Genomic DNA, 72,089 nt, shown 5'->3' with positions numbered 1-72,089 from the left:
AGATGGCAATCAAGGCCACAAAGAAAACATACTTTGCGACCAAGATTGCATCTGCAAATTCGCGCCCAGCTCAATTGTTTAGAATAATTCGGAACCTTACTTCACTGCCACAGGGCAACCCAAAAGCTAAGGAATTGGAGATAGGCTGCGAGGCTTTTGCGAAGTTTTTTGCAGATAAGGTCCAATCGCTCCGCCACGACTGCCCCGCCAATTTAGACGCAGTAAGTGAACTTGAGGCCCAATGCGTGTCTTCGGATGTAACCTTGGACTGCTTCGACCCGCTCAGCTTGGAGGAAGTTGACAGAATTCTTGGCACTGCACGATCCACAACTTGTGATCTGGACCCATGTCCCTCCTGGTTAATTAAGGCCTGCCAGGAGGAATTGAAATGTCCTATACGGGACATTATAAATCGATCTCTTTCGGAGGGTGTTTTCCCAACATCCCTGAAAGAGGCAGTGGTCCGCCCTCTCTTGAAAAAAGCTACATCAGACCCGGCCGTATTGGCACATTACCGGCCGGTCTCAAATTTGCCCTTTTTGGGCAAAATTATAGAGAGGGCTGTGGCGTTGCAGTTACAGGATTTTCTGGAAGACGCTTCCACCTTGGACCCATGCCAGTCCGGCTTTCGCCCGGGCCATGGGACGGAAACAGTCTTGGTCGCCCTCATGGATGACCTCCGGCGGCAACTGGATCGGGGCGGCTCGGCGGTATTGCTGCTGCTCGACCTGTCGGCGGCGTTCGACATGGTCGACCACCGGCTGCTGACCCGCCGCCTCGCCGACGCAGGAATTCGGGGGCTAGCCTTACAATGGCTCTCCTCCTTCCTTGAAAATCGGGGACAAAGGGTGGCAATTGGGGGGAAGCTGTCTCAGAGACACCCGCTTCATTGTGGGGTGCCTCAGGGGGCAGTTCTCTCCCCGACATTGTTTAACATCTTTATGCGCCCCCTTGCCCAGCTTGCCCGGAGGTATGGGCTTGGTTGTCATCAGTACGCTGATGATACCCAGCTCTATCTATTGATGGAAGGCCGGACTGGTGATGTCCCTACAAATTTGGACCGGGCGTTACAGGCCGTGGCTGACTGGCTCAGGCTGAGCGGGCTGAAGTTGAATCCAACGAAGACTGAGGTCCTTTGCGTGGGTCGGGACGGACCGGGGGGGGAGATTACTCTGCCAGCTTTTGACGGTGCGCCACTGACACCAGTGCGCAAGGTCAAGAGCCTGGGGGTGCTACTGGAATCCTCGCTATCGATGGAGGCCCAGATAGCTACCACCGCAAGATCCGCCTTCTTCTATCTTAAGAGGGCGAGGCAGTTGGCTCCCTTCCTGGAACGCGACGACCTAGCAACTGTGATCCACGCAACGGTCACCTCAAGACTAGACTACTGCAATGCCCTCTACATGGGGCTGCCCTTGTGCCGAACGCGAAGACTTCAGGTAGTGCAGAACGCAGCGGCCAGGCTGTTGATGGGACTACCTAGGTGGGAACATGTGCGGCCGGTGCTGCGGGATCTGCATTGGCTACCGGTCGTCTACCGCGTTCGGTATAAGGTGCTGGTTATTACCTTTAAAGCCCTATATGGCCGAGGACCTGCCTACCTCAGGGACCGCCTCTCCCCATATATCCCCAGGAGAGCGTTAAGATCTAGCTCCCAAAACCTCCTACAAATCCCTGGGCCAAGAGAGGCTAGAATGAAGATAACTCGGGAGCAAGCCTTCTCATTAGTGGCCCCGCGCTGGTGGAATCAACTCCCAGAGGGGGTGCGAGCCCTGCGGGACCTGAACCAGTTCCGCAGGGCTTGCAAAACCTCTCTTTTCCAACTCGCATTTGAATTAGGACCAGACTAACTTGATAAAATCATTCTAACTCTAGCCATCTTATGTTGTAACTGAAGCTGTTAATATGTAATTGTGACACCAGAAATTATAGCACCTATTTTTATGTATTTTAATCTATATATGTAATTGTATTGTACTTATAATGTTTATCTGCTTTTAATTGAATCATGACGTAGTCATGTCTGTGAGCCGCCCTGAGCCCGCCTTTTGGTGGGGGAGGGCGGGATATAAAAATAAAATTTATTATTATTATTATTATTATTATTGATTTCAGGTCACTGAGTTCTACACAACTTTTTCTAGAACTGTACACCTTCAACTACTAGACACTAAGAACAAATAACTTGTGAACATCCTTAGACATCTGTTTAGTGGCTGTGAGTAGGCAGAAAGCTGATCTTGGTGGACATCTTGTTTGACATATTATGGCCACTGTTATGTTCTTCCAAATGACTGCATGCCCATTGGAGGGGGAGTTCCATACCTGCTAAGACATGAAACTGACCACTAACAATTCCATTGACTCCAACATTTTTCCTCTCTAAACAAAAGCCAATGTCCCAATAGAGCAGAGGAGAACAAATAACTAAAAGGGGAGGGTGGAAGGTTAAGAAGACTTCACCAACATGCTCATAAACACATTAGCAAACGGACTTATAAAAAGCCACATTGGACATTGGGCAAGGCACCAATTCCTGTGCTTTTCTTGCAACTGTACTAATCTGTAAACGCAACAAACAATATCTGATAGATTCATGATTTAGAATAATTAAAAGATATTGCCTTTAATTGCAACTCTTATCCAGTGAACTTCCATATATGAGTAGCAAAATTTAAATTAAATACAATGTAGGAAAACCCTGCTGCTTTGATCAAAGGCATTGTCTAGGGAGACTTGTTTTAAATGGAGCTTTTCCACTGCCATGTCCTACCCTAGTTGTCTTTCTCTGTATTTCCAAAGGTCAACAAGTGTTTTGAACTTGGAAGGAAGAACAAGCTGGCTTGACAGTGGGGAGCTAAAAACTCACCACTTCCAACATTGCTTTCAGCAAAGAAGTGAGCCACAGAAGAGTGCGGTTTTATCAGATACACCATTGTACAATATGTAATTTGGCCTTGCCCAAGTTCAGTTATGCCTGATTTTTCACCCTCATTATCAAACCAGTTGACATGGGGGGTGGGGGGACAGACAGCAGCACAAACTCCTGAATGCTAAGTACCTAGGATCGCTAAATTGATGATGTGTCATATAAATCCTTGAGAAATTACGTGACATTACGTGACACTGATTAAAGCTGATTTTCCACTGAATTATTCTCTTCCCATCAATAGCAAAGTAATGAGTCATGCCCAATGTCAGTCTTTCACTCTTTGGCAGTTTAAGTACACATCCTTGGATGTGATCCAACTGTGCTAACATCTGAAATATAATGAACAATGCCACTCTAATTTGACAATGGAAGTAAAAGTAGGTTTAAAGAACCATATGGAACAAACTATTGTTCTGAATGCATTTTGGAACAGTATATTGTTAAGCACTGCTTTGCAGTACAAAATGACTACAGTAAAGGACCAGAGACACAATTAAGAACTTGAGGGCTTCAAAAGCAGAGAATGTAACATTTCAAAAACTTTTTAAATAACCCAATTATAGACATTCATCATAACATGTATTTTAACCTGGAGCCCTCAGCTTGCTAGAAGAAGGTGACAGTGCAATTAGTGTCATTTGCTGCACTAATAGAAAATAGGGGAATAAAACTGGCTGGAAAATATGAAACATACTTCACTGCCCACAGATGATGGTTCATAGCTCATTAATGTTCTGCCTCCTGAACCAGATTGCTCTGCAAATATTAAATACAGACCTCTGTGTGCATTTTATAACTAAGCTTAAGGAAAGGCAGAAACCTATATATGCATATACACACCAGCAATAACAAATGTGCAGGCACACACACTATGAATCTTTTCTGTGTATGTCTTTAGAGGCATAAAGAAGTTAAAGATCAACTGATACTGTATCACATGACTATGCTTGCCCACTGAAGTAGTTAAGGTTGCAGGTTTGGGGAAATTCCTAGAGATTTGGAGTGAATGGGGTATAATGCCATAGAGTCTATTCTTCAAAGCAACCATTTTCTTCAGGAGAACTAATCTCTGTAGTCTAGAGATAAATTGTAATTCCAGGGTATTTGCAGGCCGTATCTGGAAATTAGCAACCAAGTGAGCAACACAGATGAGATGAGAAGAAAAAGCCACCTGCTTCCGAGTACACACAGCCTCAAAACATGAAGTTGCAACGATTCTATGTATATTTAAGTTATCCACAAAGCCCAACAGTAATAATTCCAAAATGTCTATGTAAAATTCCAAATATCAATGGATATCCAAAGTTTATACCACAGGGAACAGGGATCCGCATATCCAACAGTAAGTCATTAAATGCCAGTCAATACAACTCAATAGTGGAATGTCCTCTGTTCTAAGTGCAGAATTGGTGATGATGATTCCAAAACCGTAGGCAATAATTCAATTGACTCCAGCAATACAACTAATGAGCAGAACTAGTATTCAGTGTCTTGTTTTGCTGACATTTTATCCAAGCTAAATACAAGTTGAAAACAAACAGAATTATAACCACTAAAAACTAACAGATATAAAGCTGCTCCTGTGGTGCAGTCTACATTGGCACTACCCAACGCAGTATCAACACCCGTCTCACCGAACACAAGAGACACTGTCGCTTGTTTCAGCCAGAAAAATCAGCTGTAGCTGAACATGCACTTCAAGAAGGAGACCACGTCATCCACTTTGAAAGAACTGAAGTCCTTTCTACGGTCTCACATTATCATACCCGCCTGAACAGAGAAGCTATTGAGATTTACAAACACCAGCACAATTTTAACAGAAAGGAAGAAGGCATTTTCATCCACCAGTCTTGGTACCCAGCTCTGCAAAACACCCTACAGACTATAAATTGCAGAAAGTCTCAGAACAACCAGCAAATTCCACAGAACAATCAGCACAGTCAACAACCATCTTCCTTATCTTCAAACCCCTTCCAACCTTCCCAGCAATTAACACAGAACAATGGTCACATTCAACAGCCAGTTTCCTTATCACTACCCTTCCAGGAAGCCCCACCAAACAATGGGCACATCCACAAACCAATTGCCCTTTCATCACACCCCCTCCAGCCTACAAATAGCAGCTCTCCAGCAGCCCTGGCCCCACTCAATGCACAGCAGCCAAGAAGATCTGAGCGCCTGCTCCGGCTGCAACGCCACTGAGGATGTTCTCCGCAGCTGAGAATGAAACGTCTGGAAGGAAAACTTTCTCCAGTAGAACACGGCACTTGATCCTGAAAGATTCTACAAACCCTAATGATGTTACCAGCCGTGAAAACCTGAAATCTTAGATATAAAACTACTTATATCCGAGGACCACTGACTTTTACATACCTTTACAGTGATCAGAAGAGAATCCTTAAAAGGGAACTCTCAATATACAAGTATTGCATGCTTTTTTATGGTAACACTTTGGGGTGTTTGGAATGAATTTGTAAACTTATGGCTGGATGAAGTATATTGAGTCTCATACGTGGAATGATAATAAATCATGGAGTAAAATTCTTAATATTACACTCCCATCAAAAAAAACAGATCACCTCATAGACCCTTGCAATGTCACAAAAGTCTGTGGAGCAATCTTCCATGTTGCAGTGGAAGGGGTGTCTGACAGCAGTGCCACAGCATGGCTCTCTTGTGCTCTGTTTCTTCTAGCACCCCCAGGTTTTTTCCACCATTAGGAGATAAACCAAATGTCGGCAGTAGGGCTTCTGCCAGGCTGTAGGCCTCCGCAGGCATCTGGCCCTGTCAATCCCTGATGCTAGCCTGAACTTTTTCTTTTTTTGTTTCAAACAATTTTATTAGTAACATATGGGGCGATGGTACGCATGCGCTGAGGAAGCCGGCTGTTTGCTCGTCCTCCCCTTTGGATTGGAATTTTAAATAGCTCAAAAGAATGTAAATAGCCTTTTGGCAAGACTAATTGAAGAAGGAGCTTACTTACGAAGGTCTGAAGAACGTAAACATTCCTTTCTGGGGTCCCAGAGGGTAAGATAACAACTCTTACTATCAAATTAAGGAGGCAACGCCCAGGCTAATTACTCAGCGGTTGCGTGTAGCTCCAGAAAAATAAGAAACATGGCTAAATCCATTAAGGAGTTATCAGAGCAGATGGCTGCTTTCCAGGCTTTAATAATGTCGTCCCAGGACCAGATAAGATCTGAAATTAAGTCAGTGAGAGAGGCAGTTTCAGAACTGGCAGCTGAACTCAAAGACACATGGAGCATTGCTGTTTCGGCTAACGAGCTTGCTTTATCTAACAAGCAGAAAATAGCCCAGCTGAATACGCAGCTTACAGAACTCTCTGACCGTAACAGAAGAGCGAATTTGATTCTGGGTGGAATTTCAGAGGAAATAAATAATAAACTGCTGGAAGGAACTCTTATAGACTGGATGGGTGAGCAAGGAGTTACTCTGCAATCTCAAGACATTGAGAGGGCTCATAGACTGCAAAGGAGACAAGATGGTGGTGCCCCAAGGGAAGTCATAATTAAATTTTCAAGGGAAAAGACTCAGCAGACAGTTACTAATTTCAATTTCTTACATCATTAATAATTACTTTTTTATCTATCCCATCTACCCAACCCTCCCCCCATTACTTGACCCCCGCTGGTGTTATATACTTAAAATCCTAATATTAAAGGTACGCTTAATTAATAAGAACCAAAATTAATATCCTCCTCCCTCTTATACTTAGTCATTATCAAAAATTGCCCAATGTCCTTTTATTTTCCACTCTTTTTCTACGTATCTTCTGAACTTTTTCCACTCCATCTTAAATACTTGTAAATCATAGTCTCTTAAGGTTCTTGTTAACTTGTCCATTTCACTCCATGTCATAACTTTTACAATCCAATCCCATTTCTCTGGTATTTTTTCTTGCTTCCACAACTGTGCATACAATGTCCTAGCAGCTGAGAGCAAGTACCAGATTAAAGTTCTATCTTCTTTTGGGAATTTTTCCATTTGTAATCCCAACAGAAAAGTCTCTGCAACTTTGTTAAATTCGTATCCCAAAATCTTAGAAATCTCTTGTTGAATCATCTGCCAGTACTTTTTTGCTCTTTTACAAATCCACCACATATGGTAGAAAGAACCTTCATGTTTTTTACATTTCCAACATCTATATGGCATCTTATTGTTCATCTTTGCCAACTTTTTAGGAGTCATATATCACCTGTACATCATCTTAAAACAACTTTCTTTAATACTCTGACATGTTGAGAGTTTCATAGAGTTCTTCCACAAATATTCCCATGTGTCCATCTGTATTTCTTTATTTACATTAATTGCCCACTTAATCATTTGAGATTTTACTACTTCATCTCCCGTAGACCATTTTAAAAGTAACTTATAGATTTTCGGAATTAATTTTTCATTATCTCCAAGCAGAACTTTTTCCATTTCTGCTTGTTCTTGTCTTATTCCTTCAGTTTTAACATCGCTTTCCACCGAACTTTTTATTTGTTGCATTTGAAACCAATCATATCTATTATTCAATTCTTCAGCAGTTTTCAATTCTATTTTACCGCTTTGTATTTTTAGTAATTGATTATATGACATCCCTTTATCCTCTCCTGTCTCAGCTGTTATTCTTATTACTTCTGCTGGCACGATCCATAGTGGTTTTCTCTCATCGCCATATTTCTTGTACTTCATTCAAATATTTAGTAAATTATTTCTTATATAATGGTGAGGAAAAAAACCATCCCACTTTTTCTTTCCATAGTACATATAAGCGTGCCAGCCGAATTTATTTCCATGACCTTCCAACATTAAAAGTTTTTTATTCAATAGCGTCACCCAAACTTTTATCCACACTAAACAAACTGCTTCATGATATAATCTTAAATCTGGTAGTTGAAATCCTCCTCTTTCTTTAGCATCTGTTAAAACTTTCATTTTAATCCTTGTTTTTTTCCGGGCCCGTACAAATTCTGAAATCTTTCTTTGACATTTATTAAATTGTTTACTGTCTTTCACAATCGGAATAGTTTGAAACAAATACATTATTATCGGCAAAATGTTCATCGTAATTGCAGCTATTTTACCAAGCAATGACAAATTAAGCTTGTTCCATTTTATCATATCTTCGTCCATTTTATCCCATAACTTTTCATAATAGTTTTTAAACAGATCAATATTCTTTATTGTTATTTCCACGCCCAAATATTTTACTTTAGGGGTAACTTCACATCCCGTTAATCTCTGCAATTCCTTTTGTTTACTTACTTGCATATTTTTACACAAAATTTTTGACTTTTCTTTATTAACATAAAGTCCCGCCAATTCTCCAAAATCTTGTATTTTGGCTAACAACAAAGGTGTTACTTGCATAGGATTTTCATTTATAAACATTATATCATCTGCAAATGCTCTATATTTATAGGAAAATCCTTTAATTCTCGTTCCTTCAATTTCTTCATCATCTTGTATTTGCAGAAATAAGATTTCAAGTCATTATAAACAACAATGGTGAAAGCGGACAACCTTGCCTTGTACCTTTGCTGATTGTCATTTCTTCTATAAGATCTGCATTTATACATAACCTTGCACGTTGTTCAGTATAAATTGCTTTTATCATTCTTATGAAGTTTTCCCCAAACTTTATTTTCTCCATTACAGCGAACAAAGTCCCAATTCAAATTATCAAAAGCTTTCTCTGCGTCCGCAAAGAATAATGCAACTTTCTTCTCTGGATGTCTTTCATAGTATTCTACAATATTTACAACAGTTCTAATATTGTCTCTTATTTGCCTTTTAGCAAGAAACCCCTCTTGGTCTTCCTTTATAAAGTTTATTAGATATTGTTTAAGCCGTGTTGCTAAGATTCTTGTGTATATCTTATAATCATTGTTTAATAATGAGATTGTTCTATAGTTCTTTACATTAGTGACATCTCTATCTTCCTTTGGAATCAACGAAATTACTTCTTCCTTCCATGTATTTGGTATTTTCCCATTTATTCTTATCACATTCATTAATTTTTGAAGTTTTGGTATTAATTCTTCTTTAAACGTTTTAAAAAATTTTGCCGTAAATCCATCTGGTCCAGGTGCCTTTCCAATTTTCATTGCATTAATCGCTACTTCAATTTCTATTTTTTCAATTGGATCATTCAAAACTTTTTCCATATAATCAGTTAAGGGTGCTATTTTAATCTTCTGCAAATAAGTTTCCATCTTTTCCTTCTTTACTTTAACACCTTTAAATAGTTTAGCATAATATTTAAAAATTCTCTTTATTCATTCTTGATCTACCATCTCTCTTCCATCAGCTACAATTTTATTAATAATTTTACTTTCTCTATTTTTCTTCAATTGCCAGGCCAAATATTTTCCAGGTTTATTCGCTCCCTCGAAAGATTTCTGTTTTAATTTCTTCAAATTCCATTCCAATTCTTTATTTAACAGATGTCTCATTTGTGCTTGCAATATTGTAATCTCCCTTATAATTTTCTTTTTCCCTGGCCTTTTTCTTAATTCACCTTCTTTTTTCTTAATTTCATTTTGAATATCCAACATCTGTTTATCTTCTGCTCTCTTGTCTTTATTATTCAATGTTATTAGTAATCCTTTCATTACTGCCTTGTAGGCATCCCATACCGTCTGAAATTCTATATCTTCTCTGTCATTTACTTGGAAGTACGCTTTGGTTTCATTTTCTAGAGATGTCACTATTTCTTTATTTTGTAGTAAATCTTCATTTAATCTCCATCTTCTTGACTTTTTTGACAGTTTTGTAATCCACATTATTGGGTTATGATCAGCTCCTATTTTAGGTAATATCTCTATTTTCTTTGTTATAAGTCCCAAATTTTTAGCACCCCAAAACATGTCAATTCTAGAGAAAGAGCTATGTCTAGCTGAAAAGAAGGTATAGTCCCATATTTCAGGATTAAACTTCCTCCATATATCTTCCAAACTCTCCTGTTTAACCAATTCAAAAAAAGACTTTGGCAATTTCCCTTCTTTATCATTTTTTTTCTTCCCAGATCTATCTACCATGTTCTGAATTGTTCCGTTAAAGTCCCCCATCAATAAAATTTGCTCATAGGTCACTTCATCAAGATGTTGTGTAATATTTTTAAAGAAAATGTCTTTAGCACCATTTGGAGCATAAAGTCCCAACAACAATGTTTTTTTGGCATTCAAAGTAATTTCTACCGCTATATACCTTCCATCTTTATCTTTAAATACCAATTTGGGGTCTAATTCTTGTTTAATATAAAAGACTATTCCTCTCTTCTTCTGTTCAGCCAATGTAAAAAATTCTAGTCCCAATTGTTTATTCCACAGAAATTTATAATCCTTTTGTCTAATATGCACTTCTTGTAAACATACTATATTACAATTTTGTTTTTTTATCCAATGAAAGGTTGCATTTTCTTTTTTGTGGTGAATTTAGTCCATTTACATTTCAAGATATCAATTTGTAATCCATTATGGTGCAAATTCTTTATTTTCTTCATAAAATCTACACAGTTCCTGTGTATTTGTGATTATAATCCTTTTCCCTTGAAGTTCAAAGCTCAAAACTTCAGGTATTATCCATCTGTACCTCATTCCATTGTCACGTAATTTTTCTGTCAATTTTTATATGCCTTTCTATCAGTTAGCACTTGACTTGGCAGTTCTTTCATAATTCTTACTTTATTGCCTCCCACTATCAATGACTTCTCAAAGTTTTTATTCATGATCTTTCCCACCATTTATTTTGTCATAAATCTTATGACCACATCTCTTGGCAGATTATTCTTTTTTGCATAGAGTGAATTTACTCTATACATATAGTCATACATATTTCTATTCCCTTCAGGATCTTCCTCCAAAAATACTGCAATTATTTTTATTATGTATTCTTTCAAGTCTGATTCTTCATCTTCATGTACACCTCTCAGATGGATATGAGTTTCCATTAGTTTACAGTCATTAATTGTCACTTTTTCTTGTAATTTTAGCAAGGTGGAGTCATGTGTTTTCACTCTCTCTTCCACTTCTTGTACTTTCTTTGTTATTACCACAGTGTCATTTCAGAGATTCTCTATTTATTTATTTATTTTCATTCTTTTTCTGAGTCCTCAGTATCCTTTCTTATTACTTTTTTAGAGGCAGTTATCATTTCTTTCACCCCCTTCATTATCCTAGCTTCCATTGCATCTAATTGGGCTTGCATTTTCTCTATTGAAGCAGGCCTAGCACAAGTTTGTTTTGGGTCTGACATGTAAAAAAAGATCAAAAATTTTGATCTCACCAAATTAAATTTGAACCATCAGGTTTGATAAAGTGAAGCTTGCCCTTTCCAATGCACCCAATTTCGCTGTCCTCTGAGCCTCCCAGGCTCAGATATTAATGTTTAAAGCTTTTATTTCTCCCAAAATGGCGGTCACAACTGTTGCTTCACTTTAACAGCAAACAGCAAGCCTTTATTGGCCAATAAAGGCTTGCTTCACTTAAAAAAAAAATTCTTTTTTCCCTTTTACCAGTTCAAGTCTTCTTATCTACTATCCAACAGTAGTAATTTTTTAATTGCCAAATCTGTTAACTCCACCAATTTTTAATGTCCCAGTTACTTTAAAAACAATGTTAAACCTTAGTCCTCCCATCAACAATGGCCACCAATGTTTCTCTCTGGTATTATAATCCTAGAGTAGGCTGTTTACTTCGTTAATTTCCTTCTTCTTCCTCCAATACTTCCTGCTTTTCTTGCCTTCAAATCTCGTTTCACTGGTAGAGAAATCTCACGATATCTGACGTATTTCCTGTGTTGACTGTGAACACTGCAGATCTGTAACGATGGGGCTGCCTCCTCAACCACAGATAGACTAAACAATAAATTCCTTTCTTCTTTTAACACTGTCTTTTAAGTTTACAAAGTTCAAATTTAGCCCCTTATCTTCTTCTCCTTTCATTATTTCCACCTTTTACTTTTGTTTTGTTTAACTTTAATTAGTCCCGGAATGAAGAGATAGCAATCAGTACCTTTTTTCCGTAGTTTATCCAAATCAACAGTCCTTTGTAGATTAGATGTTTAAAATTGTAAAAGAAGGTTTGGATCCTGTCGAGCTTATGCCAAATTGATGACTCTGGAAACTTCTGCAGACGATGAATATGCAATTTCTCTCTGGAGATCCCTCAAAGGAGACTCCTCCGGGACTCCCTTTCAGCCAAGGTAAGTCTCCTCAAAGTATCTGTGCATATCTTGGACAATTCTGTATTTGAGAAATGTAGGCAGAAGGCATTATTTTGCCTTTTACTACCCTGAACAGAAGTGCCAGCCTGCCCCCGTTAGGGAAAGCAACTCAGTTCACCATTTTCCAACTCCAGAAGTCTCCAATGCTAGCCTGAACTAATGCTTAGAGTCTGCAAGTAATTATAACCTTGACGGAAGTCAGGCACAAATATGTGTTATCAGCACAAACTTCTGCTTGTGTTACAACAGCTACAGCAGAATGCTATGTAAGGTAAGTGTTGCTCAGCACTCCAGCTCAGTACCCCTAGCTTCCAGAAATGATCTCTGATTTCCTTGATTTGTTCAGAGGCACGGCAGAGACTTTGCCTATTAGGAGAAAATCCTAGGAGACATTCTTAGTCCAGTCCCCACCAGCTACTTCACATGTATCTACAAACAGACCATTCTACAATGGTCTCGTGCTGCAAAATGGCTTGTCTCCAGTGCAGATTCTGCCATACCATTGATAAGGTTGCCAACCTTCAGGTACTCAGACAGCAAAATCTAAAGGACCACGGTGAAGCTGAAGAGTCAACAACAAAAACTCACCATGCAATGGTTCAATATAATTTCAAAGATATAGTTATCTCAATGCAATACAATACAAGTTGTCTCCACAAGGAAACCATATGGGAAGAACCATATGGTTCACAGTCACATATGGGAAGAAGTGACCTTGTACTGTCAGGCTGAATTGTTTAAGGCTTGGTTCTGTTGTTGATTTATGCAGTCCTGATGAGGACTGAGGAAACCCTTGCCACTGTTACCGCTTGAATTCTTGAATAATGACTACAAGGGACTCTGAATCTTTGCTATATCCATTAACGACTTCATCGCACCTTGTGGAAACAACTTATATTGTATCGCATTGAGATAATGCTATGTCTTTTTGCTACAGTGTGTTGTCCATATAGTAGTAGACCATACAGTATTGTGTTTTTTAATTCATATTGTATTTGAATGGAACTCATATTATATTTAACCATTGCACAGTATTTTTTCTTTTAACCTCCAGGTAGTGGTTGGAGATCTCCTGATATTACAACTGATCTTCAGGCAATAGAGATCAGTTTACCTGGAGAAAATGGCCACTTTGAAAGGTGGAATTTATGGCATTGAAGTCCCCCCCCCCGGTACCACCCTTCTCAGACTCCACTCCAAAAATCTCCAGGTATTCTAGGCTTGCCAATCTCCAGGTCCCCGTGGGGGTTCTCCCATTTTACCAGGCTCTTTCCTGCTCCCAGTCAGCTGGCTGGTGGGGGAAGCCCCACAGCCACCATGTGCCTTTCCACCTCTGGAGGCTTCAGATTCCACTTGGAAAGGCTTCCTCTTGGGATGGTGTGTCTGTGTCTTTAAGGCTGAAAGGGAGCAGGGGGGCAGGCAGAACAAGATGGCTGCTCCCAGTGGCTGTGAAAGCAGCCCAGACCCTCTGTTGGTTGCACAATCTTTTCAGAGGTTGTTTGCATAGGAAAGGTAAACTTGAACCTTTGGTTGCTCTGTGTTACTTTGAAGAAGTTGGAAGTTGCTCCTTTGGTTGCTCTGTGTTACTTCGAAGAAGTTGGAAGTTCAGCAACCCCCACTTCAGAATCGTCAGAAATGGGGGGGGGGGAGAAAATGTCTGCTGGCTACTTCATTATTCCCTATGGAGATCGATTCCCATAGAATATAATGGAGAATTGATTTGGGGGTATCTGGGGCTCTGGAGGGGCTGTTTTTTGAGGTAGAGGCACTAAATGTTCAGCATAGCATCTGATGACCCTTCTCAAAGCACCCTCCAAGTTTCAAAAAGATTGGACCAGGGGGTTCAATTCTATGAGCCCCCAAAAAGGTGCCCCTATCCTTCATGATTTCTAATGTAGGGAAGGCATTTAAAAGGTGCGCAATTCCTTTAAATATGATGGCCAGAACTCTCTTTGGAGTTCAATTGTGCTTGTCACAACTTTGCTTATGGCACCACCCCCAATGTCTCCTGGCTCCACCCCCAAAGTCCCCAGATATTTCTTGAATTGGACTTGGCAACCCTAGCCACTGACAACTCCACCAAGGTGCACGCACAGAAGAATATAAAGAATTTATTTATTCTGGAATAGTACTGTAACTACATCTCTTTATTGGGGTAAAATAATTTCTTCTATTCAAATGATTTCTCTTAATATCTTCCTTTTTTCATAGCACTCCATTTTCTAATTTTTATTTTTTGCTACAGAAATTACCCTTCTGGCTTTTTACACACACACAGATAGAGAGAGAGAGAGAGAGAGAGAGAGAGAGAGAGAGAGAGAGAGAGAGAACTTGGCTATCCACCATGGTTTTTCTGCTAGATTTGATTTGAAATATAAATGGATAACAGTCGCTAGAGGATTCATATGAATGCTATATTTGATACTATTTGCCCTTCGACCTGTTGGCTCCTTAGTCAATACATGCACCAGAAAGAGCACATATTGACTGTAGCTTTTAGTAGTAAGCTTTGTAGAGCAAGCAATAAATAGACAATGGCGTTTGCGCAGGAAGGGTTTGAGCCACAGAATCTCATTTTATAAGAGAAGGAAAACCAAAATAGTTGCCATATTTTGTGTGTGTGTGTGCACGCATATGTGCGTGCATGCACAGTAGCATAGACAAATAAGTCTTTTGACTAGTGTGTTGTGATGCAAGATGGGAATTGCTCTACAGGAGTCATTACTCCTATTTACTGAATAGCATGCTAGTTACAAAAGCAACAACAAAATCAATATAAATGGTCAGCAAACAAGTTCAGGATGACCCTGAGCAAATCTTATTAATGAAGCAGCATTTTTTCATTAAAAAAAATCCAGTGAGTTCTTCCTTTAGGAACTCTTTGATATGATGCTCTTTGTAGATAATTATGCTTTCTGAGTGTATTTACAAAAGAGCATTACAGATATATGAATATAATTATTATATCCATAGTAACATTAGGGTTTTTTCTGGGGTTGGGGTGTTGCAATTAATTGTCTTGTTTGGACCAATTCACAATTAATGAATTAATAGACGCGGGTCATGGAACCAACCTTTCCCAATAGCAGCTATGACTATCATGAAAATATTGCTGTAAGGTATGTAAGAAAGCAAGATTTTCATTCCTTTATATGAAAAAAGGAGAGAATAATTTTTAAAATGCACACAAGTCCACTGTGAGCAGAGCTGGTAGCCTCCAGGTGGGTCCTAGAGTTCACTTGGAATTATAACTGTTCTCCAAACTATAGAGAATAGTTTTCGCTGGAGGAAATGAAAGCTGTGTGGGTTGACTTCTCCATTGAGCTCCTTCCCTTCCCCAGACTGTATTCTCTCCAGGCACCACCTCTAAATCAACAGGATTTCCCCCAAGCTGAGCTTGGCAACCTAATTGTAATATATTGTGATCACAGTCTTGATTTATTCTAAAATAATGAAATTGGTTCATGTCAGCAATATCTTGTAACATTTGTCCAGTACCATGGGACCTCTGCCCCAAAACCGGTATAATCAAATTACAGCTGACCCTAGTGAAAATCAGAGCAATGTATTGTAGCTACAATTATCTGTTCTTCTAAAAGAAAGTGATTTATACTCTGTTTTCTTCACACATATTTAGCAATCACATAAGGTTTTTGCTTTATTAATTCTGTGCCAGCATAACAAGTTAATCAGAGCTCAGTCTTGACCTATGTGATCGTCCCATGTGAAGCAGCTTAAATTTCTCTGAATTGAGCCCCATCTTCTTAGAAAACTCCATGAGATCAGTGATCAAATTTCAAAGAGGTGAATCCAAGTATTGCAAAAGCTAATCTCTTAATAACAGGAGGGGAATATCAGCTAGCCCACCAGCGAGAAATCCAAAGAACATTCCATGTTATCAGTAGATTTTCTGTGAGCAGAATGGGGTTTTTAAAGCATTTGCATAAATTATACAAAACAGAGAAGCTTACAATGCCTCCCAGTGCTTCTGAACTGAAATAAAGGCACAAAAACACAGCCTGTCAGTTCAGTGTATTTGCATTTCAGATTAACAAGTTAGGTCTGCGCATTCCACTTTTACTGGTCAAGTACTGACAGTTTAGGATATCAATACATCATCAAGGGGTTTTTGTAGCTGTTATACCTGCACTGCATCACACACTGATTCCTGTCTATCATCAGGGTTTATAACTACAGGCACAGATCTGTGAACAATTGAGTTTCAAATTTACAACTGTGGGGAGTTTCTTTTTTAAATATCACAGTTACAGTCTTTGTTATAGTCAGCATCATAAAGGTTTTTGTAAGAATGTTGTTGATCAGACATTCTGATTCTTAAAGAAAGCAAAAGGAAAGATCAGTTGCATTTTAAATATAAGAAACCCACCAGGTATTGTGTTTAGGTTTTTTGAGGCAATTACTGTACTATTACAGCTATTGTTTTTTAACCACTGTCAAAAGCAGTACTGTACAAACAGGGCCACCATATTCATGTTCCCCAAGTCAAGGTAATCTAATTTGTTATGCTATTTGATTGTAAATTATTTTATCTACCAGTCATGTTGTTTCTTTTTCTCTTTGGGGAGCATTATAGGAGGGGAATATCTTGAATTCACTCTTTACTCATAGGATTGCCTACCTCTAGAATTAAAATCTGATCTCCAGACTACATTTATCAGTTCACCTAGAGAAAAGGGCAGGCTAGCCTTTATGCCATCACACTCCTGCTCGGCTTCCTCCCCTTCCCAAAATCTGCTTTCCCCAGGCACCATTCCAAAAAATCCAGGATGGAATTTCCCAACATGGAGTTAGCAACCAAGTTTGTTCAGGTTCTGTGAATCAGCTGCAAAGAGAGAGTAGCCCTGTGGTCTCTGGTTCTGCTGCTCTGATAGCGCTGCTGTTAAATTAGTACATAAGATGAAATTCCTGTGTAGGGAGTACTTGTTTGATTCCCCTCCCCACCGTCTCAAACCTTTTACATTTAGAAACACTAAACACACATTTGTGTGTAGTATTTGGCCTTAATCAATTGACCTGGGCATGGTGCAGTGGTAAGGCTACATTCTGGGAGGTCAGGGCTTTTTTTTTTTTAGAAAAAGCCCAACAGCAACTCATTTGCATATTAAGCTACACCCCTGATATCACCATTGTTTCATACAGGGCTTTTTTGTAGGAAAAAGTCCAGTAGGAACTCATTTGCATATTAGGCCACACCCCTGACAACAAGCCAGCAGGAACTGCATTCCTGTGCTTTCCTGCTCAAAAAAAAAAAGCCCTGTGGGAGGCCCTACTTCAAATATCCTCTCTGCTGTGTAGCTCACTGGGTGACTCATGCTTTCTTCACTTGACCTACTCACATGATTGTTGTGAGGATAAAATGGAGGAGGGGAGAATGATGTATGCTACCCTAAGCTCCTTGCAAGATTTGGACTGGTGTTCTGTCTACACCAACCTCTTATTGATTTCATTGGCACCCAAGAAATTTACTATCAGTGAAGTGTGAAGAAGACTGCAGCCTTAAAGATTAATCCTCATTTAGTCAAAGGTAAATCCTAGCCATTTAAATGGGATTAATTTCTCGAATATCTCACAACAACATGTTCCAATACTGTGTCTAAGCATTTTTCTGCATAAGCATTTAAGAAGACAACAAAATTTAAGAACTGAGTCCATAAACTCAGCAGGTGACTGAAGTGGTATCAGAGATTCCTTGACAACAGCAGACTATCCTGTTATGGCACTCTCACCTGAATTTGCAGAATCTGAATATGCTGTTGCGGGGAGGGAGTGTAAAGTGCCATCAGTCACAAACAACTTATGGAAAACCTCTAGGAAGAGTTGCCAGCCTCCAGGTGAGACCTGGAAATCTCCCATTTTTACAACTGATCTCCAGCTGGCAGAGACCAGCTTCCCTGGAGAAAATGGCTACTTTGAAGGGTGGACTCTAGGGCATTGTACCATGCTGAGGCCCCTTCTCAAAACCCACCCTCTTCCAGACCAATCCACAAAGTCTCCAGGTATTTTCCAACACAGATCTGGCAACCCTATGGTTTTCTTGGCAAGAGACTAACAGAGGTGCTTTGCCATTGACTGGCTCTGTGAAGTAGCCCTGATATTCCTTGGTGGTTTCCTATCCAAATATTAACCGGGATTGACCTTGTTTAGCTTCTGAGATCTGCCAAGATCAGGTTAGCCTGGGCCATTCAGGTCAGGGCACTTTTTATTGGTATACCTAAGCAAAACATATGCTGAAGATCAATATACAGAAAATTATCAGATAATAGGAATAATAGTATTCCTTTTAAGAGTATTAAATATACAACTCAAAGAGAAACTGGGCTTTGTGAAAAGAAAATAACTACAAGCCAATCTCTTTTATGTAGCTTTGAGTTCTACCAAATATTTCCCAAAGACTTGAAATTCAGGGCTAATTAAATACCTCCATCTACTAGGTAATGCCATCCAATTTGGCTCCCTTTGATTTGTTAATACACTACATGAAATTATTTTCCAGTTTTGAAAATATAAAGATCATTACATTTTTCCCCCTCCTGCTGTCAGCCTTACAAACTAAGCTGGGGAAAGGACTGATAAACATTGCATTTGGGGAAGGTGGGGAGAGAGAGAGACTCCATTTTTAGTGTATTACTGCTATGGAGTGGAAATAAAGCAGATTTTAGAAATTCACAAAAAGGCATAAGATGCTTTAACTTAAACCTACTTACCGTACCTTTAGAATCCAGTTAAAGCGTAAGAAGCAGAAAGCACAGGCTGGGCTGCAGGCCCTTAACACAGAAGCAGCAGCTCCAGGCAAGAGGAAAGCGAAGCATCCCCTGGGGCTTCCCATACCCATCAGTCACAGCTGTGACTTCCATTATTGGCTAGAGCAAAGGGAAGGCAGAACAGGCCTATTACACATGCATAAATTTGGTAGGAAACTCACACCTTACCTTCTCTCTTTGGATCTAAGAGACTTACACACTTTTTTTAAAAGAAGAAGATGATGACGAAGACGAAGTCTGAAAATCTGGACCAGCTAATGGGCCAAATGTGTGTCATGCCTATCCAGCCAAAATGGTACTACAAGTAGAGTTCATTTCAGGAATGTAGCCTCAAGGCCAGGGACAACAGATTATTATTTTAATAATGTTAACTTAAAAGGTTTGTTTTCTTATTGGTAAAGGTAGTGAAAAACACCAGTGGCTTTCATTATAATTTAAAGATGTAGTGCTGGATCTACAAGGCAGAGCAGGCTGAAAACTGTCAGTGATAAAACTGCCTGCCTTTCCTGATTCTCCAGGTGTGTTGATTGTCATCTCGGTGAAGTGCATTCAAGTCCACTCAGATCCGGGCTTGATCACAGTAAGACAGAAAGTTTTTTTGTTTTGGTTTTTTTTGGGGGGGAGAGATTGGTTAAAATTAGACACAGAGCTAAGAAAGTGTTTAAAAAAGTTTAAAATTTGCATACATACTGGGGGGGGGGAGAGAAATAAAGGACACAGCATCTCAAAATTGTTTCATAAGATAGCAGTGACAATATAATATTCAAACACTATAAAATGAGTTCCCACAGTACAGGGGGGGAGAGCAAATGAGAACACTTCCTCATCTCCTATTTTGGAATATAATATGATATATCTATTGTTTAACTGCATAGCTACCCTCTTCCCAGCTTCTCACTTTTCAATTATTGGTTATATTAAGAGGCATTTCCCAGTCCTTTGTCTCTTATCAGGATGCTTTGAAATCAGCATGACCTGAATACACCATTAAAATCTATCCAAAGATCTCCAAATAGTCAGAGGTTCAGATTCTCTAATTTAGCTATCTACAGTTAACAAGAAAGCACCAAGCCACAGTGCCACTAGAGTTATCAACTTCAAGGGGGGGTTATTCTCCTGGAATAACAACTGATCTCCAAACTACTTGTATCACTGCTGAACTCCCTACCTCAAACTCTGCCATCCACAAGCCCTCCCCCTCCAATCTCTGGGAATTCCCTAAACTGGAGTTGGCAACCCTAAGTAGCATGCACAGGTTTAAAAATGAATTTGTCTGGAAAGCCACTGGTAATGATAACTTTAAGAAAAACCATCCAGCAATACTTCCAACAAAGTAGGTGAAAACATCCAAGGAAATAATGTCAGTAGACAGCAAGAACTAATGAACTGCTGGGAGGTCAGGGATGAAATTCTAGCAGGATCTCCTTTAAACATTATGCCACACACCCCTGATGTAGCCAATCCTCCAAGATCTTACAGGGTTCTTAGTACAGGGCCTACTGTAAGCTCCAGAAGGATTGCCTACATCAGGGGTGTGTGGCCTAATATGCAAAAGAGTTCCTGCTACCCCCCCCCAAAAAAAGCCCTGTTGAAACTATATTCCCAGGTTGATAGTTGGTTCACATCCATTTTTTGTTTATTTTGGCCCAGACAGTGCTCTACACTTCAAACATTGAGGTGATATTAAGAATGGTATTTATGGCTCTTTTATAACTATAAGTTGCCCCTCAATGGGAGGAGAGGTCTATCTGCTAACAGTAGGGGTCCCCAGAACTCAAAGATAACCATTCAAATAATCCAATTGACTACTTGCTCCACTTCACCTAATAGGTCTGAATTTGCCCCATTAGTTTCACTGATGTCAACAAGTTCTACTAATCGAGACTCTGATTGAAGACCTTCTAAGAGAGCTCTTCAATTGTCGTCACCCTAGGAAAACAGACTATATTTCCTGGTGGAAATTAAGCCATCTGTTGGTCAATAAATCATCAGAATCACTAAAGATTGACGAGCAGACAACACACTATAATATCGCTTGTGGCTAAGTTCCTGGGCTGCTGAGTGATCTGCATTTGATGCATTACATTTCAGTTAACTTTTAGTGCTCTGATACATACATGCAAATATATAGTTTTTGTTATCTGGTGGAAATGTATAATCCCTATTCAGAGATAACTATTTGTTATTATGTTGGAATGTGTCTTTCATGGACTGTAATAGCTTTCATCCACTAGGGAGGCATTTGCTAGGTATAGCTGGGGGGGACCAGGGAATCTTGAGGTTAAGCTAGGAAAGAGCTGGAGAAGGTTGCTATTTATTTATTTATTTATTTATGCATTAGATTTGTGGATCACCCAATCCCTGCTGCTGCAGGGCTCTGGGCGATATACAGTATAATTAAAACAAACCAGTAAAATAAGAAACAATAGTTAAAATACGTGTTAAGAACAGATGGCGAATATTATTAAGAAACTACAACTATTGTTAAGAAGCTGCTAAACTAATTGTATCTACTCCATAGATAGTTCTACATTGTTGGTTAATGTTGCATCAATTTATTGCACATTTAAACTAAGATGAAATACACATCGGTCTATAGGACTCTTTGATAACTCATGGTGCCAGAAGAAAAATATCAGAAGTTAGTCAAGGATGTGGGAGTGCACAGTACACAGTTTTACACTGCTCATCTTTCTTTATAGCCAATCTTTCTCAGACAGATTAGAAAATATGGAAAGAGTTAATAGCATGCTGACATCAGGTACCATGGTTATCAGACAAATTGGCTGTGCATTAGATGTACATTCAAGTATGGAAAAAGAAATTATTCTGTGTAAAAATAAGAGCTAAAATACACATTCAGATGTATAGTTTTTATAACTTTGTCTGAATTGCACTTCAGACTGCATGTGGGAAAACATATCTTTGAATTCTTCCCACATGAAAACTTCCTGTGTGAGCTAGCATGTGAGGGATGAAGATTCTAGCTTTCTCCCCACCAGGATAGTTTCTTGTGTGCTGGGAATTTGATTTCATTGATACAAAAATGAAATCACTTAGCAGTGATATGAACTGAGGCACTCTTAGAAGAGTTGTTCTATACTACTGTTTTAAAATGTGTCAAAACATCCTGAAAAGATAATGGGAGAGGCACATGGGAAGTCCATGGGCCCAAGACCATTCTCTAATTTAAAACAAATGGTTAGGAAAAATTGTTCTTAAGAGTAAAATTCAAGGCGTCCATATACAGTTTCCACAGAGCACAGAGTATTCTTGGTAGCAATGCTGTTTTTCCAATTCATGCAGCATTAAAGCATCTGTAAAACTTGGCTAGAAACCTAACGAGGATGTATTCTATTGCAGTGTTTCTGGCATTCTCTTCAAGGTCCCAGCTGGTGACATGAGCAAGAGCAGCATCACTCTGTTGGTATTCTGATATCTCTGGTTCTTGATCTTGGCCAGAACCAGGAAATGATTACAACATTTTGAAGCCTATGAAAAGTTTCATTTTATTTCATGCTCAGTTACAATCAAGGGTCTAGAGGGAAAAGGAATGGTATTTTTCTCAAATGAAAGTGTCCAGCTTGAAGAGATCTTTAAAAGGAACAGTGGTTGGAACTTCCAGATATTACACTGTAACTTTTGAATGTTCTGTTCACTCCTTTCAGTTTGTTAAGCAACACAGATTTCCCTTGTAACAGATACCACTTTCTCCATCATGGCTGCGATCATTAAGTTAACAAAGAGAAAGTTCTGCAGCCTTCTATACAAGCAAGTTTCTTGCTGAGGAAATAGCAACAATAGAGAAAGACAAAGTGAAGTTCCAAGGATTCACATAGTGATAAGTTTTATTTTCAGAGATCTATGATGGAAGCCTCATTGCTCATATTGGGTACATTAAACCTCCTATTACCATTGGTGATTGGGAGACTATAGACTTTGGATAAACAGCCATCTTCCTAAGTTTTGCCTGCAGTTTGAAGTTTATTACACAGTTAATACTTTTTAAATGTAGTAAAAGGTATAGATTGTCTACTGTAGTTAGACTGTTTGTAGTTCATGTGAGACAACACATTATTTAAGGATTCTCATCCTAACACAAAGTTCAATTACCCTTTGATGAACTGCAGAGCTGGAGCAATCGAATCCAATATTTTAAACAATAAAACTCTAGAATGCAGCCCTTCATGTTACCAGAAAGATTTCTCTTTTGCTAAACCATTGAGGTCCAGTGCATCCCCTTGTTTTCTACAAGTGGTTCTGGTGGCACCAGTGTGAAAAGTAGGGTAATCATTTCCAAAATTTGCTGAGGACCCAATCTGAAGTATAAAACAGGAAAATATATGAATATGCAGATTGAAGCTATTGCATTGATTATACCATTGTTAATTTAGTCATTCTCCATAAAATGGTTCCTGAGACTTGGCAGTAAGTAATGGCTCTCTATAGATGTTTGTGAGAAAAATAATTGTATTATCTGGATATAAGAGAATAAAAAGACTATTAAGATCAACTGACAACACCTGTACCATCCATGCACCATTCATCTGAACCTCAAGGCTACACAGAGGAGAGTCTTTTGTGGCTGCTTCATACTTTCTAGAAGAGCTGTAAAACTTTGCATGTGGCTTGGCATTCAAATCAAAGGTGATGTAATTTATCATTTAATGAATAACTACTTTCTTTAATTCTTGTCATTAACCTATCCTGAGACTTTGGGGGAAGAGCAGAATAGAAACAGGCTCAAATAAATGATAGTAGAAGCACAGAAGACTGATTATTAAATCAGTAGATAAGGTGGGATGTGCCATAAAGTTTTAATTAGCTGTTGACAATTTCTGGCCAATTTTGTTTAGGAATTACAACCCCAAGGTACAAGAGCTGAGCAGCTTAGGCAAGTTCATACATACATACATACATACATACATACTTTACATCTACAGTCATTGACCAAATATATAAAAGGGAGTAAAAGATCCCAGCCAGAACATTATCAAAATTCATACAGACATTATCAGCAATATCAGTCAGTAAAGTATTAAAAGTGAAATACTATTAGAATCTCGGTTTGGGCTGACTAACTGTTGAGGGCTTGTTTCCGGATTTTTTTTTAAATAAAAATTATTTTATTTAGAATATGTTTCTGATACAATAAAGCAAGTAAGAGTAATTTAGAAATGTCGAAGTATAGAGTAACCGGGAACAAATTAAAGCATACCACAGGTACAACAAATAACATATCATGCCCTACATAGCAATTTTTTCCATGTTTAAAGTTGAGAGTTGAGGGGGCCAGCCGGGAGCAGCGGAAAGGACCAGCAAGCTGATAGTGAGTGTGCCAGAGGGGCAGCATAGGAGCTGGGAGCCTCCGGCATGGTTTTAAATAGCCCAGGAGAGTGGCGCTCAAGCACCCATTCCTGGGCATTGAAATAGACTTGATGGGGAAGGGAGGGAGGGAAGAGGTGCAGCAGTGGGGGGGGGCGGCGGGGCAGCACAGAGGGGGGTTGGCAGTGGGCCATGAGTCTGCCTAGGGTGCCATGTGCCCTAGGACAGTCCTGGTCAAATCTTCCATCAGATTAATGTCTTGTTGTTGTTCAATGTTTTACTACAAATTGAGCACCAAAATGACCAGCGTTTCATGGACAGAAGATAGCCCAACAAATTGGGGGGAAATATGGAGGATCCAAGACACACACTGCTGAGGAGCACCTTGCCTTTTGTTATAGGGCAAAATGTGCCCTCTGGCAGATATGACATGTTTGCCAGAAAAACAATAACTTAATAGGTTTTTTGGAGATGGACAAAAAAGAGGGTTGGTAGGTTTTCCTGAGATGGACTATAGGTGTGAAAGGGGCTTTTTAAAAAAAAGATAAAAATTTATTTACAAAGGGGGAAAGCATCCATATAGCACGGTGTGAAAGGGGCTCGATGACCCACAAGTCTGGGACAGGGAAGCTAATGGGTTTGATAAATAGAATTAAGAGTTGGTTAAAAGGTGCTTAATTAGGGTAAGTGGGTGCAGAGGAAGTATGGTTGGACTCCATGGGATGGTTTCACATGAGAGATTTGGCCCAACCTAGCCCTGCCTCCCATTTGGATTAAAACTGCACAATCACATGAGCACATCTGCCCTCCAAGCCACACCCATTCTCACCCTGTCTCCAGATGCCTCCCATTCACATTAAAAAGCTACATGGATCATCCTGGTAGTATCCCATTGAATTGCATTTAGGTTGCATTATTGGCTGCTATCTGATCACTCAGAACTGTGTTTTTCTAACCCCTCTCTGAGGAATGCTGGGGCACAAACTGCTGGCGACACAAACTGCTGGCACTTCTGGAAGCCCAGGCTTCCACAAACCAGACATTTCTTCCTAGGGAACCATTGTTGCCAAAGTCCAGGTGAGGACTGAAGATCACTCTCCAGATGACAGAGATCAGCTGACCTGGTGAAAATGGCTGCTTTTCAGGGTGGACTTTATGTCATTATACCCTGCTGAGGTCGCTTCCCTCCTGCTTTGGTCCCCACTGTGGAGAATGTACTTTTCCTAGGTAGAGGCTACAGGGACGGGGGAGGAGAAATCAGAACAGTTTCCCTAAAAGAAATGGCCACCTTGAGGCACATACTCTATGGTATACTATAACACAATCAGGCCAGGCCAAAAAAACAGATCAAGCTCACACTGATGCTAAATGCCACAAGGCTGAATATGACAGGAAAAGGCAACAACAATGCATTGCAAACAAAAAGAATTCTGAGCATCAGCATCTGTGTGACCGTTGTCATGCCCCCACCCACCCCCCACCCATAATTATTCTTCATTATCTCCATTTTGGCCTCTTTCAGGGCTTTGAGCCACCACAGACATGGGGATGCACACACACCCATGTGGCTGATGAAACTTCCCTCCTTCTGGGTACACTTGCATAAAATTGTGCTGCTGATGACCTTAGAACACAGTCAACCAGACTATCAAGAACCAAAAACTCTTTTATGGATTGGCTTCCTATTCTAAAATAGACAACCAAGGCATTAATTTTAAAGAGATTTTCCTTTCTGAACTGTAGCAAAGAATTTAAAATGACTCAACTAATACTAAACTAATACTAAAGAAGCATTTGAACATGATTAAGAATACATATTGCTCACCTAACAGTTACATTGGGTCACCCTGCTTGGAGAATCTTCATCTTAGAACTAAACTATCCTCATCTGTTTTAACATTAACAAATGATAGTGATAATTAAAAGCAAGTTTACCTTTCCTGTGCAAATTACCTCTGAAAAGATTGTGCAACAACGGAGGGTCTGGGCTGCCTTCACAGTCACTGGGAGCAGCCATGTTCTTCTGCCCTCTCCCCCTCCCACCCCCATTCAGCCTTAAAGACACAGACACACCATCCCAAAAGGAAGCTTTTCCAATCGGAGACTGAAGCCTCTGGAGGTGGAAAGGCACATGGTGGCTGTGGGGGTGGAGCTTCCTCCCACTGGCCAGCTGACTGGGAGCGAGAAGGAGCCTGGGAAAGCGGGAGAACTTTCGCTGGGGATTGGCAAGCCTAGGACATAAAAGTACAACATAAAACATAAGTAACAACGTACAGTCACCCAGAACCTCTTATTCCACAGCACATGCCAAGCCTCCAGGAGGCACATATAACACCCTCCCTCCCATGATTGCATTGTTGCCACTCCTACCACATATATAATTAGCTGCTGGCATCTATATTTTTAAAGGCAGAGTAACTTTTTTGTTGTTGTTCTAAGGCTAGGAATTTTCTGATCTATAAATTTAAGTCTGGATTCCAACTAAGCAGTAAGATCAACAGCTTTCTCTCCACCTACTCCCTTTTAAACTAGCTCACTCTTTGGGAAATTTTAGTTGGTATTACTATCTCTGACAGGATTTTTTCTCCCTCAAAAGGTTTGACCTTTCTTCTTTTCTTTAGCTCAAGGGTTTTCAGGGGTTTTTTTTGTGAGGCTCTGGGCTCCTTTGGAATTCTGACACTGAGTGGTGGGCACAATCACAATGGCTGTCACAGGATGAAGAGCCAATCACACAAAGGCTGCAGGAGCAGGCATAGGCAACGACAAAACATCAGGGAGTTAAGTTCTGCATAATATTAAATGTCCAAAATTTCAGATGAACAGACTGCCATTTAAAATAAACATATTTTAAAATATTTTCTTGTTCACAGAGGGCTTATCTCTAGTCATGCAGTAAAAGTGGCATCTGAAGTCAAACCAATGTTTTTTGAAGCTGCACAGCCAAGCAGATCTCCAATGGCTGATCAAAAGTATGACTTGGCTACTCCCACTTTCTAAAAACACTTTTTGGTAGGATGAGCATGAACCATATTTTGTGGTTCAGTTGTATTTGTGACTGAACCTTGAACTGAACCATGATCTGATATGCCAGTTCATGAACTGAACCAGTTAATATCAGTTTGTTAGCCAATAACGTTTAAACCCCTGCTTTCTGCTCCCTGAAGCTTTTCACAGGGAGAAGAAAGCAGAGGTTTCCAAACAGCTTATGGCAGGGATTGCTGCTCAGCTGTTTAGTTTAAATGGCTCTGAGCCATTTAAACTAAACTCTGAGCTGTTTTTCATGGAAAAAATAGTGGAAGTTTGTGGCAGTTCTTCAATTTATTAACATCGCTTTGTAAACACAAACTGGCCAAAATTCATGACAAACTGTAGTTGATCAGCTGGTTCATGCCCATCCCTACTTGTTAAGATCCTGGAAAAGTGCTGGCAGGAGTCCTGGGGCTCACAAGAATCACATGGGGGGAATCCTGTTTTAGAGATAGGTGATATACACTTATCCCTGGTCAAGTAATTTATATGCCAAAATCAGCCATTTAGTTTTTCAATGTCAAAATGATTCAGTAAGGCCAAGACACTCTTGACGCTATCAAAGTCTCCTCTGGCTAAACCCTCAACCATATATGTACTCAATTCCTTTCTCTCATACTTTGTTCTGGCAGTTGTGGTATAACAGATGTGCAATGTCCAACAACAACAACAAAAAAGGAGTCTGTCCAAAATCTCTTGTTGCCTTTCCTTTCTTCTGTTCTCTGCTGTCTCTTGCTTGTTTCAGCAGTGTTCAAGGCTCGAACTGCATCCTAACAAATATAGTCTCTCAGTACCTGATATTAAAACTTCAGGTGCCCTGTGAGCTACATTTCCCAGAATGCCTTTGGGCTTCAGATGCTGTTGAAATAGTGTCCAAATTACCAACCAAATAGAGAAGGTAGGAAAAGATAGAGTAAGTGACACTATCTTCCCTCCTCTTGCCTGACTAACTGGCTAGTGCTGTACAGCAGCACTGAATGAAAGAGAGCAAAGCAAAGGAGAATTTATACAATCCTAGGAGAAAAGAGTTCATTATAATACCTTCACACTGAAGCCAAGTATTATGAACCTTCTGAGTCATTCTGACATTCTTTAAAAAAAACCTATTCTGAACATCACTAAAGGATAAGCCCTCCGCCTCCCCACTCTCGCAGCTCCCAAACTTTGTAAAATTCTATCCTGAGGTGTTTTCTCTGCTCCATACATTGGGTTCTCAGAACATTGCTTTCGTTTTTTGTATGCATCGTTGTTGCTTTTCATAATGGTAAAACACACTGCAAAATTACACTTGTCTCAGTCAGTCATGTCTTTTTTTTCTTTTGCACTAGCATGAAAACAAATAATACCATAATATAAGCAGGATGGGTACAGGATGTATGCATGCAAGGCAGAAATAAATTTAAATGTAGTGGGAGATGTTATCAAGAAACATGCTCTGGGGCAACATATTTGGCAGACTATTTTTGCTTCACTGTGATATGTGCCCACTTTGGGCAGGTTTTTCACTGTAAAGGAAGGCAATACAGTTCATATGGACAGAGGTACTGGGGGGAAAGAAAATACCCCCTTTTTGCTACATAATGTGCAAACATTTCTAAATTCTAATCCAGTAGCTCTTGGTTGAATGGTGTGGGAAAATGTAGATAGGGATGATGCACATTCAACTACATTTTAATTTGATGATATCCACATTTCATCCACTTCAACTGCGTTCATTGTCAATGGGATCACAGTGTAAAATTCTAATATGTGAGGATCATTTGTATTTTCATTAACTATAAAATACCGCAGCCATAAATAACAGTGATTACTTGTTCATTCTCAATTAATTCTGAGGACATGTCTTAGTGGATATCCCCATTCACATTCTGTAAGAGTAACTAGAACTTCAGATGCTGAAGCGGAAGCTCAAATACTTTGGCCACCAAATGAGAAGGGAGCACTCACTGGAGAAGACCCTGATGCTGGGAAAGATGGAAAGCAAAATAAGGGGACAGCAAAAGATGGGATGGCTGGACAACATTACTGATGTAACAAACATGAATTTGAGCAGACTTCAGAGGATGGTGGAAGACAGGAGGGCCTGGCGTGACTTTGTCCATGGGGTCGCAGAGTCTAACTCAACTGTGCGACTGAACAACAACAACAAATTAGAACTCAGTATGTGCCAGAGAGGTATTTGTGAATAAGCAGCCAGCATGAGCTGAGCAGCTGGAGAGGCTGAGGAACTCCAACCACCCAGGGAGGGGTCCCCACCGTCCTGCTAAATGCTATCACTGCCTGACAGCTTAATCCAGTGAAGACAAAATTTGGGGGGCCTATTTTATCTGGAGGTAGGTGATTGGACTTGCATTGTTCCTAAAGGATGGGAGTTTTTTTTTTTTTTTTTTTTATCCAGCACTGCTTCTGTACCCCAATAGTTGTCTTGGCTAAGAGCAACTCTTACTAGCCTGGGTGGTTTGTCAAATATGGCTGTTTCTAGAGACAGGCAATCTTGGTCCCTGTGATTCTTACCCTGGTAACCTTCAAATGGAGCTACTGCAAACTGGTCTCTACTGACTGCCTTTGAAGGTGGTTTGAAAATGTCAATTACCTGAAAATGTAGTTATCTGGTTAATCAAAGGAATGAATCAACATATAACACCAATTGCCCTGTTTCCAAACACATATAAAAGTACTAATCTTAAACTTTAAATTTTTAACTTCTAGACTTCCAGTACACTAAGAATTGCAGAACAGATTTTATTCCAAGTTCCCTGTAGTCAGATTAGCATGGATGTGTGTCCTTTTCAGCACTTGTACCCTCTTTTGAGAATTCCCTTTCCAGGAAAACCAACCAGGCTTACTCTGTTATTTTCTCTTGAAATTAGTAAAGACATTCTTATTTCAGCATCTATAGGGAGAGGCAGATTGCTATTTTGAGATGATCCATTACTTTGTTTCTCCTATATGGTGTTTAGCACCTTCACTTAGCACAGCACACTCATTGTTACATGACACTGATGTCTGTCCATTTTCTTAATGTAGTTTTATTGGTTTACAGGCTACCTTGAGAGTCTCTTAAGAACATGTGGCCAAATAAAAAGAGAGATAAATAACAAAAATAAAAAACCTATTTCAGAAGGATACTGAATGAATTAATTATGCCCAAATGACTAAGAATAAAGAATGTATGTGAAGGAAGACTCCAGATTTAAAGGGTTCAGTGATTAATTACTTTACACTAGAATTAAAAAGAGAAGTTATACTTTGATCCCTTCTAGTGGCAGCAATCATATTTTTTCTTGGCAGCAAGCTTAAGCTGCATCAGGGCATTGTTTCTGCCAATGTCGAAGTCATGCAAGTTGAAAATATGCTAACATTTTTCCAGTTGACAAATTACTCACCAGTGAAACGCAGTAGAATTGTGCCATGGACCCACTGCCAAGATGTTGCTTTTCAAGGAATATTGCTCCATGCAGTATGAAGGTACAGGAGAATATCACATGAATTTAAGGTCATGTTCTAGTTTTGCAAATATATATAATCATAACACCTCCAAGTATGGAATGGGTCCCATTACAATTTATTTACATAGTCAGTGTGCATGCTTTTGATGAATGCTGCAGATTGTTAGAAGTGCACTCACCGTTACTGACAAAGAACAATTCTAACCCTCATTGACCATCAATATATATGGTACATTTTATGAACTATAATTTCAGTCGTAAGGGCTGTCTCATTATGTTATACATATGGGAATTTGCTGGATTTGGTTTTCAAATATTGTTGCTTTACAAACAAGAAGTATTGTTTGTGGCAACTATAAATCAGCTGCTTTTCTTTTCCTTTTTCCACACTGGAGTAAATCTAGACAGATTTATGCATTGAATACAATACCACCAAGTTTTTTGATTGTGAGTTTGTCTCAGTCAATGGAGACAGAGGTTTTCAGTAGAAGATATATCTGATCACAATGAATGTATTGCCATTTTCATAGGTGATTTGAATCTAGCATCCTTTTAGGACAATAGTAATAATCAAAGAATTATAAAGTCAGGTAGCTTATAACATTGTTCTCCCTTCCTCCATCCTGTTGTACATGGCAGAGTCCCCTTTTTTTCCCAGTCAAGAGACTCAGCAACAGAGGTGTAAAGAGATAGATATGCAGGTCTTTTATTATTTTCACATTAGTCCTTCATCCTTCCTCCGTTTTCCTTTGACCAACTTCTCCATAGTCATAACATTTATACCTTTCTATAAACAAAGGCCAACTTACAGATTGTCTACATCGTTCTTCACTTCTGACACTCTGATTACACTCATTGGTCAAATACCTCACATCTCCAGATTTAGAAGTGAGAGATGAATTGATATTACTCTTAATCAGGACCTCCAATTCTCAGTCAGGACCTCCAACTCTCACTTATTTGTATCCTCATATCTGCAGTTCCCCCCCCCCCTTCCTGTTGGTCTCCAGTATAGGCCCCTGGCTCAGTTCCAGAATGTGTAAGAGCAGAGCTTCTGCTCTAGCAGGGGGATTTGACCTTTGCAGAGAGATATGTTCCCAGAAATAAGAAGATAGCTTACTTTTCACTGAAAGATGTTTACAGAACATCTGGTCATAACACATTTCTGCTAAAGAAGCAGCTTCCTTCATATCTAATATGCTTAGCAAAGACTCTAATAGAAGCCATTGTTCTTTGTTCCCCAGACCACTTGAGGCCTCAAAAATTCATAGAGGAGGGCACTATATACTTTAAGGCAAGTTATGCAAATATAATACTTTGAATGTAATGGCTTAGTTATAACTGTTAAGACAGGTTAGTGCAAATGAGTTCTATGATGAGGATTAGTGCAATTCCATTTGGCACTCTGTCCATGTTCAAGTGCAAATCTGAATCTATGTCCTACAACCCTGGCCCCATAGCAATAACTTTGTGTTGTATGTTCACCTGAGAGAGGCTGACAGGCCCAAAGTCACCTGGTGAGCTTCCATATCAAAGCAGGGATTCAAATCCAGTTCTCCCAGGCCCTGTTCTGACATTCTACCTAACACGACATGACAATTTGCCACCTATTCCACAGCTTAATCAGGGTATCTTGATACGAACTCAGTTTTTACTGCCAGATACCTCTGAGTATGACTGAGCCCATTCTGCCGCAGAATAGCTTTGCAGAGATAGCAGCTGTTGAATAATATTATAAATGTTTTGTTTCTTGTCACTGCATTGAATACACCTGAGCTCTCCCAAGTAGTATCTGCATCATGCTCTTTAATGGGCTCTACAATTTCCAAAGTCAAAAACAAGACGTCACAAAACTAAGCAATTTTGTTTTCTTAGCTATTTTATCAGTCGTAATGGGCAGAAACAAAGGTCACAACAACAACTATCTGTCTGCTCAGAACTGCAGAGGATTGGGATCATTTTCATGACTATGAATCATTACTCACTAAATATAAGTGCTGGGCCCTTTTTCTAAATGAAACTTTCATTCTTTCTTTGTTAGCCAAAGATGTCCTTCAAATGCATTTTTCTATTTGTTTCTTATTCAGATTCCTTTTTTGCTTATCTTCAACTAATCATATCATAGATCACATCCATGAAAAGCTGTCTTGCAGGGTGGAACAGTGACACACTTCACTTCCACTTCCAGAAAGTAAAGGAAGATAAGCACCCATGAGAAACAAAGCACCCTGCTTTATATATGGAAGTATATTGTAAACAACTGATGATCAGTCCTGGATAGAGGGGTAGTTGTGTTAGTCTGTTGTGGCAAAACATAAAGAGAAGTCTTGTAGACTCTTGAAGATGAAAGTGTTTTTTATCTTAGTATGATTTTTTTTGTGCTCTGGTGTGCTCTAATCTGTGAAAACTTTTTCTCACATTAACACTAGTTAAATGCTATAGAATTCCCAATCCTTCAAGTCTTGAATCAACAGAACATCCTGAATTTTTGGAACAACAAAGAAAACTTTGGGCTGCTTTCACTTTGCAAGCATTCTCTGCATCGCTTTCATCATTACTGCAAAGCCATAGACATGAGTGATGGATCTTCTACATGTAGGAGTTTTCTAAGTTTTCCTCTGGGTTTTTTTTCTGACTCCACATTGACTCTTGGAGCTTGGCCATCATGGCTGCCATTGCAACTCACTATCACTCTTTCTTTGTTCTTTTCTTTGCTATAACGTTGTAATAGCTCTATTACAATTTAAAATAGATTGCTATCTTGTTAAGGTACTACAGTGCTATAGCAGTTACCTTTTTAAAAGCCCTATGGTGATACAGAAGGAAACAAATGGTGAGACTGGTGGTATGCTAACACTTTGGACTGCATTCTTCCCAAAAGATCAGAGTAAGGTAGGTTTGGGAAAGAATGCACTGAGGACAAGGAAAACCTGCAAAGAGGACCATTGCAATACAATACCATGTGGAAGCTCCAAACAAAAGACTTCCAGTTTGGAAGCTGAGGCAGAGAAAAACCTATCTGTGGAAGCAGCCTTTGTTGCTCTTTCCAAAAAACTTCCAACATGCTGGTCTCATATTTCCAAACAAGTATCTCACAGGTTCCACCTCAGTGGCCAGAGGTGCAGTTTCATCAATCCCATAACACAAGGGAGAGCGACTGGCCTGGGGCTGTGTGAGAGAAGTAAATATAGCAGCCTTAGCTGATGCAGTCTTGCCATGCTGCAAACTTCAACACAAACATGCTCACCAGGCAAACACACCTTGCTCAAACTCCCTTGGTTACATGCAAAATGAGCTCCTGACATTCTATAGCAAAGTATAATGATTTGAACCTGTGCAATTGTTACCAAAACTGGATTCAAAGAACGAGAAATTAACTTTAAAAGGGTTCCAGAGAGGAATACTGTGAGACCTTTGGAACCTCTGCATATCAGGGTGGATCTCGGAAGCAGTATCCCAGAATAACCTTACAAAGAAAAAGAGTAATTGGAAATGAGGGGGGGGGGGGAGCTTTATTGTATACAAAATAAAATAAAAAGGATAAAGAACCTACCTAGATACCTAAGAACTAACTCCCTAAATAACCACACATGCTGAAATACACACCAACTCACCAACAAGAGGGCACATTTATAAAAGAAAGGAGGGACTTGGGAAGTTTTAGGGAAGGATAGGGTTCTTATTCCCCAAGTGGGGGATCCCCCACTTTTTAAGGCTTTTGCTCCCCACCAGCCATATGGTGGTGGGAGAAACCCCACTCCCAAACAGTGACATTGCATGTGGCTTCCCTGATGCGATGACCCCACGTGGAAGTGACATAATCACATCAGGGACATTGCGCAGTGATGCTCTGGTATGAGAGCAAAACTCTGTGGTTTGAAGGTGATTTTACCATAGACTTGTACCTTCAAAACAGAGCATCACTGCATGGTTGCTGTCACTTATGTGTGATATCATAGCATCAGTGACATTGTAACAGTAACCCCACCCCTGGAAGGCTTCGTCCCACCCCCTGCTGGTGAGTGGTGAGTACCTGGCAATCTAGGGAAGGGACATACAACCTGAAATCCTGGACTTGAGGTCTAGAGAGGTCCAGGGTTAAACACAGCTGATGTCCAATGATGTCATTTTCTCCTTTCCTAGGAATTTACAATGCCATGGCTGTACCCAGGTGCCTTTATGAGACTTCCCAAGTTCCAGATCCCCTGGTACTTAAGCTCCAAAAGGAGGTGCCTATTAAAATAACTAAATCCACAATAAACAGGGGACCCCACTAACTAAGAAGGTCCTTACATAGTAGCTGCAGCTGCTTCCTTCCAATTCAAGAACTAAATAATCTTAATTTCTAGGATATCCAAGGGTCATGGTTATTCCAGTCATTAAACTGACTGATTTGCATAAAGCATGGAATCATTTGTAGTTAATCCCCTCTCCCAATTTATGCAGTTGGATGTGTTTTTTAAATGACTGGCTTTGGCTACATAGTTTTGCTTGCTTTTATGCCTGGGCAGTCAGTACTATTTGAGAAGTGATTGCAAGGAATTGATTGTAAGATTAGCTAGATCCATGGGCAGATACTGAAGGCAAACAGAGATACTGGCTTGGATCCCATGGAGAGTTTCCACAAATGCATGGGATTTCTATCCATGTAGCATGGCTTTCTCACTTCCACCTTTCTGCTTCAACCCAAATTGCCCTCCCCAAAATACTGGAAGACAGGTGATCTCTAGGAATAGCATGAGTGGAAGTTGATCTTCCATGAGACCGGGAAATGTGCAAAAGTTGACTCCTTCCACCTGTGGAACCCCTCTGCTGGATCCAGAATATCTAGTATGCTCACTAATTAGTAAATTTCAGCTCAAAAACATCAGACTGGTCTGTTTTCATTTTTGTTGGACATATCCAGATTCATTCAGACATATCCAGATTCCTCACTGAATGAATGGGTCATTGCTTGCAACTGGTGATTAGGACACGAGCCAAACTAGCAGGTTTGGAACATAACTAATGCAGTCCATATAGTCCATTTTTCTTTAGAAAATGCTAACTGAATGTTTTGGTTTTAGTTGCTGTAACAGTGGTGAAATTGACTGTACCATTTCAGATGGTACATAGAGGATATTGTTTAATCCATTTCATATGGAAAAGCACAGAAAAAAGGATATCACCTAGCTCACTCCCTGCTGCTCTTTTTTGTATTTGTATGCTTTTGTTTTGGGTAGCATTCACAAATGGCATTCTTCTGTACATGTTGACTGGTCCCAAATCAGGTGAGAATGCACATATGGCAAAGAGCATGACTAAACCACTTTATAAATATTCTTGCCCTGAGTTCACTCTGTCATTCCCTGTTTCCATTGTGTACCAACCAAATCTAATCTGCTCCAGTGCTGTGGATATGGGGAGTGTTACTGTCATCCTGAATTATCAGCGCTATCCTAACCAGAAGACAGTAGATTTAGAAGAACACAACTCTGTTGAGGATGGCCCTGTAAATAACCCAGAATAACTAGGGAACAATACCATGTATTTTGTAAAAATGTCTTCCTTTACCAAGAAGCAGTTCATCACATAGTATTATTAGTTTGGTATTAATTGGCCAAATTAGATCTCAGCCAAATAGAGTGCATATTTAAAATGACCAGCTGAATATAGTGATCATTTGTCAATGTCCTCTGCTGAATTGTTAGTCAGACAGGCCTGAACACATTATTTGAGACAGAAAATGAATAGTTCCAGTTGCTATGGATACAGCTCTGGTGTGGGGTAAATGGTTGCCTGCTACCATGCCTCTTGGCTCTCTTTTCCACTCTGATTTTCTTTCTTTCTCTTTTGTGTGTTTGTGTTCAGATTCAAAACATTGTAGTCTGCTATAGGTGAAATGAATCTTTGAAAAATCATTTTAATACTTGAGCGAAGGCAAAAGGTTTCATTCAAGAAACGGCTGGCTTTGAGGCATAGTGATAAGATTTAAACTAACCCTGATGGACCAAGTTCTGCCTCCCTGTTTTGCATGATTATGTCTGTTGGGATCAAAAAGACATTATAACGCCACAGTACCTGGATTTTTAATACCAAAAGGCAACAAGGACCACTGTGTAGGAACACAATGAAGCCTCAGAGCCTTGGTTTATAATTATAAAGATAATGAATAATTATATAATGTTTTCATTTTCATTTGAGTCACTGGAAGTGTTTTCAATAGGATAAATGAAAAGCAAGTATTAGGGCTGATGCCAAAGTCTCTGAGATAACCTTCAGTTTTAGAGCATTGCCCTGGAATCTTATGCTTGCAGACTGCAGCGTAGCTGCTAGGCTGCATGAGCAGAGTTTGCTTCCCTGGATGGGAAGAGTCAGGGGGCACCCGTTTCAGCGTGCAGAGAAAAAGGCGGGAAGCTCCTCGTCGGCTCCTTCATCTTGGCAGACAATCGGCTGAGACTTTTCTTTTCTTTTTGGTTGGACGTCGGGGTTTGTTGGGGCAGTCGACTGGGCAGTGGCGGGTGAAGCATTGGCTGGAGCGTCGGTGTCGGCTGGAGCATCAGCTGCAGTGCTGCAGGCTGGCGGCAGCATCGGAGGCAGTGGAGGACGTGGTGTTGTCCTTCTTGTTGGCTGAGTCTGCTTAGGGTTTGGGGTCTGCTGGGGCAGGGGTTGTGGAGTCCAGGGGTTGCTCTTTCCCCTTTTAATTTTTGAGGATGTGGGCCTGTGGGGCAACCTGGGTTTTTTTATTATTGCCCTTGAGGTTGGCAGGTGACCATTTTGGAGAGCCTCCCCCTCCCCCCCATTTTTCTCCTACTGGAGACATTGGTGTGCAGCAGAGGCTTTTGTGGCCATTTTGAGTTCCCTTTCTTCTTCCAGGGGGAAGCCATTTTAGAGTAGAGCTGCAGGAGGCCATTTTGTGGTCTTGTGCTTGCTATTTAGATGGCTGGTGGAAAAGGGTCGGGCAAGCCCAAAGGAAAACAGCCAGTGCCTAAGGCGCCCAAGGCTCCTGCGAAAAGGCCACCACTTCCGTTATCCTCTTCTGATGAGGAGGGTGATATGGTGGTTGATTCCAATATTGCTTGTAGATTGAGAGCATTGGAACAGGCAGCGGGCATCCTTTCTCCAGGTGGGGAGGATGCTGTGAGGCAATCTAAGAAGGGTAAGCAGGCGAGTATTCTCACCAGGCTTTCTATTCTTGAGGGCAGGTCTGGTGGAGTCGTGCCTGGCAGGGACGCTGGCCTTTGTGATCCAGATGTGGGTTTGATGGCGGCTGGAGCATCGGGGGTCAGTTTGCCATTGGTTCCTGCTGGATTCTTAGGTAGGCCGGGTGATAATTTACAGGCGGGGCCTGGGCAGGTTTGGCCATGGGGAGCATGGGAGCCTGCTTCGGTGGCCAGGCAGGGCACTTCCATGTCAAGCGCGGGGGCGCCTGCCTCCTCTGCATTGGGCGCGTTTCAGAATTGGGCTTGGCCATGTGGGCAAGGCGTTCCTAGTGTATACCCGGGCACAGGGCATCCTGGCATGGCTGGTTCCTTTATGGGGGCACCCTCAACATATGGGATGGTGCCTTTTGCTGCTTTACCATTTGGAGAGGTTGCCTTGCCGCTGGGGGACCACTTGCTTCCCACTACTAGGGAAAAAATATTAAAAGGGGAGTATGTGGATATTTTCTTTCTCTTCTCTTTCAGGAGGTTGGGAAAAAAGACAAGGAAGAATTGGAGGAGAAAGAGAAGGAAAAATTGAAAAAACAGAAGGTGGACAGGACCTGGGCTAATTGGCTTCATGGGTTCTGTATTTATGCCGGGGTGATTACGAGGGCACAGCCGTGGCGCGCAGCATCCCTGTTCCAGTATTTGGACATAATTTATAAAGGCTATACAGCCTTTAGTGGACCAGCCTGGTTACAATATGACCAGGAATTTAGGATGAGGGCTGCCCTGTATCCGTCCCTTCAGTGGGATCGTATCCATCAGCAGCTTTGACTGCAGGTTATGTCCCTGGCTAGGCCTAATCTGGGTGATCGCTCTGATAGTGGTCACTTGGTGAGTAGGTCATCCACATCCGCTGCTGGTTCATCAGGCTCTCCCTGCGGTGCAGCGAGGCAGGCGGTTCAACCCTGCATGCTCTGCTGGGAATTTGGATCCCTTGGGGTATGTAATAGGAAGGCGTGCCAGTTCAAGCAAGAGTGCCCCATGTGTGGTGGTTCCCACTCATTTGACAACTGCCTAGAGCCTGTGGGCGTAAAAATACGAAGAACCCTGGCAGGAGCGGAGGTGCCTTTCCACCTAAGAAAGGGGCCCAGCCCGATAAGGGTGGGACCTCTTGAGCAGTGGCTGTCGAGGTACCCTCAAAGGGTTGATAGTTTGTATTTGTTAGAAGGTTTTAAAGTTGGGTTTAGGATCCCTTTTCAGGGTCCTCAAGTTCCGTTTGTCAGGAAACCTTAAGTCAGTTCAGGGCTTGGAGCAGGTCGTTAGGGACAAGATTGCAAAACAGCTGGCTGAGGGAAGGATACTGGGTCCTTTTTCACATCCTCCAGTGAGTACTCTTAGAGTCTCACCTTTCGGTGTGGTGCCTAAAAAGGTGCCTGGTGAATTTCGTTTGATTCAACATTTGTCTTTTCCTAAGGAGAAGTCCGTGAATGTTGGGATCCCGGAGCACTTATGCTCTGTTAGGTACACCAGCTTTGACCAGGCTTTGCAGGGTGGGGGCAGAATTGGCAAAATGCGAAATTAAGTCTGCGTTTCGCCTTTTACCTGTCCATCCTGATGATTTTGAACTTCTAGGGTTTTCTTTTGAGGGTCAATTTTACATGGATAGAGCATTGCCAAGGGGTGCTCTGTGTCATGTTCGGCTTTCGAGCGTTTCAGCACATTTTTGGAATGGGCTGTGTGGGAGAAAGTGGGTTTACAGGCTGTAGTTCATTATTTGGATTAATACCAAATAATGAACTACAGCATTATGGGCAGTTGCTGTCTGGCTTTGTTGAGCTGGCGGCGAAGCTTGGGGTTTCTTTAGCGCCTGAGAAAATTGAAGGTCCGACCCAGAGGTTGACCTTTTGGGGGATTGAGATTGACACTATTGCGCAGTTGTCTAGGGTGCCTCTTCAGAAAATAGTGGAACTGAGGGCTAGGATTTCTACCTTTCTTCTTAAAAGGAAGGTTACTTTGTTGGAGTTGCAGCAGCTAGTTGGGTACCTAGTTGGGCACTAAGCTAGTTGGGTACCAAGCTAATTGCTTGCAAAGTGGTTGCTCCTGGGAGGGCTTTTCTTAGAAGACTGTGCGATGCTATGGCAGGGTTACGCTTGCCTCAGCATAGAACTAGGGTCACCTCCAGCATGAGGGATGATTTGAGGGTTTGGCAGAAATTTTTGGAGTCCTTTAATGGAGTCTCTTTTTGGAGAGACGACATGAGGCTCAAAGCTGAGCTTCAGGTCATGCCTGATGCTGCTGGTTCCTTGGGTTTTGGAGTCTATTTCCGTGGACATTGGTGCGCGGATAGTTGGCCTGACTCCTGGGTAAAGGTTGGTGTGAACCAGGATCTTACGTTTCTCGAGTTCTTTTTTATTTTAGTCGCGGTTTGACTGTGGGGGAAGGATATGGCCAATCACACTGTCCATTTTTGGTGTGATAATATGGTGGTGGTCCACGTCATTAATTCCCTTTCATCCAAATCTGGCCGGGTTATGAGATTTGTGAGGGCCTTCACTCTGTGCTGTTTGTGACTTAACATTTTGTTTTAGCCAAGCATATTCCTGGGATGAGTAATGGGGTGGTTGACGCTCTATCTCGTAAACAGATGGAGAGGTTTCGTCAGCTGGCCCCAGATGCCGACAGAGAGCCGGTGCCAATGCCCCAGGAGCTATGGCTGATTGGAGAGCCTAGGCCTGCAGAGCGATAGGTCTAGCCATTGCGCCCAGCACCAGGAAGTCTTATGAATGGGCTGTGCGGCAGTTTGAAGACTTTAGGTCTGAGGTAGGGTATTGCAGGGTTTGGCCCCTCCCGGTGGAGCATTTGCTCCATTACTGTGTTTCGCTGCAAGGTAAGGGGTTGGCCGTGTAATCCATTAGGGGACACCTGTCTGCATTGGCTTTTGTCAGTAAGGCGCTGGGTTATTGGGAAGAAACAGCTGACTTTCGTATTTGAAAGATGCTGGAGGGGTGGGCCAGAGAGGCCGGTCCGAGGGTTGATACGCGGAATCCTGTGTCTCCTTTGATTCTGCGGGGTTTGAAGAGGGTTTGGGATGTGATGTGTGCTTCGTCATTTGAAGCATGTTTGTTTCACACTGCATCTTTGTTAGCTTTTGGGGGGGCTCTTAGAATAAGTGAGCTGTGGCACAGTCTAGAAACGATGTTTCTGGTAAGGCTCTGTTGTTAAGGGATCTGCAGCTATTTGCAGGTAAGGCATTCATCACTGTTCGTCGCTCTAAGATGGATCAGTTACAGAAGGGTACGGTGTTCGAGTTGGGTAATTGTTCAGAGCTTGAGCTGTGTCCAGTTACTGCGTTGGCTGCTTATTTGGCAGTTAGGGGGCCCATGGAGGGGTTTTTGTTTATACATTCGAATGATAGCCCGTTGACAAAGCATCAGTTTTGGCCAATAACGTCACGGACTTTGGGTGAATTGGGGTTGTCTGGGGTATGGTTTGGGACCCACTCCTTTAGAGTTGGGGCAGCCTCAACAGCGGCTGTCATGGGGTATCCTTCCACTTCCATTCAGAGATTGGGCAGGTGGCGTTCCTCAGCCTATAAGGCTTACGTGTGACCTTTTATTAGGCCGTGAGTGACTTGGTGTCTGTTCATTGTTGGTTCTGTTCTTGTTTAACTGTTTTTTCTCTTTAGATGCTGTTGTTCCTGGCCAGAGGAGCCGAGTTCTCGTATGTGGCCATAGCCATGTGTTTTGGGCCGCTCATCAGGCTTGGAGAACTGCGGTTGGCTCTCAGCTGGAACTCAGCCAGCATGTGTGTATCGAATGGCGGGGGCGCCGGGGCCTTCAGTGGCTGGGCCTGCTGCCTTTGTTGTTTAAAGATTGTGTGGGTCCTCCTCCTCAGGTTTTAATTGTTCACCTGGGAGGTAACGATCTGGGACTCTTAAAGGGCAAAGCCTTAGTTTAGCAGGCCCGGGATGATTTCCAGCACATTCGGGAGCGATGGCCTGGGACCACCATAATATGGTCAGCAATGCTGCCCCGCCTGGTGTGGCATTGTGCTTGGGATCCTGCAGCTATAGAAAGGGCCCGGTATAAGGCTAATAAGGAGATCAAGAAGGTGCTGGAAAAGGGGTTGGGCCACTATTTGCCCCATCCAGACATTTTGTTGAAATTTCCTGACCTCTACAGAGGGGATGCGGTCCATCTCTCAGAAAAGGGTAATATGCTTTTCCTGAGAGATTTGCAGCAATGGTTGCAGGTGGCTTTGGGCCTCCCAGTGGGTGCTAAGCCCTAAGTAGAGACTTGGCCTTAATAGTGGCAGGTTTGGGGTGTTTAGGGCACTATGCAGCTAGGGGAGGACTGTGAAGCATCCCCCTTTTGGGGAATTTGGGGTCTGGCATAATCAGCCTTCGGGTTTGAAGACCCGGGTTTGGAGAATGCAGACTGTCCGGGAGGCTCGGCTAGAGTGTGCCTTTCTGGTGAGACAAGCATCTGGGTTTGGGCCCTCTGGTGCGTGCCTCCCTGCTGGGCCTGCCTGGGGAGGAGCTGGGGGGCTGGGTCTCTCACCCGTTAATGGCAGGGGAGCGGTCGCGGTGATCCCTAGCCCTGGCCAGGCTGCTGGTGGGGTACCCTTGCTGTTTATTAGAAGATTGAATAAAGTAACCCAATTTTATACCAATACTCTGTGTCTGACTCTTTATTCCATCCTTGGGGAGCAATCTTATGCTTGTAGATTGCAGCATAGCTGCTAGGCTGCATGAGCAGAGTTTGCTTCCCTGGATGGGAAGAGTCAGGGGGCGCCCGTTTCAGCACGCAGAGAAAAAGGCTCTTCGTCGGCTCCTCGTCGGCTGCTTTGTCTTGGAAGACAATCGGCCTTCCCGCCCGCCCTGCATGTTATGTGGGCAATTTGCTGGTTGCCTCCTTGGAGAAGCCAGGTAGGAATTTTTTACACCTTGGCTGATTGACAGTGGCTGGGGTGTGTTTTTTGCCTACTCTACATAGCAATGCAGTGGATTGAGGATTTGGCTATTGGGAGGCGCTGTTAAATAGGCGGTCACTTGTGGCAGGTTTTTGGGGTTTAGGGCACTATGCGGCTAGGGGAGGACTGTGAAGCATCCCCCTTTTGGGGAATTTGGGGTCTGGCATGATCAGCCTTCGGGTTTGAAGACCCAGGTTTGGAGAATCCAGACTGTCCGGGAGGCTTGGCTAGAGGGTGCCTTTCTGGCGAGACGTGCGTCTGGGTTTGGGCCCTCTGGTGCGTGCCTCCCTGCTGGGCCTGCCTGGAGGGAGCTGAGTAACACTCAGCTCTGGCTGGGGGGCTGGGTCTCTCACCTGTTAATGGCAGGGGAGTGGTTGCGGTGACCCCTAGCCCTGGCCAGGCCGCTGGTGGGGTACCTTTGCTGTTTATTAGAATATTGAATAAAGTGGCCCAATTTTATACCAATACTCTGTGTCTCTTTATTCTGTCCTTGGGAAGCAAAAGGATACTGCCGTGTGACTGTTGCAGTTTTAAAGGTGTCTCCAGTGGTATTTACAGGGGTGGGATGCAGACACATGAGGAAATCTGAGTTAGGTTTTGCTGTACCATTTAAACTTCTGCTTCCTTTTTTCACAAATCCATTGCAAGGTACTCCTCTGGCATTTATTTCTATGTTTAATCAGAAGTAAACTACATCATTTCCGACCATTGTTTATTTCCAAGTATTTGTATAGGGACTGCGCACAGTCTTAATGTACTGTTAACAATTACTGTTAACAAATTAACACATTGATAAATCCCCTGTCCCCATTTCCCACCTATAAAGAATCTCACTCATTGCTTTATAGCCAAGAAACACACTTTCATAAAGCATTGCAGTACCAGTAGGAAGAACGTTTTGCTCAGCATGCAGGACTAGTTTTCTGTTCAAGCAATTGAGGTGACTCCCTGAGATGGGTGCCAGCAGAATGCCCATCATCATCTCCCACACCCACAAAGTGGACAACTGGTCCAGGACATTGGCAGTACTGCTGGGGCTCAGTTTACTCCAGTACAACCCATATCACCTTTCTCTTTTATTTGCAAGCACACCAACATTTCCACAGGTAGCTTTTGCATTGGGGAGAGGGGACAGAAGTGTCACTTGGTCCAAAAGAGCTGCTTACCCTTGTTATAGGCATTATATTGACAGCCGCTTTCTTCAGGTAGGTGAAGAAGGATTCCAATGTGCAGGGGTCATTTTGTAGAAGAAAGAGGTGCCAAAGCTCATTAGCACAACTCATTTGCATGTGCCATATACCCCTGACATCATCGGAAAGTGTACTAAATTATATTAGCTCAGCATCTACCTTTAAATGCTTCTTGATTATAATTGTCATAATAAAACCTTACTTCCATCATAATTTTAAAATTACTTTTTCCTATGTGGCCATAGTGGCATGATGAAGATTTCCATCTGTCTGCTTTATATGCTTTGGTTATTTTCCCATTCTTTTGGGAAAAAATATTAGAAAGTTTGTCAAATCTTAAAGTTCAGCAAATTTCTCCCAGAATCAAGTATTGTTTTTTGGAGGGTGTAAGAAAGAAAGAGCACAACAAAATTTAGATGATCTGGAGCTCCGCTCCTGTGAGCTCTTGCCCCAAATGATGCCTGCCAATGTGAAATATGAATCTATAGACATTTGGAATGGACTAGAGCAGAGACAAAGTTCATAATCTCCTCCCTCAGTTAACCTACAAATTAACAGAGAACAGTGCTCCCATGCTTCTGCTCGTAGATGTCTCCAGATTGCCGCCATAAAAAGAATCCATATACAGTTGGGTATTGTGCTGTTATGTTGTAATGTACTACAAGAAAATCTAGGAGAGGAATTATTACAACAGCACTACATCCAACAACATTTGAGTCCTCTCTCCACCTACCTCATTTATTTTATCAACCTCTCACTTCCAGTTATCCTACCTTGTCCCTTCATTATTACTCTTTATCAGGTTGTGTCATCTTGTTTGACCTATTAGATTCCAAGATTTCTGAGCAGGTTGACCACAAGAGCATAGTCCAACCAACAATCATTTTATCTCTTGGAAGGGTCAGTACAAAAGTGCAATTAAGGAATGATCCACAATCTCCTGTTTTTCACTTCTGTCTTCAGGCAAGATATAGGCTTATGATGAGATGGTTTTAATTTAAAATACAGAACAGGATTTTCCCCCTGCCAGTACCAATGGTTTTAATTTATTTCTTAGCAGGGATTATGTCAGATATGAGATAAGATTAGACTCGACACATTTCTTCTCCTCACAGGTATAGCATGATGATAACATGATTATATTTCATCCCCATCACTAGATCTGGAGATAAGTTCTCGGGGCAGGCATTCCTTTGTCCCTCGTGACATGAAAGGCTGAAGCACTGTATCACTAGTAATTAATTCAGGCCCTTATCCCATCTGAGGATCAGTGATAGGCAGGAAATGAACCTTTGTCATACTCCATACACATAGTATTAAGACCAAGAATATAATGCGCTGTTCAGGGCCTCTCCTATAACCATTTTAGACTTTTAAAAGAAGTTAATCTCCTGTATTGTAAGAACTGATATCAAGCATATCGGGGCCTATGATTTCATGGTAGAATGGCTTTTTTTTAAAAAAAAAAAAGTCCTGGTAGCCATTTTAATTGAATTAACATCCCTTAAATACATCAAGTCATTGGGCAAGTAGTCTACCATCTCTGTACAAAAGATGTACTGAGTTTTTCTACATTCCTGTCCATTCCTACAGCTCCCTCCGACCCCTGGAATGATCACCTTCAAGGCTGAAGGATCCATGCAGAGGAACAACCATGAGGATTGTCTGACAGAGATAAGGAGGGGGAAAGGGAAAATATTTTCCATCACATCAGTGGAGCTCCATGACATTATTCCTCCATGTGTGTCCTGAAACATTAGGAACGATTCTACAGGAAGAGCTGCAGAAATGGAGAGGAATGCAGGAGAGATACACCTTCTGAACATTGGAGCAGTGGGATACTGTCTATTACTTGGAAGAAAATCTGATTTCAGTGAAATTTAGGAGGAATTTTAAGTTTGTTGAATATACATCGCAAAAACATGTATATAAGCAGAGAAAAGAGAAAGCAGCAAGCATGTATATAATGTATACCTTGTTGAGTATACCCTGAGTATACTAAAATACTTTGTTGTGTATTCCCTCAGCAGCAACCAGTGGCAGATGGTGCCCAGTGAGAAAGTAGGGCAGAGGAAAGGGCAGTAAACAGTGGACAGAGCCAAAGCAAACAAACCCTGATTTTGTGTCCATCCTTCTCTCTTGCGATCCTAAGAACACTCAGGTACAGTAATCACACATTTAATGTACCTGAGAAAATGAACTTAATAAGTCTCTTACCTTTGTTCAGTAGGCTTGTGTGCTGTCATACTTGATTCTCTTTAAAGAAAAATGGCGTACCTCCTCCAGTGTTCCCTCTAAGCTGAGTTAGTGCGAGCTAACTCACAGTTTTTTAAGACTCCAGCTCATGCATTTTTGTCTTAACTCAAAAAAAAAAAAACAGCCCCAGAGCAAACTAATTATGCAACAGCTCAAAATTTTATGCCAGTAGCTCACAAAGCAGAATTTTTGCTCACAAGACTTCACAGCTTAGAGGTAGCAGGGCTGGATCTGGAAGTGGGGCAGAGGGGGGGCACCAAATTGGGTATGGAGCCCATTGTATTCTATGGGACCATAAGTTAGAATAGCCCGTAAGGGGGCATCATTTTTTAATTTTGCCCCCCCTCAAAAAACATGTAGATCTGTTCTTGAGAAGGAGTTTTGACCTCCACCACCCCTTCCAACCACCTCCATACATAATCTCCAAACACTAGGTAATGCCACCCAGTTTTGTCTTCTCCTTAAATTTTTACTTAATTTCTTTTCTACAAGTGAAAATAACAAGCTTTGCAAATAAAATGTTACCAACTGCAGTTCTGTGCATGCATACTTGAGAACAAACTTACTGGATTTAGTTTTCTTCCAAGTAAATATGCATATCAATGACTTAATGATTCAGAGAGGCTTGGGAATGTCTGGAAGAAGAGGAGGAGAAGGAGGAAGAGATTGGATTGGACCCTGCCTTTTACTCAGAGCATCTGAGTGGCTTACAGTCTCCTTTCCTTTCTCTCCATACAACAGACACCTCATGAGATAGGTGGGGCTGCGAGTGCTCTTTGAAAACTGCTCTTGAAATAACAGCTCTGAGAGAACTGTGACTGACCCAAGGTAACCCAGATGACTGCATGTGGAGGAGTGGGAAATCAAACCTGGTTCTCCAGATTCAAGTCCACCACTCTTAACCACTACATCTAACTGGCTCTTTATATTACACTGCACCAAACAGGACAACCCTACACAGAGTTACTTTAGTCTAGGGTCATTAATTTCAGTAGACTTATACTGGAACAATGGGGAACGCAATGGCTAACCACCCCATAAAAAGTCTGCCAAGAAAATGTCATGATGTGATGTCTGCCCATGGGTGGGTAATGACTGGGTGCTTGCACAGGGAATTGCCTTTACCTTTTTATACTAGAAACAGGCGGCATAGGAGTGCACTGTAACAAACCTACACCTTCTTCTGGCAGGGTCCTAACCAAAGAAAGAAGATTAGTTCAGTGCGTGTGTGTGTATAAAAATTACAGATTGCATAGTTTATGTGCACCTTCCCTGTCTTTATATTTGTTTAAAGAATGCTACCATCTCCTAGATAGAAGACAAAGTATTATTCCTACCACATGATAAATGCAAGTAGTGGTTTACAGCACAAAAGTCCATAGAAGAACATTGTTAGGCTTGTGCTCCAAGAACCTTACAATCTAAATTTAGACAGTGGTGCTGGGGAGGGGAGGGAGAGAGCAGAGAAAGTGATAGAAGGAAAGCTGTACTAAATAGAAATTCATGCCCAGAACAGCCCTTAAAATGTATAGCTCCTATGCCTAAAACATAAGTCTGAGACCAGACTCTTTTGCTTAATCTTAAATCCATTAGGAAATGTAAATCCCAAATTTACTCTTGAGAAAACTCATTATGCTTTCGTCTAATTGCTATTTTGACCCACTTCTGATGGCCTCATCCATCACAAAAGCAAAGCTGAAACCCTGTGTCTCTGAATGTAACTCTTCCACACGTGACAACAATTCAGATCCAGTCATCTGTAGATGATGCATGAGCTGTACCCATTCATCTTTTTTCTACTCTGCACAGCATCAGAAGGCAAACCATTCTGCAATACTGTCAGACCCATGCCAACAGGTATGTGTTTTTAATTCGTAACACCTGCCTCGATTATGCCATATTCCAACAGCATGAGGAGGCCTGCATTGTATATCTCACACTTAAGATCACTATTCCCAATACATCACAATATTTAAATTGGCTGGTTTGTTTGACTCCCATTTATTACTCTTCCTGCTACAGAGTGATTTTCCAAAGCTACCTCCAAGAAAACTATAAATGCCTGATGTCATTAAATCTTGTGGTGGTATTCTAACTCTTGATGCTTGCACACAAACTTCCCTCTAATTCTATGCTAAGGATCAGATTCCTTTTTTAAAAAATCCATTCCCTGGAGAACTTCCACCACATATTTCAGGACTTATTTTATTAAGCACTTGGGCCTTCTGATGTCTGATAAAATAATCCTTACTTCATGGCAAGATAATAGAAATGACTCAGCTATATGGAAGTCAGAGAGCTCACCTTAGGAAATTAGTATGGGCTCTGCCTCCTCATAGTTCAGAACATTGCTTCAGTCTGGGAAATGGATTTAATCTATGGGTGCTTTCACACAAACATACAGGGCTTTTTTGAGCAGGAATGCACAGGAACACAGTTCTGGTTGTCTTTAGCTTCAGGGAGTGTGGCCTAATATGCAACTGAGTTTCTACAGAAAAGGCCCTGCTCACACTAAACAACACACTTTCAATCCACTCTCCATGAAGTTTGCAACAGGATTTTACATGTGAAATGGCAAAATCCACTTGCAAACTGTCACTGAAGTGGGTCAGGTGGGTAGCCATGTAGGTCTGAAGCAACAGAACAAAATTAGAGTCCTGTATCACTTTTAAGACCAACAAAGTTTTATTCAGGGTGTGAGCTTTCATGTGAATGCACACTTCCTTAGACAATATGAAATGGAAATAGAATATTACATATCTTATATAAAATTAGCATGTAGCATAACAAAGACATTTTAACAGATTAAAAGGATAAAGAGCTTAGCTATACGGCCATCTCCTGCCAAAGTTCAACCGGGGGGGACAAAATCACAAGGACATAAATATGTCAGAGTTGACCTGATGTTGTGATGCCCCCCACCAGTTGAACTCTGGCAGGCCTTATAGCTAAGCTCTTTATCATTTTAATCTGTTAAAATGTATTTGTTATTCTTATGTTAATTTTACTACCCATCACTATATGTAAGTTATATAAGACTAGGAATAAGACCCATTGTGATGGAAAATACAATGGGCTCTAGAAAGAGGCTGTGGGCAAGTGCTGTGGGCAAGGCTGTGGGAAGACACCCTTGCTGTCTTCCCACCCACCCAAGGTGGCCATTTTCTGTAAAGGAATTGATCTGACTTCAGCTTTCCATCTCCTCCCCCCTCCCTGAAGCCTCTACCTAGGAAAAGTACAGTCTTTCTCCACAGTGTGGACCAAAGCAGCTCACATCATTCTCCTCTCCCCCTTTTGATCTGCACAATAACCATGTGAAGCAGATTAGGCTGAAAATCTGTGAGTGGTTTGAAATCACAGCTTGGACCAAAGCACAAGAGAAGTTACCTCAGCAGGGTATAATGACACAGCATCCACCCTGCAAAGCAGTTTTTTCCTCCAGGGGATCTGATCTCTGCCATCAAGAGAGCAGTTGTAATTCTGAGAGATCTCCAGCCCTCACCTGGAAATTGGCAGCTATGGTTCCCCAGGAAGAAATGGCTGGTTTGAGGGTGAGGTCTATGGAATTGTACCTGTCTGAGGTCCCACCCCTCCAACCTAATGCACTCCAGGCTCCACTCCTCAAATCTCCATGAATTTCCCAACCTGGAGCTGGGAATCCTATCTCCTTCCCAGCAGCAGTAGCAAGCTACCAGGCATAGGTTAGCCAGCTTCTAGTTGGAGCCTGAAGATCTCCTGGTATCACAACTGAACTCCAGTCAACAGATCTTCCTCCCCCTGGAGAAAATAACTGTTTTGGAGGGTGGACTCTATGGAATTCTATTCAGCTGAGGCCTCTCCCCTCCCCAAGCCCTGCCCTCTTCAGACTCCACCACAAAATCCCCAAGAATTTCTCACCAGCCTGGAGCTGGCAACCATTGGCAGGACTGGGTCCAATGACTTGTCCCTCAAAGGGCAAAAGAGGCCTAGAAAGGGCCTTGTTCCGCTGCCTTTTAGTGAGAGAATCAACTTTGGTTGTCTTTTACTGACAGAAGCAAACTTGGTTGCCTAGCAACAGCTACTGCCTAGCAGGTTCCCCAGCGGCCGAATTCTCATCTATCCTGGGGCAGACAGTGGGAGGGGGAGAGAAATGGACCCAGCCAATGGCACACAAGTTGTCTTACCAGTGGTTCACAGGCCAATGGCTGATGTGGTATGCACCATAGCTAATGGGAGAGCTGGAAAATACCGGGACATTAGGTTTATTTGTGTGTGTGTGTGTGTATATATATATAAGATTCTATTTCCATTTCATATTGTCTGAGGAAGTGTGTGTGTACACACAAAAGCTCATACTGAATAAAACTTTTTTGGTCTCAAAGGTGCTACTGGACTCTAATTTTGTTCTGTTGCTGAAGTGGATTGAAACTACATTATTTAGCCCGTGTGAAAGCATCCTATTGCTGCTAATTGATCTGTTGGGAACAATGGCATTGGTAGTGAAGATCACACTGCCTTTTGCCTGGAAACAGAGGATGATGTTGTGAGACAGCTAGGTGTTTATAATTTTGTCTAAATTTTCACCTCTACTTTCCCCTCACAAAGTAATACTTGGGAAAACTTTAGGCTTAAACATCTGACTGCCCAATTGCTACAGCCATTGAGCAATATAAAATAATTGATTGAAGAAGTGGAAATAGTGGGCATCCTGGACAGTAGTGACCATGTGATTTTGGAATTTACAGTCTTAGGGAAGGAAAAAGCTATATGTAGTCAAACTTAAAGGTTGGACTTCAGAAAGGCAAACTTTAACAAACTTAGAACTATGCTGGGTAAAATCCCATGGCCAGAAATACTCAGGAAGAAGGGGGTTCAAGAGGGGAGAGAATTTCTTAAAAGTGAAATACTGAAAGCACAATCACAGATAATTCCTATGAGAAGAAAAAATGGAAGAAGCCTAAAGAAACCGAGGTGGCTCCATAAACAGCTCTCTAAAAACTTGAGGGGAAAAAAAAAGACTTCTTTAGGAATTGGAAGGAGGGCCTTATAACCAAGGATGAATATAAACAAATCACCAGTGCTTGTAGAGAAAAATTTAGGAAAGCTAAAGCTCAGTATGAGCTTAGGCTGGCCAAAGATGCTAAAAACAATAAAAAAGGGCTCTTTTCTTATGTTCAGAGTAAGAAAAAGATCAAGGACATGGTAGGCCCATTGCAAGGGCAGGAAAGTGAAATTGTAACAGGTAATGAAGAGACAGCGGCACTGCTCAATTCCTACTTTTCCTCAGTCTTCTCTTCTGAGAGAAACAGTGATCAACATGGCATAAACAGAAAATATAATGACTTCCGGCCTCCGTCATCTTGGCTTCAGAGGGGTCCGCAGATTGTCCTCCTGCGGCAACTCTGAGTCTGGCTGTTGGAGGGGTGTCACAGAAGTGATGCCCCCATTTAAATCGGATTGAATATAACTACTAAAATCGACCCAGATTATAATTGGATTTATACTAAAGTGATTATTATCAGGTTGCAATACTATCTGAACACAAAGGAGATATATTCCAGAGAGATCTGTCTCTTTCGTCTGACTGTATTTGAAAGAATGGCATTTGAAATCTCAGCTGGAGCTGTTGTGGAATGTGGATTAGCAGGATCTTGAAGCTATTTTACAATCTGAACTAAGAGACTGAGTTTGTTATCAGAGAAAAATGGCACTGCCTAGCGAAATGTATCATGAAAAAAATATCTTTTTTAAATATCATCTCTCTGAAACAAGATCTTGCCTCATTTATGCAGCTCATTAAAGACCAAATGAGTTGTTTTATGCTGAAAGCTAATGAAATTGCAATCCTACAGGAGTTGAGTGCTAAAGAGAGTATGCTGACAGCTGTGAAATCGGAATGGGAAAGTGATATGCTCTGAAATAAACAAAGAAAAATTAAAATGGTCTCCTATGTCACAGTTTTAAAATAAGACCAGAAATCAAGATCCAGTGAAGTCATACGGAGAGGGAAAAATGGTGTTGAATTCTTCCTCCCGCTGTTGAGGGGGCAGGCCATATTGAGAATTGAAAAGGTACACACTGATCAACAAATCATGATGTGGAAAGCTTTTCAGAAGAAGGATTTTGGATTTTTTTTTTTATTTTTGTGAATGGCTGGATATGGAACTCTGATTAAGAAGTGGTATGCGATTTTAAAAGGCAAGCTGTGATCAAATGGGCTGACTGTGATGCAATATGGATGCAGAAATTAAAGGAACTTAAAAGTTTTTAATCACTGGGATGAAGGATTCCTGAATTTTGGTTCTTTTTTTGTGGGTAAACAAACATGAAACTATTAATAATGAACAGATATCCGATTTTAAAAGAATAAGGGAGATTTTGAAGAAGTAAGAGAGCTGGTAAAATTGTAATTAAATATATAGTCAATTTGGATTAATGTTAAAGAATGTGGATAACATATTTCTTTATATAGAAGATGTATCTACAGTATGCTTACTTAGTGAGGTTGCTCATATTGTTGCAAGAGCTGGATTAATGGTTGTAAGGGCAGATAGCATAACTGATGTGTATTTGGTAGATTTGGTAACTTGGTAGATTTGTTTTTAATATGCTTTTTGGAGACATGGTTTAGACTGAGATAGACAAATTATTTAGTTATATCCTATGTAATTTGTTAAGGATAAAGATATGGATTTTATGTGCTTGTTTTAATAAGGATTTTGTTAAACCAACAATCTAATTTGTGCCTATAATAGGCTTAAGTTAAATCAGATAAAATTGGCATTGAGACAGTTTTGAAAAAAAAAATTAACTTGTTATACCTATTTGTGTTTAAGAAGTGTTTAGATTCATATTGCTACTACTAGTTTATCCAAAGGATTTTTTTTTCTGGTAATGAAAGAAAGGAAGGTAAAATATATGGAGATTTTTATACTTGTAGGTAGAATGATTTGAGTATTTTATTGGGAGTAGAATTATAATTGATATGTTTGTACTGCTTTCTGTTTCAGATGGCCCCATTTGCATGGAGGGCTTCTCTTGAGGAGCCCTTTGCGCAAACGCCACGAGTTTCCCTGCCTGCTCTGCCCACCCACCAGCTACTGTCCTTTCCCTTCCCTTCCCCCCGAGCGCGCTATCTGCCCGCCCGCCACTGCAGCCTGTGTCTCCTCTGCTGGCCTACTGCTACCCACCCCTTCCCTTCCCTTTACACACACAGCGAGCTGCCCACTTACTCTCCATGGCAGCCTGTGCCTCCTTTGCTGGCTTGCCGCGGCCACTACTGCCACCCGCCTTCATCCTTTCCCATCCCTGCCGTGATTGCGCTGGGGAGAGGCAATGGGAAGGGATAGGAAAGGAGGGGCGAGCGGTGGTAGCGGTAAGCTGGTGAAGGAGGCACAGGCTGCAGCGGCAGGCGAGTTGGCGGCATGCTGGGGAGGTGTGTGAAGGGAAGGGGTGGGCAGAAGTGGGCTGGTGGAGGGGGCACAGGCTAAGGTGGTGAGCAAGTGGGCGGTGTGCTGGGAGGGTTGCAAAGGGAAGGGGTGAATGGCGGCGGGCTGGTGGAGGAGGCACTGAATGGAAGGGCCCTACAGGGGGAAGGGGGAGGGGTAGTAGAGGGGCTGTGCCCCCCCGGGCCTCTCCATGGCTATGGGCCTGATCCTGTTACTGTTAGTGGATCTGTAACTAGTTGACAGATCATACCCAAAGAGTGCATGTGAATGGTTCCTCATCCTCTTGGAAACGAGTGACAAGTGGATTGTCCCAAGGATCTGTCCTGGGACCTGTTTTGTTCAACATCTTTATAAATGATTTGGATGAAGGAATAGAGGAAATGCTTATTAAATCTATAGATGATACTAAATTGGGAGGGGTTGCACATACCGAAAGATATAAACAGGATCCAGGATGATCTTGACAGGCTGGAAAACTGGGCGAAAACCAATGAAATGAATTTTAACAGGGATAAATATAAAGTTCTGCATTTAGGTAGGAAAAATCCAATGCATGGTTATAGAATGGGGAAGACTTGTCTTAGCTGTAGTATCTGCAAATAGGATCTAGGGGTTTTAGTGGACTATATGCTGAACATGAGTCAACAGTGTGATGTGGTGGCTAAAAAGGCAAATGCAATTTTGGGCTGTATTAATAGAAGTATAGTGTCCAGATCATGTGAAGTGATAGTATCTCTTTACTCTGCTCTGGTAAGACCTCACCTGGAGTATTGTGTTCAGTTTTGGGCACCACATTTTAAGGAGGATATAGACAAGCTGGAACGGGTCCAGAGGAGGGCGACAAAGATGGTGAGGGGTCTGGAGACCATGTCCTATGAAGGAGCTGGGCATATTTAGCCTGGAGACAAGGTGGCTGAGAGATGATATAGAGGATGGTGTGGAATTGTTTGCTGTGGCCCCAGAAGATAGGACCAGAACCAATGGATTGAAATTAAATCAAAAGAGTTTCCGGCTCAATATTAGGAAGAACTTCCTGACCATTAGAGCGATTCTTCAGTGGAACAGGCTTCCTCAGGAGGTGGTGGGCTCTCCTTCCTTGGAGGTTTTTAAACAGAGGCTATATGGCCATCTGACAGCAATGAAGATCCTGTGAACTTAGGAGGAGGTATTTGTGAGTTTCCTGCATTGTGCAGGGGGTTGGACTAGATTACCCTGGAGATCCTTTCCAACTCTATGATTCTATGACATGGCTTTTTAGTCCTGAAGTAACTTGAGGATGCCAAACCAAACCCAGTAGTTACTAAAAATGCTCAAAAACTCTTCAAACAGAGCCTGTAGGTTCAGTGGAACTTGGGTAACTGGGTTCAAAATGTTGCCTGATCAGGTAGTTACTTGCTTATGTCAAAATATCTCAGCTCATAATGGGATCAATTTAGTCTATGTCCGGATTTCAGTAGAGATTAGTGACAGCCATTGATCAGGGATCAAATTTCAATTTAAACAACAATATGCCCTAAAATGGGTGGTGTGCCTTAAACAGGACTGACAAAATGGTGCGTTGACTTGATTGGGCTTCATATATTATGATGATGGAAGTATAACTCAGTCATGTTTGCTGATCTGAATACATGCAATGGGGGGAGAGTAACATGACAGAGAGGAAAATATTCTGATTCAGCTCAGGGCTTAATGGTGGTATCTCAATTGATAAGAGAGAAGTCATAAATACTATGATTTGCAGTGACTGGAACTTCCATGCCACCTGGTTCTCAAAGGTGAGGATATAAGATAGATAGGATAATCAAAGGTGAATCTGTAAAAGTAGAAAGGAAATACAGAGGTCACTAGCTCTGAAAGACTTCTGTGAGATGGCAGTGGTTTTGTAATCTCTGCAGCTGTCTGAAGAAACATCATCAAGTGGACTAGAAACTTTTTTTAGAATGAATCAAGGTTCAAGAACCTAGTCCCTCTGCCTCTTAGAATCGCTAATACGACTGGACAGAACTTTCTGTACACCGTTCTATCATCTGCCAATAGCCTGTCCTTTTTCTGAGGTCCTGTTTTGAGTCTCCTTGTGTTCTAATGTCAGTTTATTGTTTACTGGGGCTGTCAACTCCAGGTTAAGAAATTACTGGAGATTTTTTTTGGGGGGGGAGGGCTGAGGAGAACAGTGTTTGGGGAGCAAGAGATCTCAGTGGGATATAATGCCATAGTGTCCACCCTGTCCACCCTCAAAAGCAAAAAATAATTGGTGCAGTGGAGGAATTAATTTTAATTCATTCTGAGACTCCTATGTGTTTTGCACATGGTTCATCAGGGGGATCTGTAAACTATTTTAGTTGAGACACCTCCCACAGCAACAGTATTCAAGCTTGATCTTTAGACAGAGCTCAAGCATCAGTTTTGGAGCCCAGCACTGGCACTCTCTCACATGCATATGTCATGGGAGTTCGTGAGAGTTCTGGTGCCATTTTGGCAAGGCATTTGTGTGATATTCTGCCCCAGGGCCTTGACAGAGATGTGGAAAATGCTGATTGCCACTTTGGGGTCAGGAAGCAGTTTTCTCCAGGCCAGTTTTGCAAGAGAACCTGAAGGGTTTTGTATTTTTTTTTTTTTTGCCATTTTCTGGCATGGATCAGGTATCACTGGCTGTTTGTGTTAGGAGAAATTTGTGAATTTCCTTTGTTGTGCAAAGAGTTGGACTAGATGACCTTGGAGATCCCACTGCCAGCTAGCTTAGTGAAGTATATAAATAAATAAATAAACAGACAGACAGACAAATGCCTTCTCCAAGCCAGCCAGTGGAGTGGCAGGGGCTTTAAGAACCACACAATATGTATGAAAGAGTCACATATGGCTCCCAAGCTGCAGTCTGGCCATCTTTCTCCTGCAGCCCTATAGAACATCCATCAATGTAGATTGACCTTAGTTATGGAATTCATGGCCTCACATTAAGTATCTGTATTCTCTCAGGCCCCAGAATCATAGATAAGATATAATATCAACCTGGGTCATCCAGTGTATCCACAAGTGGAAAACTGTAGTTCAAGGCACCCTATGCCAGATGTGCTTACTAAAACAATCCAGCAGGCTCAAAATGCAGAAAGGGGGGACAAGATGTTACAAGGAGGCAAAACAATGGCTAAGGAAAATGCTTGTTGTGGTGATGCTCATCATCTGTTATACTGGTGAGACATTCCTCAAGAAGAATTCCTGGCCAAGCATTTAAGTGAGTAGAGGATGGTGCTCAGACCTCTTTACTGAATGACTGAAGTCACACTTCATTCATCCATGATTTTTGTTTAAAAAAAACATGGTTAAAAACGGCTATATTTTGTGTAGCACCCCTTTTCTTGCTCTTGATCTGATAAAATATTTGTGTAGACGAAATCCAGAAATTGCCCAGCACACCTCTCCCCTGTAGCTGGCAGTTTTCCCACCTTGCTTACATTGTTGGAGGGGAGAATCTGTTAGTGCTTAAATAAACGTGGGCAGATGGAGGGCAGGTGTTAATGGAAAGGCATCAGCTTACTATGCTTTTTCTGAAAATCATTTCCAAGAAGCCATGTGCAACTGAGATAAGGAGTTTTTTAGGTTGCTGCTAGAACTAGGGAAATTAATAATAACAACAAGAAGACCTTTGTGTGGTTGGTTAATGAAATTAGAATTCTGAAGGGGACAAACTGCATTTAAAAGTTTGCATTGACTCCCACACACAGATTCCTGGTTTATTTCCCAACATATATTTTATAAGCAAGGATTTCTGTCGCACCATAATATATGAGAGCGATGAATGGCTGCTGTGGCTGATTACACACCAAAGCATTCAATCATTCACAAACGGCTGTTCATTTCCAATATACAATGAGGCAATGGAGAGTGCAGTTGTGTAGGCATATCCATCTTTTCTACAACAACAATTCTCTCTCACTCTCTCTCATTTATGTATATGCATATATAGCAAACTATGGTATCCACTTTGCTCTAATTGGAGTTTTGATGCTGTAATTTTCCAAATTTCCCAAAGTTATTAAGAATCATCAACATATAGCGATGCTCTTACCTCTTCTGGGAATAATGATAATGCTAATATCATCTGGTCATTTTAACATTGTGTTATTATATTAATTGTAATGAATTGAGCCAGTTTGCATGTGGTGGAGTCGGTGAGACCAGGGACACTTGCAGAATCTGAATTATTGATATAGGGGTGTGCCATTCAGCATATGAAGTGTGCTTCCTGCCCCTCTGCCAAACCTCTCTTTATGTTCTATGTAGGCATCAAGAACTACATATGTAGGTTAGGCAGAATAAGTAGAATATAGCAAATCATATTTTAATCAATCTGAGTGCAATGGCCAGCAATTTTGAGGTGGAACAGCTCTATGAATATGCTGAGAGACCATTGTAAAAAAAAACTTGAAACACCATAAATCGAAATATAGATTAGATATGCTTATAATGTATTACTAGGTACTCATTTTTCATCTTCTGCCTCAACTACCTCTGTTCCCATCCGCTCTTGAAACTACTCCAGATTGAAAAGGAAGAGGCACCCTCCCAGCAAATAGTACCCCCTTGATAAACAGCTGGCTCACATTTTTTTACCCATGTCGCTACTATCAAGGCAAACAAAATCAACAAATAAAGGGGGCAGGAGACAGAAGTTTATGGAACAGATTCAGGCAGGTGCCAGCTTCAAAGTCTTTTTCCCCGCTCATCCATCAAAAGGCTATAAACTGCTTGCAATCATTCCTTTATCTATCTAGCAATAAATATGATAATCCAAACTTGATAATTGAAAGAGAAATACAAAAAGGGGCTCTAATATGGTACCCTAAGCATTTACAATCATCACTAAAATATTACAGCAATACATCCAAGTCACAAGTATAAAACTGAAGACTGATAAACATGGCTGAGACTCACCTGAAAGGGCCGGATTGCTGCATGGGCAGGAGAGGCTGTAAGAGTTTCCCCATCCCCTTGCACAAACAGTTGGAAAGGCAGAAGCCTCAGGTAACCATGCTGACTGGCCTTGTGTCACCTGGGAGGGGGCAGCCTGGTTGGCCAGTTCAGATCCTGGTGGGCTTCACATAGGGATGATGTTGAGCTCATTCAGGGTTTTTTAAGTTGCGCTGTCAATGTATACAGCAGTGAAATTTTGTGGGATCCCCACCCACCCTCCCTAGTTTCTGGCTTTGTTGGTTTTATTTTCTGTCACAGCTAGTGGTTTTGCACATCTAGGCAGATCCTTTTGGGGGAGACAGGCCTGCATGTCCACCTCCCTCCTCCTTTGAGGAACTCCCTTAAGGGGTTTGAGCCACCATGAGGGATGCCTAGCTTGGGGGTTGTGCCCAGGCTCACCCCAGGTGGCAAATTGGTACTGTTCAGCAGCACCTGCCTTTGTGATACCAGCAATATTTTTCACTTTCAGCTTTTTCCCAATAGGCGGCTGTGGGATATTGTGATCAAGCGGCAGATGGGTGGTTTGATCTCCTTGGATCCACCCCCATGCTTTGCTAATGCTCCCTGGTTTGTAATCAATCAAAGCTGTGGCCTGGTTTTGTTCCAAAGGATAGTGTGGTGTTTTCCTTTGTGGATTGCTGTAAGACCTCCCCTTACTAGGCCCTGCATCTGCAACCAGCATAACCCATCAAGGGAAGAAACAAGAAGGAAGAAAGAGAAGAGAAGCATGGTGAAACAGTTGCATTTCAAAAGCATAGATGAACAACATAAACTAAAAGATCGAAGGCACTGTACAACACCCCCTTGGAAGGGAAATCTATTAATGGCTGTTTTGCAGAAAATGCCTTCTCTCTGAGTCCCAACATAACACCAACTAATTTCAGAAGGTGAGATGTCTGGAGAAAGACCAGCAACAATAATGGACATGTGAACAGCAGGGTCTTTTTGGAAGAAGATGGTCCTTTATGTACCTTCATCACAGAGCATCTAGGAATCAAATTCTACCCAGAAACAAAGTGGGAGCTAAGAGAGATATTTTAAAAGCAGATGGCAAATGCCCTACTGTGAACTCTGGTTAACCTAACTTGCATACTCTGAGCCAACTGAATTTGTACTTTTCAAAGTTCCACATACAGCACTTTATGGTTTTGTGACATTTAGACATTTCTAAAGTTAAGGTGACTATGATAAGGTTAAGGTGAATATGATAAGATTAGTTAAATGTAAGTGTAGTGCCTCTGGTGGACCTGGAACAGTGTGGATCACACTGGGGGTTATGAAGACTTGGCAGAAAATCTTTGATGATGCTTAGAGATATTCTGTTCTGCCTGGCAATTTAAATGGGTTATTTTTATGGTGATCAGTGGCAATCTTAACCAATGAGCAAGTGAAAGAGCTGTCCTTGTCCCCACACTGTGAGAGGCACCAACCACCCCTGCCCACCAGTGGAAGAAAATAGAAATTGTTTCAGTATTTTCAGATGAAAAGTAAATGGGGGGATCCATAAACTGAAGGTCATGATTGATAAACTGACAAGAGCTCCCAAAGTGATGCTGTGATGAAAACGGACTAAAAAACACTCCTATGGTGAATGGAAATGCAGCTCTGGACCCAATTCCAGGTTTGGATTCTATGTTGTGAGCAACTAGCATTAAAGTTATGAGTGAGCAATTTGGCTACTGCATAAATTAATTTGCTCTGGGACAAAACTTCCTGAGCTAAGACAAACATGTGTGAACTGGAGGCTAAAAAACTGTGAGTTGGCTCACACTAATTCAGCTTAGAGGGAACACTGGATCTAACCCTATATATTTGAAAAGCTATTACTGGAAGAAACTAAATTTGACTGTCACAAGAGAGTTACCAGCCCCAAAGTGGTGCTAGGAATTTTCCTAAAATGACATCTGATCTCCAGACTGAGGAAAATCAGTTCATCTGGAGGAAATGGAAGCTTCTTAGGCTTCTTACGATTACAATGCTACAGAGCTCCCTCTCCTCCTCAGCCTCTGCCCTCCCCAAACACTGCCCCCAGATCTCCTGGATGTTCTTAAGCCAAACTTTGCAACCCTATAAAACAGGAACACATGAAAATTAACTAATCGAGACCTGATTAAACTCCTGTATGTTTTTAAATGCAGCAAATGATCTAAATTCAACCGCTCTGTTTCTGACATTCATGAACGAAAATGTTCTGATCTGACAGACTGTGCAGTCTCCTGGGCATGTGGAGGGGCAAAAAGGGGAAAGTGTGACTCAGCAACTATATGTGCTATTGTTCAGTTCCCAGTTGTTACATCAGGGGTGGGGACGTCCCCCCAGCAGAGGTAGGGAGAAAAAGGTTGCAGCATGGCAATCATTGCTGTCCTTATGCAAAGGCTTGGTGGAACATCTCTGCCTTACAGGCCTGCAAAACTAAAAAAGATCCCGCAGGGCCCTGATGTCTTCTGGAAGAGCATTCCACCAAGCTGTGGCCAGGACTGAAAAAGTTCTGGCCTCGTTGAGGACAGCTGGACCTCTTTAGGGCTGGGGATTACCAGCAGATTTCGACCAGTAGAGCATAGAGTTGTCCCAGGGACATAATGGAGGAGGTGGTCCCATAGATAAGTTGGTCCCAGACCACTCAAGGTCTTAAAGGTCTTAACCAAAACCTTGAATCTGGTAGGGTGGATTTTCTTGGCTGAGAGGAAGCACAGTGCTTGAGATGTTCATAGAAATATTGTAATATGAGCAGTTGAACTGGGTGGGTAGGTATGTGCAACCTGGTTTTGAAAGTGTTCTCTTTTCAGTGGTGAGATTTTTGGACTATGGTAATGCTGGTAGCTGTGTAAGAAGAAAATAAAGAACATGAAATAAATAAAAATAGACTACATTACTGAAAGATGGCTAATCATTTTCCCCAGGGTAATAGGCTCCCCTTAGTGAAAGAAATTGCAAATAACTATTAGTTCATATGGCAGAAAATTGCGAATTCTAAAGCAAATAAATACGCTCTGCCATTGCTTGAGTTTACAATTGACTATAAAATAGGAGGGCAAAGTTCTAATAGAAGGCTATCAAAGTAAACATGCAAGTTAAATTATATAATCAATTAAACATTCTTGGTTGACAAAGAAATCTATTCACTCAGAGCCTCTATTTCTAAGCCTTCAATAACTTTTCATGCAAGCACTTAGAATTTTTCCTTTTGAAAAATAAATTAACAACCATGCATCTCTTTGCCTTACCATCTGTGGTCCTCTTAGCTTTGTGAAAGTAAAGGGCAAATAGTTCAACAGAAGGGCCAGTGATAAAGATTAGTGCTATACTACATTTTTATGCATCTCTATGCTGACACAAATGTATGTTTTTGAAGAGTGAGAATAATATATTCTTAGAATACTCTACCTTGAGTGACCTGTTACCAGTGCCTGCAGCTCCAGTATTCTTCAGTGCATTATCTCAGCCAATCATAATGAACATGATGACATCACAATTCTATATAGCTAATAAGATTTAGTTGTGCAATGACCTTTCTAGGGAGAAGAGAAGCTTCCAATTACCTGAGTGATAACCAGACAGGAGAGAAGCCATCCCTGTTGCCCAAGCAACTGGGTAATACTTCCTGGTTTGCTATGTTGTATCAGTGATTTCATTGCCTGCCACATCTTCTCTCTGGATCTAGCTCAAATTGTGCATTCACAGAGGAACAGAATCAGATGCTGGATATAGACAATTACTTTCAATGGAACGTGCAGTCAAATGTGCCTCCTCAACATTTCAGCTCCAAATTGTTGACTATATGCAGCTGGATCAGAGGCAAGAGTTTGGTCTGGGATGACACAGCAGCAGGAAAAGGTCCCAGAACTCTTCCTCAACCCCCCCTTGAAAACAGCTGTGTAACCAATGCCCACAAAAAGTCATCAAAATAATGTGTGTGCTATGGAATGAAAATGTTTATGGAATGGGCTTTCCATTTCAACTCAGCAAGAATAACCACCTGCATGTAGAGAAGAGGTGCTGCTGTATCGGTTGGGCTACTAATAAAGACGTTGCATCAGAAAAGCATGACTGAATGGAAAAATGGCTTTACTTGATTATGTGGCCTACCTTTTTGCTCCCCAAAGAGGATAAAATGTAGATAATGATTATTTTAAACTCCCCCTTCCAAAAAAACAAAAACAAAAATATAGTCACAGTATGTTTCTGCTTTTAAAACTAATCTGTTCAATGAAATCTAAATGTGATAAAGTATGTTAAATAAAAGCCTTTAATTGCAATATCTAAAAAGGGGCTGAAGCATAAATAAGTGAATGGTTACCTGAGTATGGAATCCTAACACTATAACTAACCTTTTCTTTTATCCACACAATCCCCATTCTCAACCCTAACCCTCTCCCTAATCCTAAAAATAATTTGTTTCCTCCTAAACCTAATCTCAGTCATAATGTTTATTTTTTCAAAAGTGCTTAATACAGTAAATAGCAAAAGGGGGGTTGAGATGTAAAAGAGTTAGGTTTATACCCTGCTTTTCTCTACCCTAAAGAGTCTCAAAGCAGCTTATAATCACCTTGCTTTTCTCTCCCCACAATAGTCACCTTGTGAGGTAGGTGGGGCTGAGAGAGTTCTGAGAGAACTGGGACTGGCCCAAAGCCCACAGGCCTCATGTGGAGAAGTGGGGAATCAAACCCAGTTTGTCCAGATTAGAGTCCACCACTCTTAACCACTACACCACACTGGCAAGGACAAGATGATAAGAACAGAGGTGGTGGTGAAGTCACTGGGGAGTTCTGCTGTCGAAAAAGGCACACACACCCTGTACAGGCATCCATCTTCTTATTGGACTGTTAATAGGGTTGCCAAGTCCAATTCAAGAAATATCTGGGGACTTTGTGGGTGGAACCAGGAGACTTTGGGGGTGGAGCCAGGAGACATTGGGGGTGGAGCCATAAGCAAAGTTGTGACAAGCACAATTGAACTCCAAAGGAAGTTCTGGCCATCACATTAAAGGGGACCACATACCTTTTTAATGCCTTCCCTACATTAGAAATAATGAAGGATAGGGACACCTGGTCCAATTTTTTTGAAACTTGGGTAGCATTTTGAGAAAACTCATCAGATGCTACATTGAAAATTTTGTACCTCTCCCTCAAAAAACCGCCCCTCCAGAGCCCCAGATACCCCAGGATTAATTCTCCATTATACCCTATCGTCCAGCAGACATTTCCCTCTCACCCCCGCTCCATTTCTGATGACCCTGAAGTTCTGGAGGGCCTCCGAACCGGGCTCCCCTGCCTCCATCTGGGGATTGGCACCTCTACTCACGAGTTGCTGAACTTTCAAGTTTTTCACAGTAACACAGGGCAACCAAGGTTCAAGTTTACCTTCACACTATGCAAATGACCTCTGCAAGGATTGTGCAACAAAGGGAGGGTCTGGGCTCCTTTCACAGCCATGTTGTTCTCCCCCGCCCCTTCAGCCTTAAAGACGCAGACACACCATCCAAAGAGGAAGGCTTTCTCAAGTAAAAACTGAAGCCTCCAGAGGGGGAAAGGCACATGATGGCTGTAGGGGTGGGGCTTCCCCCCACCGGCCAGCTGACTGGGGGCGGGAAGGAGCCTGAGAAAGTGGGAGAGCTATAAGCCAAAATGCCCTCAAAACGAGGTTGGGGAATTGACAGGTGGGCACCTGGCTTAAAAAAGATCTAAAATCTTTGTATACAGGATACACGTCCAGAAATTAGTGCTTAAATTTGCCAAGGACACTAATTAAGTAAAACAATTAAAATTTATTCCAGAAAAATATAGAACACACATACAAGGTAATGAATACATACAACACACATACAGTCCTAATAAAAATAGAAAGAAATGCAGAGATAACACAAGGATGGACAAACAGGGTGATAATTACCGATCATAGTCTTCAAGGAAGGCTCCAATGGTGATGAACAAGGACTAGGGGGAAGGGACCCTCAACTGGCCAAGAATTGGGGATGTATCTAAACAGCAGGGTAGGGATACTGCTAGATGCACACCTGTGGGGAGCTGGACCACAGGTTATAAGGACTACCTTGAGCCCTTAGGGGATGGGAAGTAGAGGGGCGGATGACAGTGGTCAGCTGGTACATGACCTCAGAAAAAGGGGAGGCTCCGCAATGATCACAAGGGCTGGACTTATGCGTTAGCCAATAGCCAGTGTATTGGGGGCACCTGTTTGGCTGCCCATATCTGGCCAATGAGCAGTCTTGGCCCTGGTTACCTGATTGGCCAAATGGATGGCCAAATTGCTACCTAAGGTAACACCTAATCTATACAAAGACACTTGGCTCTAGATGAAGATGTTCTTCCTCTTCTTCATCCCTCTACTGGCACCAGTCTTTGTCTTGGGTTCCGTTGGACAAAGGCTTAGGCAGTCTGGCAGGATCCACGCCTAAGATAAGCTTGATTGCCTTATGCATAGGTGACATCTGTTGAGTACATGAGGCTCTTGCTTTGCTGTGATGGAGTCTGGCACTGCAGGAAGATAGCTGCTGGTGATGTTAGCCATCCAAGATGGAGTCTCTGGTCAAGGCTGGAAACTGCTTGCCTGGACAGTTCCTGGCAGCACAACTTCTTCCGCTACACCGGCCGAGATGGGGATCGCACCATCTGTTCTCCTGGTTAGTACTCCTCAAGAGACACAGAGTGCTGCTGCAACGTTATGGCTGTTAGTACTCATAAGTCCCTTACAGTCTGGTAGACAAAACCCACATTCTCCTGGTAGATGTGTGTGAGCTGAATCTCCAGGCACCCTGGAAACCAAATGGGTGACTACGAAGTTCTGGAATTAGGAGTATTTTTCTCACAGAACCCCCGCTGGGACCTGGGGATTGGCAAGCCTAACTGTTCAGGCTATTTTATTTTCCTTTTCCTTTACAAAAATTGGCTGCCTCAAATGCTTTCTATTTCTCGCGATATTTGAAAGCTACTAAGCAGAATGAAAGCAGACATCATAAACATTAGGATCTGAAGCTCTAAATTAACTGCGGCCTAAGAATGCCACACCTACAAGATCTGCACATTACCCAATCTTTCTCTGGGAGCTTATTTGTCAGAAACATTCAGCAGTGAAAGAGCACAGCACAGATACTTTAATTAGCCAGTGTAAGCCTTCAGCTTGCATTAGGCTTGATTTTGGCCTCTGAACATGGCTTCATCTTCAGCAAATAGAAAAACCTATGGGACTTTAACAAAGCAACATACACTCACACCTCTAAGGAAATTACAATCAATTTTCCCTTTTAAAAATTCAAGCAGAAAGCCAGATAGTGACCAAAGAGGTTCAGAGAAAGCTACAGATAAAATATCTATTTCCTTTCCACCCACCAAGACATAAAAAGATGTAAAGGAAAGAGAAGTGAAGTGAAAGGAATTCATGAAACAGAAGATACCTCCCCAGATTCTGAAGGCAGGTGGGCAATGGGTTTCCACTCATTAACTGTTCCATTGACTAGAAAGGCATCTTTGACCTTTAGTATTTACTAGTGAAATACTCATAAGTACACTAAGTGAAAGACAGGAAGTGAAGAGGACTGTGGATGGGACTTGATCTCTGCAAGTGAAGTGGTAGTAGTATATCAAAACACATCTCCTTCCACCATGGAGTCCCTCTCATTGTTTATAGGCAATCTAGTGATGGCATAGAAAGGAAGTTGCATCATAACTATTGTGTTCCCAAACCCACTGGCAGGTATCTGACCACTTTGCTCTACAAAGTTTGAAGTCTAGCCTAAGGAACTTTGCTTCTTTGTCTAGCAGAAGAGCAACTTCCATCAGAAGAGAGAAGAAAAGCTTAAATCTTTGTTGAGTAGATTAGCTGGACATATGCCACTGTGAATGTGAATGGCTTGCCAGCATTTCCTAGTAAAGGGTGGAAATAATGCAACCTGGTCATTCGTTAAAAGCACTTGGTTATTGCCCTCCCAGTCGAAATAAGAGGCTGACACAGAATATTGGGAAAACGGGCCACTTTAATTAACACAACTAACACGGCAAGGGCTACCTGCAATTGGACAAGCCCTGGGGTCTTCCTTCGACCTCGCCAAGTCCAATAATGGGCGAGCCACCCTGCCCAAGCACGAGCCATATAAGTGTGGCTAATGCTGGGCCGGCCAGGCCACAAACTGCCCTCCCCTTCAGCTCCAGCCCCGATCACCAGAAGGAGGCGACTTTAGGGGGAGGCATGAAAACAATCCGCATTCTACTGCATTGAGCCGTACAGCCCATCTGCCGTTCCTGCACATCGAATGCACTAACAGGTGCAGAGGCCTGGGTGCTCACCTGCAAGGTATAAACCCCTTGCTCCTTCTGCCAAGTGGCCAACTAAACTTACCTCTCCCTAACTTCCACACCACTGCCAGCAGTACAAAGTAGGCGAAAAACACCTCACCACAGGCCAATCAGGTGAGAGTGAAAAAATTCCTACCTGGCCCCTAATAAGACGACCGGTCAAGCCTGTACTACTACAGGGTGGGTGGGTGGGCCGAGAGGGAACTTGCAACTGTGTGCTTTAGGCGTGGTCGAGGCTATATATAGCCCCAACGCACCACTCACACGCAGGACCCGGATGCCCGGGAAGCTCTCTCCCCAGCCTCCTCTCCTTCTGGGGAGGCAAAGAACGGCCCTGCGGTGCGCAGCCGCTTTGCGGCCCGGCCGGGGTGGGGCTGAATTCTTGAAATGTACCAGCAAATGGCATGTTAAACATTTTCATTTTTTAAAAAAAGTAAATGAAAAGAAAATAAGGTTTGGCCACTTACCAAAGGCCAGACTGGTTCTGAAGTATAATAAGAAATGTTTGGGTCATGAGGTTTGCTTTGGACATTTGCAAACCACTTGCAATAAATGTTGTCCTTTTTTTGTATGAGATTGAAATCTGGTCATGTACCAAGACCACCATATTGGCCAAAGCTCTGTTCCACACTAACCTTCCTTAAGTGAAGACTCATACTTGGTTCTACTGCTTCAGACCAACATGGCTGCTCACCTGGATCTTCCTTGAGTGAAAAACTTGTGTTCAATTGGGGAAAGCTCATTGAACCAGATGAAGGTATGACCTTACTGGACCAGAACTTTTTGATTCAACCAACTACCTCTGTATTTCTATTTTTGGACTGATATATTTCCTTCAGTCCATAGGCGATTCTGGGCAGTCTCATTTCTAACCAATGTGACCTTCAGCAAAACATTGCCTACCCTCTTACTTTTTTTCTTCTATAAAATGATGCTCATGGTGCTTGACTGTACAGGATACCTGTTAAGGAGACCCTTCCCCGAACCTAAATCTGAATTTTTTTTTTTAAGTGCATATCCCTACTACACAGATAATTAACAAGAAGCAAATCTTAATGGTTTGGAAAAATGATGGCAGATGCAAACTGATGGGATGGATTTATGTTTCAGATTTATTCAGGCTGCTGAATGTATTATATACATGGTTTTTATTGGCAAAGAATCCAAGTTTTCTTGTTCCTGCTATTACAATGAAAGGCCTTTTGTCTATATTGTGCTGAAAGAAGTGAGATTTGGGCTGGGATGTTAGCAGTCAGTTCCCTCCTCTCACAGAGGGAAAGTTTATAGCTTAGAGAGGCAGAAACATTCTTCATGTAACACCCAAAAATCATAAGTAAGGATATAAATCATAAACTTGGCCCAAAGTAATACAAAATGGATCTCAGTCAGGTAGAAGCCTGGGCAAGTATTTTGGGAGGTAAGAGTGGCTGACTATCTAGTGCCCCCTCCACATACCAGAGAAATGTATACCTATGGGACAATGTGTCCATCAGGATCTATTGCATCACCTTGGACTAATCTGATGAAGTCCAACCTTACTTCCTCTGCAGCACTTACATTAATTAAATGCCACTTAACACTCACTGAACCCAATGCTCACCCAACCCATTAGCTCTTCCTATCTGGTATTTATAGGGTCATCAAGCCTCTCCCAAAACATTGTCCACCCCAAGTAAACTCATCAAGGTATTGTTTTGGGATCATGTCACCCCCCACCCTGAGGGTCCATTTCCCCCTGTAATTGTGGCACCTTGCTCCAAGGTAGTGTGTATTAATGAGCATATCCCCAATCCATGGGTTCTCTTCTCTACATAAAATGCTGACCATTTTGCTGCTGCTTCCTGGATGTCTGCAAGATTGGTAAAAATTACCCTTTCTCCAAAAAAAGTTTTCCCTCTTTCCTCCCTGATTTCTTCTTAGTTAGCTCTTGTGTCTGTATTTATTGTGTGCATATTTGTTTTATTATTTCCTTTTAATAAAAGTCTTTCCAGTTGAATATATGCCTGGTTTATCTGAGAGTTCTTTTAAAGGGGAAAATCCCTGTATACATAGGTAGAGAATCATAGTTACCCCCTTGCTCTGCTTCCATATAGCTAATTCCCCAACTAATTAGGAGACTGCTGATGTGGGGGATGTGTGTGTGTATGTGTGTGAAAACCACCAATTTCCTTATGCAGAAGGTTTGTATTCATTCTGCTGTCTCATTTGTAGATTGTTGTGGTGCTCTTGTGTCAAAGTAGAAATTTGATGTTGAGGTCTTCATTCATAGCTGTTGGATAAGGACCGTTTTTGTCAGTTATGAGCAACAGCTCTTATCAAAGACTAAGCAACAATTAGCACATGCTGGGGAAAAAGAAAAGGCACTCTGGAGGCAAATCCTGCTTTGAATGGAAATTTCACAGCAAGATTCAAAGCTTCTGTATTTTACAAAATCACATTTTTACTGAAGATTAATTAATCCAGAATATTCAAAATATTCTGTTTCTGCAGTTTTGAAATGTAGACATTACACATATAACTGCATATAAATTTGGGTCCCTTCCCCTACTGTGAAGCAATGGATGGTTAAAATACATGAGGAGGGTAACCAGTCTGTGTCTAGTGATTGATCATTTTAGTTTCCGAACTGCTGCAGAGAATAGAGCAAGTGTCCCATTGCGCTGGGTGCCCAACCCATCATTTTGTAGGGAAAGTTAACTCAAATATTTAGCACAGCTGTGAAGTAAACACCACCAAGCTTAATTGCTCAAGACAGAACAATGCAGTATATTTGCATTTCCAGTACATATGTTTCCCTGCTTGAGAAACAGGCCGTAGTATTTTCCTCTGAATTTTCTTCAGTTATTCAGCAGTCATGGGGTCCCTGAAATGTAATCTAATTCAGAGAGTGGGACAATGTGGGAGTGGGTAGTGCTTCCCCCCCCCCATGCCTCTTACACTATATAAATTACCCTCCCCAGCTACTATTTGCTCCAGTATAAAACAAGACAGTGTCTCATGCATACAGAAAAAAGGATTGGATGTTGTGTGTGATTTAAATACAGTTGGAGTAGACACTCCATTTATTTCAACACTGTCTCTCTCCAGCTTTGTTTGCAATCAGCAGCAAGATGTAGCTTCCTATGACCAAATACTCTACCTTTGTTTAAAAATAGACTCTCCACTCAACTTTATATGTGGCCAGGATCCCCTATAATGTTATGTATAAATTGAGCCCACCTGCTTCTTGGGTTGCCAAATGGCTCTGCCAGTGAGAATTTTAATAATGAAGAGCAGTTTCTCCCATTTGCATACAATTTGACAGGGAGAACAATTCCCAATTAAATATTTTTGAGAGTGGGAATAGAGTTAAAGCCAGGGGAAAAAAATTCACATTGAAAGAATGGAAATAAATGAAAATGAAATAATTAGTATATGTAATATCAGAAGTGGATAAAAAGTATTTACAAAAACAAGAATATACCAAATTAGGGATGGTGGTGGGCTGGGAGAGTATATACTGTATATCTGAGGCCATTTCACTGAGGACTCCTGAAAAAATTACTGAGCAAATGTTTGTAACAATAGGATAGCTATTCACAGTTTTAAGAGTGCATACCTTAGAAATCTAAAGCTAGTAGTAAATTTTTTAAGTCAGCAAATTTTTTGCCATGGAAATATGACTGACTACATATAAAGCATTTTCTACAGGACTAGTAATTGTAACATTTTACAGTGCATACCTCAATCTCCTCAGAAAGTGGTGATTTCTCCATGCCAAGAAAATCAGAAGCATCCACATTCCTACCTGATGTTAGCATTCCATTGGCATCATTTCAGTTACCGCAAAACAGAACAATTCTAGGTAAATAACTTATCCATTCCAGATATGGATGTAGAACAGCCAGTCTCTGAATGATAGAACATATTATCTTCTGTTGCTTTTGCAAAGAACAGTAGTTGGTTCAAAAACTTCTCAAAAGTCTTTTTACACAATGACCCAGGTCTATTTTCCCCTAGGATTTCAAATAATTTCTTACATTCAGTAGGTAACATCCACAGAACTATGTATAAATTTCAGTTGGAGCTGCACAGAGGGAATTGATGACAAGACAAAACATGATTTAGGATGGAGTTTTAAGATGGATTTGAGCACAAATGCAATGGAAAAGCATTTATGCTCCTGCCTCCAACCCCTTGGATGGCCTTAGCAATGACAATTGGTGAATTATAGTGCAATCCTAATCAAAATTACACCCTTCTCAGTGTAACTGAAGTAACTGAAGTGGGTTTAGAACAATGTAACTCTGTGTAGAATGGCACTATCAGAAGCACAAAGTGGTCTATTAACATCATAACATATTGAAATAAATAGAGGCTATTCTAGACAGCTAGTTTGAGATTAGGCATGGGCTTGAACCAGTTCACAAACTAAAGTTTGTGATGAATTTTGGCCAGTTTATAGGTCATGAACTGAAATTCATGGCAGGTCATTCGGTATGAACTTTCCACAAACTTTCAAGTTATTTCTGGTGATTTGTGAATGGATACATTTTCACAGTCTCCACTCAATCAAAATATTTACCAAACTTCAAAACAACTGGGCGGGGGCATGGAACTTGGAGGACATGTAGAGTAGCACCCAGGAGAAATCCCCCATGACTTTGATATCTCTAGTTTGCATAGAATCAATTCTATATACTTCAGAACCTGCACCTATAATTTCCCCAGAAAACACTCCTCACCAAACTAGGCAGGTAGAGGAGAGTCAGCTGGAGATCCTCTGCAAGTTTGTGCCTCTAGCTTGTTGAGGCAGGGGGCATCCTACCACATCATAAACCTCACCAGTTCATTTGGCAGCTAAAAATGCATAACAATTGTGGTTTATGAACCAGGTACAGGGCTGGCTCGTCCACTAGGCAAACTAGGTGGTTGCCTAGTGCACTGGGAAGGGGTGCCAAATTGGGCTCCCCCCTCAGTGCCCAAGACAACTGCCTAGTTTTCCTCTCCCCCGCCAGCCCCCTCCCTTGCATCATACTTCCCCCCCGCTCCAGCTCGCCGTGACAAGGCTGGGCTGTGAGAGAATTAGAGATAGGCTGTGAGGCTTTTGCAAAAA

This window comes from Heteronotia binoei, chromosome 4 (genome assembly GCF_032191835.1).
Source record: "Heteronotia binoei isolate CCM8104 ecotype False Entrance Well chromosome 4, APGP_CSIRO_Hbin_v1, whole genome shotgun sequence".
Taxonomy (NCBI): Eukaryota; Metazoa; Chordata; class Lepidosauria; order Squamata; family Gekkonidae; genus Heteronotia; species Heteronotia binoei.
Note: the sequence above shows the minus strand (reverse complement) of the source record.